Source organism: Mauremys reevesii, linkage group 12, assembly GCF_016161935.1.
Source record: "Mauremys reevesii isolate NIE-2019 linkage group 12, ASM1616193v1, whole genome shotgun sequence".
In the NCBI taxonomy this organism is placed as follows: Eukaryota; Metazoa; Chordata; order Testudines; family Geoemydidae; genus Mauremys; species Mauremys reevesii.
The window spans coordinates 29,883,747-29,954,516 of NC_052634.1; the positions used below are offsets into that span (position 1 = coordinate 29,883,747).

The window sequence follows — 70,770 nt, forward strand, 5'->3', positions numbered from 1 at the left end:
CCTAAGAAATTTGTTGGTCTCTAAGGTGCCACACGTACTCCTGTTCTTTTTGAGGATACAGACTAACACGGCTGCTCCTCTGAAACCTAAGAGATGAGAAGCCATGTTCTTGTTCAATGTGCATTGAAGCTGAAAAGGGAGATGTTTCCTCTTTGATTCCTAAGCCCCCAACTCTAATCCACTAAACACCCCTTTCCTCCCACAGCCAGGACTAAAACCCAGGAGTCATAACTAGTGGTCCCCCTTAACCTTCTCTCTGTGAGGCGGAAGAAGAAGCTCTGAGACCCCTGGGCTGTCCCCTTGCCACCCTGCCTGGGCTGCACTTGAAACCCAATGGGGTTTCCTTGGGCAGTTCTGAATCTTGCTCCCAGGAAGGGTGTAATTTTAGGAGCAGGTTCCAAATAGCGCAATTAACCAGACAGAAGGGGCAGCAGGTATCGGTGTAGGAGCCATTGAAATCATCACAGCAAAGTAGTTCAGGGAAACTGTTATTAATGACGTGTGAGTGAAAGGTGAGAATCTGATGGTGTCAGTGTCACACTAGAGGGCGCTGAGATGGTTTTAAATTTGTCATCCAAACCCAGCCACCACCTAGCACATGTTTTAACCTCTTCTTCTCTTACCGTTGCTCCTTATCAGGGAAGGGGAGAGAGCAAACGAGCAATAGAAACACAGACCTAGTGACCGAAGCAAACATTTCTTTGCTCCTTGCTTGGCTCTGTCAGTTATTCGGGTACAAACTCACCCCCCACCCACTGTCTGAGCTGGGCTCAGTGGGCAGGAAGAGCTCAGCTGTCAGTGGGACTTGGGGAGCTCGGGACATTACTGGGAGCTGCTTGAACGTTTAGGTGAAAACCACCTAAACACGGACACAAGGTCTAGGCTGCAGTAACTCATCTTGCATCTGCGGCTGTTGAAGCTACAAGGCAGAGGACTAAGTACAACATTTAAACTGATGTTTGACCTCAGAGAATAAAACAAATGTGTCTGTGAAAAGAGGGGAGTCGAGTTCAATCCCTTGTCACCATCAATGTGCAAACCAGGAACCTGTTGCTTTGCATTCCTGATGTGTCGCCCTCATGTGGCTATTCTCAGAGACTTTAAGGTCAGAAGGGACCATTATGATCATCTAGTCTGACCTCCTGCACAACACAGGCCACAGAATCTCACCCACCCACTCCTGTAACAACCCCCTAACCTATGTCTGAGTAACCTATTCTCTTTCAGTCCCTTTAATTAAAAAAATGTGTTTTTTTCATAGAAACTATATTTTCCTTGTAGCGACACAGGGGCAGATTAATCTACAAAGGGAAGGTGATTCCAAGGCAGTTCTGGAGGAGAAGGGAACGTTTTCAGTATCACTAAATTATTTTGTTGTGCCTCACAGAGAGAGAAAGAGAGAGAGAAAATAAACCTATTAATTTGAGCTACCGATACAGTTCACAGCATGAAATACACAATTTTGTGTTTGATGAGTTGTGTTCATTTACATAATATGAAAAATATGTATGAGGCAATGCATGAAAACCTCACTGCATTGAACAACCCACTTGATCTAGTCAATGTACTACAGAACATTTAAAGAAGTTAAGAAAGATGTGCTTATAAATTAATGTGTTGTGCCATTTACACATGCGCAAGACACAGAAGAAACTGAATTATTTGAGCTACTAAAATTTCCACTTTCTTACAGCATTTTAGTTCTCAAGGTTGTTTTAATTTGCTTATTTTTTTTGGAACTAGAAATGGGGAAAGAGTACACTGAAGTCAGTGGAATTACCGCAGTGAGGGATTAGTCTCATTATTTGTCACTAACAAAACCTTTGTTAACAGAGAGTTAACTTTGACTGTGACTATCTCTTACCTTCCAGAACATCAAGTTCAGTAAAACTCAAACTCTGGAAAAACAGGGAATACAGAGTGAGGGTACATGCCCAGATGACCTTAACTCTGCCCTCTAGAAGAGAATCCCTGATAGCATATGAGAACAAGGAAAGGTTTGGGGACAAATTACAGCTACTTCCCAAGAGTTTGTTTCTTCTGTAATTAATTGATCCTGGCCCCATCCATTGATCCTGGCCTGGTGTCTGACTGTGGAATTTACTGTTTTTATCCCAGCATATTTGTAAAGCAATGTCTTCTTTAAAAGCTCCTTTATTTTAGGTTATACAAACAGGTCACTTCCCAGCTATTTCAAGGAGATGGAATTTTCCCAACCCACAGGGAACTGAAACTAACATGCTCAAGATCACACATTCCTTAGGAGAAAACGAAGGGAGAAAAAACAAACAAAACCCACCAAACCGTTGCTGTTTCTACCCAAATGATGAATGAGACCAGAAAGTGAGACTGTGCAATTAACTGTCTGGTACTACACTGACTCTGCAGTTACTTGGATGCAGACACACCCAGCTCTACGGTTGGGAAACGTACAGAGACTCTGCTCCTGCTCATGAACTAGCAGCACATGACCTCTGAACAGCTGCCATTTGAATGTATCTGAAAGTCACAAGGAACAACGATCTGTGTTAAAGGAAGGCTGCCATTTATTAGAGCCCCAGTTGATGCCGTGTGCACAAACAGAGGATTGAATGGGTAACAGGGAGTTTGGTAAATCTTGGTTATTTTATTTTTGTAACAGGCTCCTGTCCACCCCCAGTAGAGCTTTCAGTCCCAATGGCAACTTACTTACCAAATGTAATACAGACTAGTCCATGCCTCCCAAGTGGATGTGGTTCTTGTTTTTCTGCACATTGTAGCCCATGGAGGCCAAGGACCTGCAAATGTGTCTTCATGTTCCTTTGTTTAATTGATGAAAACATAAACTAGACACTTAGAGGATTGGAACTGATTTCAGCTGGGGGACATGTTTGCTAGGTTTTTATGCATTTGCACAGGAAAACATTGAGTGTGTCCATTCATTTCAGGCATCCCTCTTCAGTGGAGCTCCTGAACATAATAGAAACAGATATGCAATTTTTTTGTTGAAGGAACACGCTTGAAAGGGGGCATTTGGAGTTGAACCAAGAACCACTTGATTTGCAGTCAAACACTCTACCATTGAGCTATACCCCCTCCCCAGCAATTGCATAGGCAAGTTAGTGATCTTAATGATTTTGAAGGACGGGCTCTGCCTCAGAGAGCTCCTTTTCTATTCCCAGACCACAGGGGTTTTTAAAATGGGGTTTGATTAAACTTTATATACACATGTAGACACCACAGCTTGCACACCCACCAGCATAGCTTCCCCCCACTGACATAGCTACGACCTCTCGGGGAGATGAATTAACTGCACAGACAGGACAGCTCTCTCCCCTCCGCTTAGAGCAGATTCATTATTTATGAATAGGTGGGAAATAACCTCCTGAATGGACAGGAACCAATGTATCAAATATTGCTGTGTCTGCATTCAATATGGGTAACTGGTCATATTGGGCTGGATTAGTAGGAGCGTTGCCAGCAGATCAAGGGAAGTGATTATTCTCCTCTATTCAGCACTGGTGAGGCCACATCTGGAGCATTACGTCAAGTTTTCGCTTGCTCTCTGCATCCTCCCCTGCCCTGCCCACCTCTCAAACCTCTCTGCCCCTCCCCGGAGACCCACCCTGTCCACCTCTTTCTGTGCTCATCTGTTGTTATTCCATGAAACATCAAGGATGGAATAAAAAGCTGAGTTTACTCCAAGGTGAGGAAAGAAAGGAGCCACCAATCCCCTGGCAAAGCTCAGTGCCCCAGAGAAAACCTGCCCTCTGCTATCGCAATCACTGATGTGCTGGGGATATGATGGGAAAGGGACTGTCTGAATGATCAAGGCAGGAAATGGACAACAATCTACAGCAATTTCATTAACCACAAACACACTCTCCTCATGCTCCAGCCAGAAGGGAAAGGAGAAGGAATTATTGCTGTTCAGCCATAGACACACTTACACAATGGCACAGCAGTGTGTGTCTAGTGGAAGCTGGTCTGAGGACACAACTGGAATTGATCACTCAGTGAGAACAGAACTAGAGTGCAGTGAAAATCACATCTCTAGCAAGTAGTTGTGACTGAGTGGTTAAGGCGATGCACTAGAAATCCCTTGGGGTCTTCCTGCGCAGGTTCAAATCCTGCCAGCTATGTAGGAAGTTGTGGTTCTTTAGTTTCAATGGAGCTGCGTCTTGTCTCACTCTTAAGCTACGTCTACATGAAAGAGTAATGTGGCTTCAGTTAAAGTGTTTTAATTGAACAGCTGTTGCATGTCTGCCCTATGCCCCTGTGTCACCAGAGCACATCCATGCTAACATCTCTTGGATTGCCACAGAGAGCAGTGCACTGTGGGTAGCTATCCCACTGTGCAACTGGCTGCAGGGTGCTTTGGGAAGGGTTTCAAATGCCTCACGGGCTGGTACAGCACCACAGGATGCAGGTTTCTATCCCATTGGTCCATGGGCATCCTACTAGATTGCCAGCTGCTTTCCAACTGCAATGTGCGTGGTGGGGTAGAGAGCGTGTGTGGTGGGGGGGGAGACAGTGTGTGCGTTGCGGAAGAGTGAGTGTGTCACACACTGTCTCTAAGTTCAGACAGCTGCTGGAAGCGACCAGTCCTGAGACAGGGGACAGCCCCAACATCAGCCCCCTTCTCTCACTGGCTCAGCACAGCACAGCACTCTCTGTCACACACGCACACACTGCTGCCTGCTCAGCTCTGTGTCAGGGGTGCTGGAACAGCAGGTTTAGAGGGCCATGGTCCCACCACTCTCTACTGGCTGTTAGGAAAAATGATGGAGGGGGGGAAGGGTGCAGTCTTGGGGAAGAGGCGTTCTGTGGGTGTGGCCTCGGGGGGAGAGGTGGTGTGAGTGGGGGTCCTTAGGGAAGGGGTGTCATGGGGATGCCACAGTTCGGACAACGGTGCCCCCCCCCCAGTCTAAGGAAACTCCTGCCACCCCTGCTCTGTGTTGGCAGAGCAGGACAGAGCAGCATCCACGGCAGTGATTTGCTCCCTGGGGCTCCGGCAGGGGGGCTTGGGAGTTGATTTAAAGGTCCCGGGGCTCCGGCCGCTGCAGGGAGTCCTGGGCCCTTTAAATCACCAGCCTGGGGAAGCCGGGCCAGGCTGGCACAGCGTACCAGCTCTTGCCGGTACCCCATACCGGAACATACCGGCTTACTTTCACCTCCGGAAGGTCCTCACGTGGATCAATAACTGGTTAAAAGACAAGAAACAAAGGGTAGGAATAAATGGTCAGTTTTCAGGATGGAAACAGGTAACTAGTGGTGTCTGTACTGGGACCAGGACTAGTCAACATATTCATAAATGATCTGCTAAACAGTGAGCTGACAAAATTTGCAGATGATCCAAAACTACCGACTTGCTTCCTAGAACGAACGCTCCTTGAGTGGGGTGATCCACAGGGAGTAGCTCAAACCCCCAAAGTGCCTGGCCAGGGGCAGGACATTAGCCCAGCAAGGGAGGGGTGTGGCAGTGACATCACAAAGGCCTTTTGCAGGACCTCAGACTATTGGTCAAAGGTGGTGGGGAGGTGGTGACCTCACAGAGAGATGCTGACATCAGCCAGGCAGGAGAGGGGTGAGGGGCCAGGGAAACCTCAGAGACCCCTGTGGCTTTGCTTCAGCAAGTCTCCTTCTCCAGGTCTCTCTTTGAAGACTAAGAGAGTATTCGGGTTCATGTACGTGAGCACCAGGAGGAACCTCTTTTGAGTTTTCTCCTTCCCTTTTAGTGATTTTACTAGAAAACAGACGTCCCTGTTCAGAAGGTAAGAGCCTCCTCGAGGGAAGGGGTGTCATGGGAGTGTCACATTGAGATGCCGGTGCCCCCCCCCCCCATGTAAGGAAGTTCCCACCACCCTGCTCTGTGTTCGCAGGGCGGGAGAGAGCAGCATCCACGGCAGTGATTTGCTCCTGGCTGCCGGAGCAGAGCAGCAGGCTCAGCTGTCAGAACTTCCCAGAGCGATGAAAGGGGAGGGGCCCATGGCTCTGTAGCAGGAATGCAGGGCAGGCGAGTTCACGGCGGGCATTGTGGGATACTGGCAGAGGCCAGTTATGGTGATATAATGAACAACAGCATTTACTCTGTTACTTTAATTTTGCTACAAAAAGCTCTAGACCTCTCATTGAGGTGGTTTTATTTTGTCACCAAAACAGGGCAATTTTGTCGCCAGATGTGGCATTGCAGTGTGTACACCAGCCACAAGCTACTGACCAAGGGAGCATTGTGTGTTTTTCACACACCTGAGCAATATAATGATGCTGAAATAACTTTGTAGTGCAGACCTGGCCAAAGATTCACACACACACAACTTGCAAGGAAAATGTCACCTGCTCCTCTGCTTTGCAGAATCCAAAGACAAGCAAAGCTTGTCAGGCCCTGGTAGCAATGGCAGGGAGTCAGGTGTGGGCAGACACTGTGTTTTTGGCACCCACAGGCACCATGGCTTAGCTGGCTAAAGCATCTGTTTCGTAAACAGGAGATCCTGGGTTCAACTCCCAGTGGTGCCTTGTTGACTGGTTTTTGGGGCATCTGCTATTGGCTACTGTCAGAAGACAAGACTCAGAGCTAGATGGGCCTTTGGTCTAGCCCAGTGTGGTTTTTCTTATGGTTTAAATAACACTCACAGACACTGATAACAGAGTTACTGAATGTTTGGGAGTTAGGAGCAGGTAGGTCAGTGGTCCAGTCCCCACACAGATGACCCCTGTCTCCCTCTAGGACAGGGGCAGGTCTGAGTTCTCACCCAAATACTCATTGTGGCTGCCAGAATCTGTGAACAGCTTGTTTAGTTTATGCCAAAGGTTGAGTCCTGCTTTGTGCACCGTGTGTGAGAATGAAAATCCTAAACTGCCCTTTGAAAGAACGAATGCAGCAGGACGTGTTATTGTCCCTGCCCCAAAGCAGACAGACCAATGGAGAAATGCCGTCAAGTCCAAGGTAATACTCCACTGCCATTTTACCTTTTTTGCTTGCTAAACTCCTTCTTATCTGCCCGGCCCAGGCTGTCCTCTGCCTCACCTGCTGCTCCCGGCCTGCTCTAGAGTCAAACGCGCAGGGCCCCCAGAGGAACAGAGGCTGGGACAGGGCAGCAGCCTGGGCTGGGCTGGAAAGATGCTGGGAGTTCTCGTTCCCTGAGAACTGGCCTGGCTCCCTTCTCAACAGCGAACAAATCAATCAATTCCACGTCCCCTCCCCAGAAAAACCAGCCTGGAGCCAAGGGCAGCAGGGGACGATTCCCTGCAGTTCCCACCGAGGCAGGAGAGAACCCAGGGTGTTTCTAGCAGAGCTTATGGAACTGATGTGGGGAAACCAGCCTTTAATAACAGGCAGTTCCAGTTTAAGCTCAGTGTTTTTAACAATTTCTACAACATTAAATAACCCTTCAATCCTAGTGTCACCATCCATAAAACTTCTTCAGCCTTATAGGTTCCCAAGTGCACAACTAAATATCTCTTCAAATCCAAGGGAGTGGAGATCAGTCAGTGTTCAGAGTCATCCCACATAGAAGAACCATGTTGTGGTACATACTGGCCCCATCATGTGGCCATGGCCTTTCCCTCCTCTCTGTTAAAAGTTTTGGTATTTTGCACAGAAATTTTCTTCCCTCAGGAGAGACCTGGGAACCAGAGCTGCCAGCCAGACAAACACCATTAAGAAGAGGCATAATCTGTCAAAAAATGATCTCCCTCCTTCAGTTCAGTGACACCCTGAAATGTTACTTATCCTGGCAGAGCCGGAGGATTGAAAGCAGCTACATCAAACCCCTGTGTAGCTAACAGGAATGAACACAAACACTCCCTTGTATCTGAAGTGATGTTTAGTTTTACCCTTTGTTAACTACAAGACTAAAGGGAAAGGCAGTGGTGGTGCCAGATATTAAGAGTGAAACACAAAACAATCATCATAGTTATGCCCATAGTGACTGCAAAATCTTTCTATATTCTTCTTATTATCATCAGTGTATTATTTTCTCTGCTGTCTAGACATTGACTGGACCTTGACCAAGAAATTTGGATCTTGATAAAATAATCGACTATCCCTGGTTAAGGCAATGGACTTGATACCCACTCAGGTGTCTCCACGCAGGTTCAAGCACTAACAACAGTGGCTGCCTTTAGACATAGCTTTTAATCAGGGCAATACATTGATACCAATTCCTGTTAAATAATTTCTCAGCCAGAGTCCGTCACCCACATTCCTTAAGGCACTGGGCCACCATGTGGACGTTTCATTTCCCGCCTCAATTTCACACAGAGACACAATTTCCTTTGCACAGATCCGTGAACAGCAAAACCTTCCTGTGTCTCTGGTCTGAGCCAGGGCATTCGATTCCAGTGAACCCTTCTCTCCTGCAATGGCAATGGTCAGAGAGAGGGGACATGGTCACCTGCATCCCTGCCAGGGAGATATTGGCTCGGCTCTTTCTTTCTGCTGCTGTTGTTAGTCCATGAAACATCAGGGATGGAATGCAAGGCTGAGTTCATGCACCACCCCCCTGAAACATTTCAGTGCCCCAGAGAAATCCTGCCCCCGGCTATTGCCATGATATGGTGGAGATTTGAATAGGAAAGGGACTGTCTGAATTGTCAGTGTGGGGAATGAACAACAATCTATAGCAATGTCATTAACCACAAACACACTCTCATCATGCTCAAGCTGGAAGGGAAATGGGCAGGAACTCTTGCTGTTCAGCCATGGACACACTTACACTAATGCTCAGCCATGAGTGTGCTGGAGGAGCTGGTCTGAGGAATTTGAAGAGACAATTCTGTGAGAACAGAAACATTGTGTAGTGAAACAGCTATACATCAAGTAGTTGTGGCTGAGTAGTTAAGGCAATGGGCTAGCAATCTTCCTCATGCAGGTTTGAATCCTGCCAACTATGGAAGCATTAGTGTGTTGTCTTAGTGCCTGAGCATCCATGGAGCCAGATCTGGTCTCACTCTAAAGCTGTCTACACTTAAAGTACTGCTGTAGCACTGTGGCATAGACAGTTGCTACAGTGAGGGGAGGGGTTTTCCATCCATGTAACAGCTGCACTGGCAGAACAATTTTTCCTTTCATTTAGCACTATCTAACCACGGCTTAGGTCAGCTTAATTATACTGGTTCTGGGGTTTTTCACACCCTAAAAATGTACTTGTTAGAGGGTTTATCCCGTCACCCTCCCATTCCGTGGTCCTTCTCGCATGACCAGAGAGCAGCAATGCACGAAGCTCAAAGGTGCAAACAATTCAATGTTTATTGGGGTAAACTTCCAGCAAGCAATGATTCCAGTTTCCTTCCTCGGTGTCCCCCTTCCCAGCTCTGACACCACAGAGGCTTGTTTGTGTCCCTGTTCCCCTTCCCTGTTCCTATTCCCCGCCCCCATTCCCATCCCCATTCCCCCCTTACTTCCTGATGACTGCAGACTATATAGTAAAACTTGAGTTCTGCTTAGCTATGCCTTAACCAAGCATTTTACTGAAATTTAACTAACCAATCCTAACACATTGTAACATGATTATCTAACCAATTATACCCCACCACCTTAATTGGTTTACACCCAACAAATTAATTATACAGCAGACAGAAACAATCACAGCGCCAGACAGAGATTATACAGACAAGCAATAGGAAAGTGGGGACTACAGTGGTAGAACAACAAAGAAATGAAGATGTCACACCCCAGCTGTTGGTAAGTGAGTTGTTCCCAGAGAGGATGCTATCAACAGGGGCGGCTCTAGGAATCCGGCTGCCCCAAGCACGGTGGCACGCCGCAGGGGGCGCGCTGCCGGTCGCCAGTCCCGCGGCTCCGGGGGACCTCTTGCAGACGTGCCTGCGGAGGGTCCGCTGGTCCCGCGGCTCTGGTGGAGCTTCCGCAGGCATGACTGCGGAAGGTCCACCGGAGCCGCCTGCTGCCCTGCCGGCAAAATGCCGCCCCAAGCGCGCGCTTGGCGTGCTGGGGTCTGGAGCCGGCCCTGGCTATCAAGGTAGAGGTTGTGGGTGCTTGTTGCTTATCTGTCTGGCCCCCAGGGCAGGATTTTGAGGTTCACCATTACTTTCTCAGAATGCCAGCACCCATCTTTTGTTCACTTAAAACGTGAGCAGGGAGATTCCAACACCATAGAACTCATGGAGCTCCAGGAAACGGGTAACTTTAGATCTGGGTGAGTGTGTCTAAAATTCAGCTGTGCTGTAGAAGGTCTCTAGGAGTTGAAAGAGATGTGCCATCTTGACCTCCCTAAAGAGTTTATCAACTATTAATGAAAGCTAGGGTTGATAAGTCATATTCTTTGTAGTATCAGGATGGTGGACTGGTCTAAAGTGCTAGTTATAAGACTCATTTTTTTTCCAGTCCCTTGGGTGTTCTGGTCTCTGCATAGATATGTGGTTTCAAATCCCACTCCTGACATTACCATTTAATTCTGTCTGGAGAAAATGGCCTCACTTCAATCTTCTTTGGAACAATAGAACCCCATTTGCTTAGCTTTTCTATTCCAGTAGTTGTGAGAGAAGCTCCAAACCGGGGGGAAACAGGGCCTGTTCTCTCGACTGATCACTTTTTGTCTTTCTTCATTCCAAGCCATTTTCTCAGATACATCCATATTTCCCGCACTTTTATGAAACTTTAGGGTTATCATTTCATTGCCACACAACTGTACTTATGAAGTAAAGTGAAACACAACATTTTTTGGATATTCTTTGCACCGCCTTGTGTTGCGTTGGTTTGAGCTGAGCTCTTTTGCAGTGTGTCATTTTGCCCCATGGGGCAGTTCATTTGCATGGTGCTGAACTGTCGGGCTTTGCACTCCTACATATTGTCACTTTGTGCTGTGGAATGTCAGTTCACACTGAATTGTTAGATGTTACATTGGGGTGTTTCCACTTTTGTTGTTGTTTATATTACATTGCGATGGCATCGAATTACAGAGCTGTACGGCTGCAAGGGCCCTGGAGAGGTCATGAAATCCAGCCCTCTCTGCTGAGGCAGGGCCTAGCAGAGACGATGTGTCAGGGCCATGTGGGGTCAAGTGCCCACAGCAGCCGGCCCAGGCAGGGAGCAGAAGGAGGGAACCAGAGCCAGAGCAGGTTGTCTATGGGACCAAGTATATGGAGAGTATCCTTGACAGAGGTTTGTTCAACCTGTTCTTAAAAACCTCCGAGGACAGAGACACCACAGACACCCTTGGGAGCCTATTCCAGAGCTTAACTACACTCAGAGTTAGAAAGCTGTTCCCAACATCTAACGTGAATCTCCCTGGCTGTAGATTAAGCCCATTACTTCTTGTCCTACTGTCAGTGGACATGGAGAACAATTGATCATTGTCCTATTTATAAAGACCAAACTTTTCTCTTTGCAGACATCCGTTAAATGGTTATTATCCCCTCTTCTTGCCTGGGGAAGAATGGAACAGGAGAAAATCCTCTCTTAACAGAGGATGCAAATGTCAGTTTGGTCTCTCTTTATGTTTTACTGAAGCTCAGAGAGAGGAAGAAACATGACCTGCCGAAGAGCATGGAGAGTTTGTTTCATTTTGGTCTGTGACTATTAGCAGAAGAGTGACACCTAAGGGCTGTCGCTACCACCCACCATGGGGCTTGAGTTTATGATGGTGGGATTAAGAGCATCATGCTCTACCAACTGAGCTAGCTAGATTTAAAGTCAGTCAACCGCCCAATCGCAGTGTAGGAGGAGCCTGAGGGTGTTTATTTGTGAGCTGAGGTTCACTGTCTGACATTTGCCTTCTTTCCTGGATTGTTATATCTCCAGCGAGCAAACCGGAGCTGTCACAAGGCTGGTTAGATGCTGCTTTCTAGCCCAGAGAGCTGGGGTTGATTTAGCATGCTGTCGCCATCAGCTGGTCAGAGTAACCAGGGTGGGAGGGTGGAATTTAGGAATCTCCCACCAAGGGGAGGTGCTGTTGGACTCATCTAGTGGGGGAGAGTCTGAGTCTGAGTTCCCCACACGCCACACACACGTTTTCACAGGGAATCAGGTCCCCTGGGGAAAAACTCAAAAGAAGCCCAGGCCCAGGAGTGTCAGAGAACGGAATCACTGTTTGCCTTAAGAGGTGGGTGAGGGAAACCTGCAGGTCCTTAGATCCCTCCAGCGCCTGATAGAACCATTTGTGGGGAAGGGCTGGGGAATCTGAGGAAGACAAGGAAAGGGAAAAAGGGCTTGCAGCTGTTGTGCAATCCCCATGCTCTCAGGAGAAGGGTCTGGGGGGCTCAGCACTCAGAATTCACAAGATGGCAAAGCTCAGAGCCCTGTTACATGGAGTCAGAATGTGATCAGCTCACACCCAGGGGAGCAACACCCCTCCCTCGGTCTCTATGCCAGAGCTCCTATCAGCTCAGTGTGCTTCCCGCGAGAGTCGGCTGCTGAGAGGGTTGTGATGGGGTAAATGAAGGCAGAGGAGGATTGTTCCTCATGGAGGCTTTTTGTGTGGCTCTGTGATCCTGCTGGAGGAAGCATCATTTGAGTTTGTTTCAGTGACTTGGGTTGGGCTCAGGTTGTGACCCTGAGCACAGGGTTTCCTGCATTCTGCTCCTAGCCCCTCAGGGAGTGGACAATGGAGCAGTTTCAGAAAGTGGATAGAAAGTAGCCTAAGAAAGTGTAGCATAAGTGAGAAGAAAACCATTGCCATCACCTCCCTGGTGGTCTAGTGGTTAGGATTTAGCACTTTCACTGCCACAGCCTCGGTTCAATTCCCAGTCAGGGAAAAGTGACTTTAAACCAAAAAAGCTTCAGTTATTCTTCCTGTGCAATGTAAAGAAATCCATGTTACTTTCCTGGTTCCCCATCTTCCCAGTGTCTCCATTGCAGGACCGGCACCAGAGCAGCAAGCCGGTGCCTGGGGTGGCAAATGGAAAGGGGAGGCACAAAGGCAGGTCTGGCCCTCTTGGAGGGAAGGACTTGCTGCTGAATTGCCCCCAAAAGCGGTAGTGGTAGAGCTGCTGCTGAAGTGCCGCAAATTGTGGCTTTTTTATTTTATTTTATTTTTTTTTCACTTGGGGTGGCAAAAACGCTGGATCTGGCCCTGCTCCATGGAAGACAATTTGTTAAATCCCAGATGAGTGCAGTTCTATCAGTTCTCAGCCTGAGTCCTTAGGTCTTAATCCTGAGGCTATTGTCCCACCATGGGGCCATTTCCCGCCTCTCTTTCCTAGGGAAGCACAATTTTCTTTGCACAGACACAGGAACAGCAAGATCTTTCTCTGTCCCTTGTGCAAAGCAGGGGGCCAAATTCCATGGAAACAATGGACAAGCAGGGGGCCCTGGGCACATCCAGCCCTGGCCGTGAGATGTTCCCTCCCCTCTTTCTTTATGCCCCTGTTGTTATTTCATGGATTGTCTGGGATGGGGGAAAAGCTGAGTTCACTCCAGGTGGAGGGGAAAAAGGACCCTCAAAGTCTCAGGACCCAACCCCTGCTACCAGGATCACCGAGGTGCTGGGAATCTGCATGGGAAAGGGACTGTGTGAATTGTCAAGGTGGGGAATTAACAATCTTCAACAAGATCCACCTCATTAATCACTGACACAGGCTAATCCTGCTGCAGATAGAAGGGAAACTGGGAGTGATTCTTTGCTGTGCAACCATGGAAACAGTGACCCAATTGCACCGCAGTGCATGTGCTGGGGAAAGCTGGACTTCACAGGCAGGTGGAAATAGTGGATCCCAGAAATACCTGGAGTCCCCCACACCATTTCTGCCACCAGGGTGAGATGTTGAGCTACTCACAGCGCCCCCCACCATCACCTAGCAGATCCTAGAAACACCTGGAGCTTCCCACAGCACTTCAGCCACCAGAGTCAGGTGTTGAGCGTCTCACAGCGCCCCTCCCCTCCCATTACATTCCAGGAGGGGGTGGCAGCACCCCGCACCCAATGCAGGGGAGAGGGCTGAGTGCATCTCTGCATCCTGAGTCCAGGGCACCCACTCTCTCTGCCCCACAGAGAGAGTATCTGGCCCTGCTGAAAAGTGACCCTAAGAACCAGCAGGCTCCAGGACCGCAGGTTTGGCCCTCAGAGCAGGGAATGTGTCCCCCATGCTGCTGTTAGGCCACTGCATGCTCTGAAAATAGGACAGCTCTGAGTGAAAGTTGCAGTCCACCTTGGGATATAGCTCTGTGGTAGAGCGTGTGCTTTGTATGTATGAGGCCTGGGGTTCAATCCCCAGCATCTCCAGGTTCTTCTTTTCACCCTGCTGCTTTGCTCCTGCCCAGCTGCGATGTGGCCCAGCAGTCTCCCTGCAGGAGTTTTAATCCTGCTGAGGGAGGGGCAAGTGCCAATTGAATGCAAGGTCTGGAGGGGTTTCTGCTCCTAAGTCATCTTGGTACATTTAAGATTCCCACCCGCTGTGCTGCTTGGGACAAGGGTAGATGAGAAGGGCGAATCCTCCAGCACTGGAGGGAAAGGTCCCATCTGCACAGACTGAGAGGCAAGGAAACAGAGGGGCAGTCAGTGCTCAGAGAGGAGAGAGGTCAGTGATTTACACCCACCAGGGGACACTGTCTTTTTGAGTATCACAGGGGTAGCTGTGTTAGTCTGGATCTGTAAAAAGCGACAGAGTCCTGTGGCACCTTATACACTAACAGACGTACAGGAGCATAAGCTTTCGTGGGTGAATCCCCACTTCGTCAGATGAATGGAGTGGGAATTCTGTGCCTGGCTAGCCAACTACAAAAGCAATTTCTCCTCCCTTGGTGTTTGCACCTCAGCTGCTAGAAGAGGGCCTCATCCTCCCTGATTGAACTAACCGCCTTATCTCTAGACTGATTCTTACCTGCATATTTATACCTGCCCCTGGAAATTTCCATGACATTCATCTGACAAAGTGGGGATTCACCCAAGAAAGCTTATGCTCCAATATGTCTGTTACTCTGTAAGGTGCCACAGGACTCTTTGTCTTTTTGAGGCGAGTGCAGCTGGCTTGGGATGGTGCTGATGATGGATAGAAAAAAGGCTGGAGTCAATGACTGATGAGACCACAGAAGGAAGGGAATGGCAGCCCCACAGAAGGTCCTGGGTGCTCAGATGCCCCAGTTATTGCACCCTGGCCTGTCACACAGAGAGAAAAGACACCGAGGGACCCAGCCCCCCTACAGTGATCCCATGGACAAGAACCTGGCTGGGAGTTGGGTGAAGGTTCCCTCTGGGCCAAGGGAGCTGAAATCCCTCAGTGTCCTGGAATTTAAGCAATGGAAGCTTCAAACCCTGCACGGGTGTGGGCTGAGGTGCGTTAGCAGAAGGTTGGGCTGGACACGGGAGGCAGGTTTGTATAATTTTTGGTCGTTCCCAGACTGGGACTAAGTCCTGCCCCACCCCACAGCTGTGTAAGGCTCTGGGGAGTTTGGGTGTGGGAGGAGAGGATTGGGCTCTAGGAGAGTTTGGGTGCAGGGTCTGATCTCAGTCAGGGATTGTGCTGCAGCAGGGTGTGTGGGGCAGGGTCTTGGAGAGTTTGGGTGCAGGTGTGGGGTCTGGGTTGGGGGTGCAGGAGAGGGTGAGGGTGCAACCTTTACCTCGGGCATCTCCCGAAAGCAACCCGCACCCCTTCTGGCAGCAGCCCCTGCCGGGAGGGCAGGGGCATCTCTGAGCATGGCTGCCGCAGACTCCACCCCTGAAGCTCCCATTGCCACAGTTCTCAGAGTTGGCTCTCGGGCGGGGCAGCACGTGGAGACCCCACCCCCCACCCCAGGGGCCGCAGGGACGTGCCAGCCGCTTCCGGGAGTGGCGTGCCACATGGAGCGAGGGTGGGCAGGAAACCGCCTTAGCCCGCTGGTGCTGGTGGTGGCAGGGGTCCTCCGGCTCTTTTAACTTGACCGGGGCAGCAGGCAGGACCAGGGGGGACACTCCCAAGGGCCTAACGTTGCTTTGCACAACAATAAATCTTGGAACAGGACAGAAATGAAATGGCGGCAGAACCTAAGGAATTAAAAGCCTCCGGATTCTTGTGTGCACTGACTCCGACGGAAACTGTAATTTGACTCGCTTTGTGTCTGTGGCCGGTAAAATATCAAGCCAAAATCATTGCAGTGATTGGGACCGTGGGTTTGAGGAGGCTTTGGTCTTATTAAAATGTAACTAGCATGTTACACTTGTGTTTTTAAAGGTGGCTTCCCCAAGCAATCCCAAGTTGTTCTTCCCACAGCTGGCTGATGGGGGGCAGCAGGGGATCTCCCCAATCTGGGGGAATCTCTCTGGGCCCCACTGTTAGTTCTCCATCCTTTCTCCTCCTAATCACAGACACCCCTCCCCTCCCCATTATCAGTGTTTTGGAGCGACCCCTCCCCTCCCTTGATGGGATACAGACTCTCTGTGACAGAGACTGACTGGGGCTCCTCTCTGCACAGCCCCAGTGGGGAAAGAAAGAGAAGGGGTGGGGCAGGGTGGGGAGGCGGGGGGAGAAGATGGGCAGGAGTCAAATGGGACTAAACCAGAATCGAGGAGATTTTCTTCCTGTTAAAATGTCCGGGAGTCTCATCACTGAAAAGCTGCATCTTGAGTTAGGTTTGATGCATCAGCCTTTCAATTACCAGGCAAAGGTGTGAACCCCAGAGACTGATAACTGCCTGCTTCCCAGCTTGCTCTAAAAAGCACCTGCAGTGGTGCAATTGGTTGGTATAAAGGGGGCTACTGCTGGGGTTATGAGTTCAAGCCTTGTCTGAAGCACTGGTGTACATTATCCATGTAATTTCCCCAGCTTGCTTTGCCCAATGCATAGGGAAAGGAGGTTGAGTTTTAACATGTGGCAGTGGGTGTACAACTTGGAAACATCCCCCCTGTGCTGCCATTAGCCAGTACATTATTCACTGGCAGGGATAATTGATTTATTTGCTCCTGTGAAAGCCGCCAGGACAGGTCTGTGGGCAGCAGATCTCCTTGCTTTTTCCAGCACACCCCTGGCTCCTTCCCTGCCCCAGTCACTGCTGTAGGAGGATCCTATATGTACTGAGCCTAACATTTCACTGGGCCTTCTTAGCACAGTTGGCAGCATGTCAGTCTCATAATTTGAAAGTCTCAAAGCTCAAGCCTCAGAGAAAGAAATGGTTCTGTTTCCTGCTTTGTATTTTCTAAAGGAATTCAGAGAAAAGAAAGTAGAGGAAAGTGGTTTTTAGACACCCTCCCACCCATCTAACACACAGAGGCTTTTCCAAGGCATTAACTTTTCCTTCTCTGTGCAGTTTGTATTCTCCATAGAGCAAAATAAACCAAAAACATGCAAGTCTAAGCCTAATACAGTACAAAACTCAATACAGATCAAATCTCACCCTCAGAGATCTTCCAATAAGCTTCTTTTGCAGACTAGACTTATTTCTTGTGTAAGCAGAGTCAGGATGAGATCTACCCTGACATCTGGTGGTACATTATGAGGAGTGGGCAAAGGAATTTTAGGAATGTGCATTTGCATTGGTAAACCCACTCCACTTAGCATAACACACAGCAGCATGGGATGGTTATTTTCACACTGTGGCATCCCCAATTTCTTTGTTATTGGGGCAGGAAGGAAAAAAGTGCTGTTACCTTAATTATGTGAATGAGGAACTATGAGACTGCTTTATGACAGAAATGACTCAACCTACATTAAATAGTACTTGCTAGACAAGGGACATGGGTTCCAAAACCCAGTGAAGGGAGAGAGGCTGGGAACTGGTGTGTGTTCCTGATGATATGGGCCCTTTTGAGGGCCTGGAACACCAATTGCACATTCTCCTCTCTCCACTGTTAAAGAGCAGAGCTAATTTTGAATCCTTTAGGAGTCCATTTGGAGGCTGCTGATCTGAATTCACGTTGGGCCAAGGTGGCACTGGTGCTTCTACTACAAGTTGAAACCACTAAGAGCTGAAATCACTAAAAGAGCTAAGCTTACTGAGCTGAGATCATTGAGTGGGGGAGCCTGAAGATCGATCGCTAAGCAGCTGGCAGAGCGGAGCAGTCTGCAGCACGTTGCCGCAGCCTGTGGAACAGTAAGCAGTGTGGCGCAGTTCGCGGGGACGGCTGATGCGGTTCACGGGTTGGCTGGAGGAGCGGCACAGCTGGTGGAGTGGAGCCAGTCGTGGTGAAGGCTGCAGCAGAACTCCACGGAAAAGCGGGGCAGTCGGCCCTGGCCCATGTAAGGTGTCCCTTAACACCCTGTGTGTGCCCCCACCATTTCCACCCAGGCTGGGGGGGTAAAACTCTGCAGATAAACTTTTGAACTCTGGGGTGGCACTGACCAGAGACAGAGACTCTTGGGTTGTTGGACTTTGGGGTGATTGGACTTAAGACTCTAAGGGGGAAAGGACAGTGCCAAATGTGCTTGGAGGTGGGTTTTTTTGCTTAGGGTTTGTGTATAGTCCTGGTTGTGGTGTCTCTCCAACGTGATGCCGCATTGTTTCCCTCCTTTATTAAAAGGATTTTGCTACACTCGGACTCTGTGCTTGCGAGTGGGGAAGTATTGCCTCCTAGAGGCGCCCGGGGGGGGTGGTAGGTAATTGTCCCAGGTCACTCGGTGGGGGCTTGAGCCAGTTTTGCATTGTGTTATTGAAACGGAACCCCTGGATACTGAACCCGGCCCTTGTTGCTGCCAGCTCAGAGGGGCAGAAGGGTTACACTTGTCTGGGCCCAACCTTTTCACCTGGTATAGCCCTTGTTCCAGCTCAGGTGGTAGCTAGGGGATGTCTCATGACTGCAGCCACCTTTGTTCTGTTCCACCCCTTATACAGCTTTGGTACAAGGCAGGAATCTTTTGTCTCTCTCCTGGGGAAAAGCCCCAGGTTTAAGATGGATTCCTGTACCAGGTAACATGGTCACATGTCCTGTGAGACCCCCAAGCCTTCATTCTTCCTGGCCTGACTCACAGATGGTGCAGGACAGAGCCATCTCCAGTCAATTGTCCTGGTTAATGGGAGCCATCAAGAGTCCAAACCACTATTAATGGCCCACACTTTGCATCATTACAACAGGACCACAGAGTTATAGTTCATATTTCTAGTTTCAGATACAAGAATGATCGAGTCATACAAATAGGATGAACACACACAGTAGATTATAAGCTTTGTAATGATACTGCACAAGAGACCTTTTGCATGAAGCATGTTCCAGTTACATCATATTCACACTCATTAGCATATATTCATAAAATCCTATGGAGTGCAACGTCACAGCAGGGAAAGGGTTTTACTGCACTTGGGAGCAGTTGAGTTTCATGTTCAGGCTGTGGTATGAGTTCCTCCAGGTTTCTCATAAGCACACAGGGACCTTAGCGGGTACTCTCGATACAGGAATGGCCCAGACATGATAAAGTGATGTAGTTTGCATTTTCCTTTTTTATTTTTGTATTTCCAATGGCATTTCTGTTTGTGATTTTGTTTTGCTTTGTATAACTGTGTTTTCTCCTGGATTTGTTATTTAACTAAAAAAAGAATAAGGCCTCAGGGCACCGGATGGAGGAGCAGGCTAGGGCTAGGACTGCTAAGAGAGCACGAGTAGCAGGTTTTCTGTATTGTTTCCTGCTCTCATTTTCTTGATTAGTTTCTCTTCTGCATGGAATTTGCTTCTTTGAAACATGAGCCTGACTAGCTCAGTTGGTAGAGCATCAGACTTTTAATCTGAGGGTCCAGGGTTCAAGTCCCTGGTCAGGTGAAAAGTAACCTCTCCTGTTGGATATTCCCCCAGAACTGATGAAGGCATCTCTCCAGGATGTTATTTGAATCACTTTTTCCCCCCAGGAATTCACCTTTCACTAGGAAGGGCCATGTACTGCCTGGGACTGAAGGGGAAACTTCCTCACATGCCCACTGGCCTTTCACAGTCTGGATTAAGAAAGGCCTCTGGGAGCTGCAGCAAACTGCTGCATGACAACTTGGTGAGCAAATGCAGGGCTGCCCGCACAGGGTCATACACACCAGAGCTCAGCAGAGGTCTGGGGTTCCTATTGGTCCCATGGTGTAAGGGCAGCACTCGGGACTTTGAATCCTGCAATCTGAGCTGAAGTCTCGGTGGGATCTGAGGACAATTCCTGTGCCACAAACCCTGCTGGGTCTTCCAAGGCTCTATCTTGCTCTCTCCAATGCCATGAATTCCTGTCTTTCACCCGCTAGCTGTTGTGACTTGAGCACAAGAGGGGATGTTTGATCCAGAAGCCTGGCCATGCCTGGAGTCCTGTAGGTAGGGATGCAAGCTCCATTTCCTGTGAGTCCTGAATCTGGGCTGCAGCCTGGCCTAGCAGGCAGCCCTGTTGGTTCACCTACTGGCCCAAAGTCACTTGGGCAGTGTTGTCTTTCCCCAGGGATGCTGAAGGGCCTAAGGGAGGGAGGCTCAATACTCCCCCCCATCAGTCAGGAAGGAAGAGGAGGGCTGCAAGAGTGGGCAGGTTGATGGCTGGGCCTTCTAGCATTCGGTTGGGGACGAGGTGGGGAACGCGAACTGGGAGAAATGGTTGCTGGCCTGTGAGGAGTGGCTCAGCAGGTGGCGTAAGTGGACCTTGTCATTACCTACAAGGTTGTCATGCTCAAGACCCATCTGTGGGGAATTTCCTCAGCCATGTATTTCCCCCTGCTCCACGAGTGCTGCTGAGACCGAACACGATGGCCTTCCACTTCTTGTGGGGCCATAGGACGTCCCTACCTAGTCAGGAGAAGTGTGGCTTTTTTGCCGTGTTAGAAGGGGGGTTGGGCCTGGTGGGCTTTGAAGCCTTGTACGGTTCTACTGTTTTGTTTTTCAATTTTCAGTGGTGGCTCAGCTGGAGAGCAGGTCAAAGCCCAAAGCCCTGCCCCCGCCCCCCTCGCTCCACCCTTCCCCCAAAGCCCTGCCCCCCCGCTGTGCCCTTCCCCAAAGCCCTGCCCCTGCCAAACCCCTTTCCCCAAAGCCCTGCCACTGCCCCCTTCCCTGAGGTCCTGCCCCGCCCCGCCCCAAAGCCCTGCTCCTGCCCCTCACTCTGCCCTTTCCCCAAAGACCTGCTCCCACCCCCGAGGTCCTGCCCTCACGCTGCCCCAAACCCCGAGGTCCCCCTCACATCGCCTGTTCCCCTAATCCCCGCCCCTTTCCCTGAAGTCCTGCCCGCCCCGTCCCTTCCTCCAAGGCACCACCCTCGCATTGCCCCTTTTCCCAGCACCCCACCCTCACTCTGCCCCTTCCCGACTCCCCACTCCCACATTGCCCCCCCAATACACCCCTCCCCTGCACCCTTTCCCCAAGGACCCACCCCCACATGGCCCCTTCCCCCGAGTTCCCGCCCTTGAGCTTCCCTTTCTCCTCGAGACCCCGCCCCTGCACCGCCCCTTCCCACTGGTACCGCATGCCCGCACCACCCCTTCCCCCTGGGACCCCGCCCCTGCACCGCCCCTTCCCCCCTGGGACCCCGCCCCTTCCCCCTGGGACCCTGCGCCTGCACCGCCCATTCACCTGGGACCCTGCCCTCACATTCCCACTAGACCCCACCCTGCAGCACCTGTTCCTCTAATCCCTGCCCCTGCATTGCCCCTTCCCCCGAGACCCCACCCTCATGCTTCCGCGTTGCCCCGAGACCCAGCCCACACAGCGCCTCTTCCCCCAAGTCCCCAGTGCCACACTGCCCATTTCCCCCAGAGTCCCCGCCCCACACTGCCCCTATGACCCCACCCTCACATTGTCCTGAGACCCCGCCCTCCCACTGCTCCTTCTCCTGAGACCCCGCCCCTGCACCACCCACTAACAGGCCAGACCCCGACGGGGGAGGGGGAGAAACATGCTGTGCTCTGCCACAGACTTCCCGAGTGTCCTTGGGCACATCACTCAGCCTCTCTTCTCCCGTCCAGGAAATGGGGCTGGTGGCGCTTCCCGCCTCGCACGAGCTGGGAAGAGAACTACCCTGTGAATTAGGAAGATGCTCCCAGTCCCCCTGCTCCCACCTCTAGACCCACCTCTGCTCCCAGAGCCAGGAATAGAATCCAGAGGTCCTAGCACCCAGCCCCCTCCCTGTTCTGACCACTGACCCCCACTCCCCTTTTAGGCTCACTGCCATTTCTATCCACCCACCCCACCTGTCCATCCCTTTGCTGCAGGTTTCTGGGGTGTCACCCCTGCTCTGCACTCCCCCAGTGCAGCCACAGGCCTTTTTTCCCCCAACCACACATCCTCTCCCCCTCATGCTGGATCATCTGCTTGGCCCCCTGCCCCCTCTCGGGGTGCGCTGTGCGGCGTGGCTGGGGATTGTGCAATGGCCCAGCACAAGGCAACGCAGAACGTAAACCACAGGCCCTGCCCCACCCCACCGGAGCTGCCCTCCAGGTGCATTTGAGCCCAGCACCTTGCATCTGTGCTCTCCTGCCCCACGAGGGGTGAGCTGCAGTCCCCACCATGCTCTGCAGCAGAGAGAAGAGTCAAGCCAACCAGCCCATTTAGGATGGGGGAATCAACACCCTTTTTTCTGCACAGCCACTGACCATCAGCGGGATTCCTCCTCCCTCCTGTGCCTCAGTGCAACTAAATCTCCGCACCTAGACAGCTGGTCCATCCGCTGCACCCCAGTCCCCCATACCTAAGCCTCCCTGCCAAAGCCCTGCACCTGGCTCCATAGAATTAAGTCTCACATCTCGCTGGGAACTCAACTTCTTGTGCCCAGAGAGTCTCGGCCCCCCTCAGTAGCTGACCTGAGTCTGAGAAACACAGTGTCTGTCTTCTCTAAAGAAGTACTTGGAGAGCATTTTCTAGTGTGACCACGTGGCCTAATGGATAAGGTGTCTGACTTTAAATCAGGCAGTTGAGAGTTCAAGTCCCTTTGTGCTTGTGCAGTTTTACCTTTGGCTGAACGTCCTGCTCCCTTCAGGGCTGGAACCTCTTTTTGGTCACTTAGGCCAATGCTCTGGCTTCAGCTAGAGCCCCGGGAAGGAGTTGGGGGTGGGTGTCACAAAGGCTGGGGCATGAGCCCCAGGTGCTTCCAGTCTCGCCTTTGCCCTTCCTGACTTGCCAAAGAAACTGGGCGGCTGCCCAGGCTAGCGTGTGGAGCAGTTTCCCTCTTCCAAGTGTGCGCCTGTCCCTGTGCTGGAGGGTACTTGCTACATAGCACCTTGGGAGCCTGGGTGTTTCTCTGCTTCTCGCCAGCTGGGGAAAAGCCTCTCGAGGTAAAATCTCCTGCCCCACTGCCAAAGTGAGCACCTGGAGTGGGAACAGTAAGAGGCCCCACCGGGGGGGCTGGCCCTGCTTTCCTACCATCGTCTGATGTTGGCCACAGAGCATCAGCAGCCGCCCCGCCTGCTGGTCTGTGGGTGGCCTTCAGTGGGTGTTTGGCATGGCAGGAGCAGGCTGGCTGGGGGTCTTTGTCGCTGTCTGCTGGCCACGCATAGGCATGGTCGTCCCTCCTCTGAACAGCCAGAGTGAGTCTGTGCTTAGAAAGCAGAGACACAGGAGACTGGAGACAAGAGGGTGAGAAAGATTGAGAAAGGGCCTATGCAGACAGCCCACACCACAGGGACGCTGCCTGGTTAAGGGATGTGGAGGCACCAAATTGCCCCAAATTTCCCGGTGCCCTGCGCAGCTGCGTACTGCTCCAGCGGGGAACCCGATCCCCCGGCTGGCTGAGCCGGCCAGGAAAGCTGCCCCTGCCCCTGCTCCACCTCTTCCCCACAGCCCCCACCCCTGGTCTGCCCCCACCCCCCTCTTCCCACCCCTGCTCCACCCCATCCCCCCCCACTCCGCCCCTTCCCCTGAGCTACACCCCGGTGGACGGCAGGAGGGATCAGGCGCACCCGGCACTCACTGGGCGGTGGGAAGTGGAACGACCTGGCCCCAGCCTGCTCTGCTCCACTAGCTCCCAGCCGCGCCACTGGTGAGTGCTGGGGGGGGCGTTTCCCCCCCAACTTCCAAGGCTGGGAGCAGAGTGCAGCAGGCTGGGGCCGGATCACTCCACTTCCCGATGCCCCGTGAGTGTGGGGTCGGGCCTGCCCTGCAATTACCGGGCAGCGGGAAGTGGAGTGACCTGGCCCCAGCCTGCTCCACTCTGCCAGCTCGGGCTGGGGGACGGGGGTGCCGTGTAGGGCACCAAAATGTCTAGGACAACCCTGAATAGATCATTTTCCCACAGGGACCGATGGCTGTTAGACTAGAGATATTCAGGCTGCCTGTACAGGCCTAGACTTTAAGAACTCAGGTGTATTTTTATCACTTAGCTAGTGACAGGGCTATAAAAGAAAGACCCAAAATCCCAGTCTGCCTGCGTCTGGGCCTTCTCTCCCTCGGAGAGTCTGAGCCTTGTTTGTAGGCGAAGGCCTTTGGCTAAGCAGCAGGGGCAGCCATAAGCTGGGAAGCGAACGGTCCCATCCTCACCTCCCAAACCCGTCACACTGAACTAAGGTGGGGTTGGGCTGTTAGGAAGATGATCCTGTCCCGATAGTGCCCATCACCACCAGATAACGAAACAGATCTTAAGGGAGCATCCGGTCTGGCAAGAAATCCCTTCTCAATGGTTGTGGTTGTGAAACCCTCATTTCTGTAGGGTTTAGCTTTCTGGCCCCCACTTTTCTATTGTCAATCTGTCTGGTTCGCTAATTGTTTCTGTCTGCTGCAGAATTAATTTTGCTGGGTGTAAGTTAATTAGGGGAGTGGGATGTAATTGGTTAGAGAATTCTGTTACAATAGGTTAGAATTGGTTAGTTACAATGACTGGTTAAGGTCTAGCTGAGAATATTACTGTATAAACAGGGGTCAGACAGGAAGTGGAAGAGGAAATTGGAATCATGCTAACGGGGGGATGGGAATAGGGAACAGGGACACAGACAAGGCTTTGCAGTGTCAGAGCTGGGAAGGGGGATGTGGGGTAAACACTCTGCAGTGTCAGAGCTCATAGACTCATCGACTTTAAGGTCAGAAGGGACCATTGTGATCGTCTAGTCTGACCTCCTGCACAACGCAGGCCACAGACTCTCACCCACCCACTCCTGTAACAAACCCCTGGCCTATGTCTGAGCTAGCGAAGTCCTCAACTCGTTGTTTAAAGACTTTAAGGTCAAAGAATCCTCCAGCAAGTGACCCGTGCCCCATGCTGCAGAGGAAGGTGAAACCCCCCAAGGGTCTCTGCCAACCTGCCCTGGAGGAAAATTCCTTCCCGACCCCAAATATGGCGATCAGCTAAACCCTGAGCATGTGGGCAGGACTCAGCAGCCAGACACCCAGGAAAGAATTGTCTGTAGGGATGTGGGGTAAATGCTCTGTGGTGTCAGAGCTGGGAAAGGGGACACTGGGGAACAGACTGTGTCGGTCTATAGAGATAAGCCCGACTGGTGTGAAGGGCTTCGTAATCTGCCTGCTTGGAAACTTGTAAACATCCCTTTGTCTGCGCTTCCGACTTCTGGTCTTTTGCTGCTTGCTGCCTGCGTGACAAGAGCCAGGGAAGTGGGCAGGGGAAGGGAAAGCCCTGTAACAATGGCTCCTTGCTCCTCTCACTCCAGGCTCAGGGGTCAAGGATGGGCAGGACTCCAGGCTCTGCTTGAGGGATCATGGCACAGGGGCTGGTGGGGGAGAAAGGATGGTAGATTCTCATCTGCGCTCTGGAGAGGAGGTAATAAATGAAGGGGGCATTTTTGACTCCTCCCCTCCTCAGTGTCCCCAGGGCTGGAAGTCTACATTACGCAGGGGAAAATGAGGGGGTGATGCCACTTGGTTACTGAAAACCAGTGCTCCAAGTAAGGTTTGAACTCACAACCTCAGCATAGCTCCTCTCAGCACTGCCCTATAAGTACTGTGCACTAACCAATTGCGCCACTAGGTTGATACAGGCAAGGGGTGACGCCAAAACATTCTCAGTGGGGCTGAGAGCAGGTAGCGACAAGTGTACTCGGTGGGGTGGATTCTTCTCAAGGGTTCCAGGCACCATTTGACCCTTTTGTTCTTCCCTGTGTAATAACAGAGCTGATTAAGACTCAATGGAGAGTCTTGCTGCAGACCAACAGATGTGAAGTCACTGATAACCAGCTCTAAGCATTAGTCCTGCTTTGGGACAGTGTCTCTCCTGCAAGGAACTGCCCAGTCTGCGCTAGCAGTGAGGCTCCCTCACTAACAGCTGAAATCAGGGAGAGCTGTGTGAAGTGCAGGGCCCCAAGGGTGCCGGAACAGGGGGGAACAACACCCCAGGACTTTAAAAAATGGGAGGGCTCTGCCTTGCCACTTTGTAATGACCGTAAGGGCGAGTGAGGGTGGGGAGGGGACGGAGAGCAGTGAGCGGGAGGAAGGATCTTGGGGTATGAGGCAGTGTAGGAGCGGGGCCTTGGGGAGGGGGTGGTGCAGGGGCGTGGCCTCAAGTGGAAGGGGTGGGGCTACTGCTTGGGCTCTGGTGGCCGCCACTTTTAGGCAGGGACACCCGGGGGGGGCAAGTGGGGCAAAAAACCCTCCATACCAGTCCAGTTCCTTGCGGTTGCTTGTCTATCCACTGCATGCATGTGCTATACCGTACCCTGAGCTGATTCCGGGCTTTTGTGCTCAATACAGCCTTGCCCCTCCATGTCTCTGTGGCGCAATGGGTCAGCGCGTTCGGCTGTTAACCGAAAGGATGGTGGTTTGAGCCCACCCAGGGACGATGCTAAGCCTGTGCTGCTTCCTTGCTTCCCCGAGGCCTGTGGGGGAGCCTCAAAGGTCCCATTTTGCTGCCTCTTGGCCTCAGTGCTTTCAGCTGGTGGTCCAAAGAGCGGGCTGGATGCCATTCAGAAACCCATCTGCCAGCAGCCGTGCCGGAGGCTCAGGCTTAATCCTCAAGGCCGAGCACAAAAACTTTCAGCCGGGAACATTTTGCTCCCTTCCCGCCTCTGCCCAAGCGGCAAGGGAGAAGCGGAGGAGACAGGCCGGCTCAAAGACACCTCCCTCCCACTTCCCTGTACGCTGTGCAAAGCTCTTGGCCTGCCTCATGTCTCGTCAGGAAAGCACGGCCATGCGGCCCAAGCCTGAGTCACGTCCGCAGCCTGGCCCGCCCCGCCCCGGCTGATGGCGCGCAGAGCCACGCGAGTCAATGGCAGGTCGAGTCGGGAGCCTCGGCTCTTTCCCCTGACAGTCACACACACAGCGCTGCCTAGCGCCCCCAGAGCCTCCCTCGTGTTCTCCCGCAGCAGCCGCCTGCCGGGGTGGTGGGAAAAGGGGACCAGGAAGCACTGCAGCCTCATTCCGGGACAGGACGCCCTGGCCACGCCCAGGCCTGCCTCTTGCCTTCAGCCCAGGCAGCCAGAGGTGCCGGGGAGCTCCCTGGCGGCCGCCGCTTCGCCTCAGCCACCTCTTGCCTCATGGCCTAGGCTCTTGGTGCTCTGCTGGTCACCGGCTCGCTTGAAGGCCCAGAGGGAAAAGAAACAAGCGCATGCATAGCAGAGGATGGTTTCGATCCATCGACCTCTGGGTTATGGGCCCAGCACGCTCCCGCTGCGCCACTCTGCTGCTTCTTCACACTCTCCCCCTGCCACCTAGCCGTCACTATCCGGATTAGTGCCTTACACGCTCTCGCGCTGGCAGGCAGATGCGCAGGCTGCTAGGCAGCTGCCCTGGTCACAGGATTTTACAGCTAGCTTCTACAGGGTAAAAAGGATCTATTTGGGGTTTGGACCCCATTGGGAGCTGGGTAGCTGAGTGCCGGAGACGGGAGCACTTCTTAAACTGTTTTCAGTTAAGCTTTCAAGCTTGTGAGGGACGAGGTTCAGCCTTGGATCCGTGTCTGCAGCAGGCAAGCACCTCTGGCTCAATCGCCCCCCGCCGTATTAGCAGAGTAAAACGCGGAGCGAACGCACACGCCTTGCAAAGGAACAGGAGCCGGGATCTCGAACAAAAGTCAACATTTTATTAAGATGTCGTTCAAAGAAAAAAAGTGTACGGTACAGAGTTTCGGCGTAGAAGTTTCTGGTGCTCAGGGAACAACGTACAGCTTACCCAAGGGGTGCGAAGTTCAGTTTAAGATCGGGTGGCGTAAGGAATACATAATCTGCAATAGCCCTGACGGGGGGTAAAAGGTTAACGTACAGACACTGAGTTAGGAGGGTATGTTGTCCATATGAGGGCTACGTTCGGGTGTGGAGTATAACGAGCGGATACGACGATGAGGATGGATTGACCCGCGTTTGGTGAGTTTTAACGTTCGGTGTTTTGGAATCTTTGCCACAATCTAGTTGAAGCAGGGTCAGTAATGAAGTCTCCCCTGCCATCTGTTGGTGATCTGTCGTCAAGGCCTTTTGGGGCTGATGTCATTTGCATGGTTACACCCACCCCGGATTGCATGATGGGAGTGCTTGTCCAAACGGTCATTTCAGCTGCTGCGGGATCCCCAGTCTCTTTGTTATTGGGGCAGGAGTAATCCAGTGTATTTTCCCTGTTGATTTTGGATCAAGGACAGAATAACTGTACCTGGCATTTGAGGCCTGAGAGCGTCACCCTCACCTGAAAAGTACTCACCATTAAGGGGTATGGGTTCCTAAGGGCAGCACGTGGTAGGAGGTAGAAATGGATGTTTGTTGGTCTCTTGCAGGTGCTGCTGATGTCCTTTCTGCTGTCCCTGGTGTGGAAAGACAGAGGTGGTTTTGAATCTCTTAAAATTGTTGTTAGTGCTGCAGTTGCTCGCCCTAAGCTTATGCCGTTAGATCTCTTTCACGGTGTATTTTGGTCCTGAGTGGTAAAAGGTGTGTTGTTAGGGAGTGAGGTAGCAAAGGTTAGTTGCAGAGGTGCTGTGTGTGCCACAGAAGTCGTGTGCCCCCCCTGCTCTGGTCCAGGAGTCCAGTATTTGCATAAACCCACCCACTGACCTGTGACTACCAATCTCGCTCTGCTAACTCTTCCATAAAAACTTTTCTGCCAGGTTCTCATTCAGCACTATATTCCTATCAACTTCATTTTTAAGTACCATCAGAGTCCACCTGCTTCAGTAAACTAAAATTTTTACCTATCTGTCAAAGATTTTAGGTGTATGCTATAACTCGCTATTTGTAATGGGATAATAATTAATTCTATTTTTAAACTCAAGAGAGAAGAAAACCATTAAATGTGCATTTAGAGAGTTCAAAAGAATCCCATGGTGCTAAACACAAATATTTATTTTCAATCTCTCTTAAATTGCTATTCTTTGGAACCCATGTTCCTTGTCTAACGATTTTTATGTAGGTTCGGGTGAGTCCGGAAATCATGAACTGCTAAGTACCGTTCTGGTGTCCTTGATTCATATATCCAGGATTACTACACTTTATTTTTTTCTGCCCTAATAAGCAAGTGTTTGGGGATCCCACAGCAGCCAAAATCACCATTTGGACAAGCACCCCCATCATGCAATGCAGAGTGGGTGTGACCATGCACATCAGCAACCAAAGGCCTTTACAACACATCACCAACAGATGGCAGGATAGAGTTCATTCTGTCTCTGCTTACATCCTCCCCACAGCCAAGAATTGGTGGTCTTGATAAATCACACTCCCTATTATACCAGCTCATTGGTATTGAATGCTGAAGTTATGGCTAGCAAAAGTAGCCACCCATCTCTGCCCTGTAGCATCCAGCTTATCCCTTGTTAACACATAAGTCAGTGGATTGTTCTCTGTACATACCTGAAACTGAGCACCAGTCAAGTAGTCTCAAAATTTCTCAATGATGGCCCATTTCAAGGCCAAGAACTGCAGCTGGTGGATGGGATAGTGAATTTCCCTATCAGACAGTCCTCAGCTGGCAAAGACCACAGATTTACATTTACCTTCCACTTCCCGGTAGGAGAGTGCTCCCAGACCCTCCAAACTGGCATCAGCATGCAGGATACTGTTTGTTTGGTCAGCAAGGACTAGGACTGGCACATGAATCAGGCAAATAATGATTTCCCGTAAAGCCCTGTCACATGTGTCATCCCGCCATGTCCCCAATAGAGAGGAGAGGAGCCCCTGTCCCAGGCCAGCGGTACTAGATCTGTGGGAGCAGATATCCATGATCCAGCCCAGATGAGCAAGAACTGCTGGGGAGAGACGTTTTTTTCTCAGTCCAAGCCCACCAGAGTTGATATTGCAGTGGCGGAGAGATATTTCTCACCTGGTATTTAGATGCTTTGATGAGAGGAAGCAGGAGGAAGATTTTTCTTCTCCTTGCATTTCAAACTCTCCATCCCCCCACCACTTTGTGCTCTAGTCTGATCTCTGTTTAATGTCTCCAGGGCTGTTTTTAGCCATAGGCAGCCGCCTAGGGCACCACTAGGTCTGGGGGCACTGCTCTGATGGGAGCTTGGACAGATGGGAAGCGGTGAAGCATGTAAGAGCAGGTTGTTGGGTCCTAGAGAGAGCTGAATGCAGCACAGTCTGAGAGAGGGGATTGGCTGCTGGGGTCTCTGGGAAGGGGAGGGGGTTGGGGTTGGGGAAGGAGCTCACCTGTGGGTACGTCTACACTACGGGACTATTCCGAATTTGCATAAACCGGTTTTGTAAAACAGATTGTATAAAATCCAGTGCGCGCAGCCACACTAAACACATTAAATCGGTGGTGTGTGTCCACGGTCCGAGGCTAGCATCGACTTCTGGAGCGTTGCACTGTGGGTAGCTATTCCGTAGCTATCCCATAGTTCCTGCAGCCTCCCCCGCCCCTTGGAATTTCCGGGTTGAGATCCCAGTGCCTGATGGGGCAAAAATCATTGTCGCGGGTGGTTCTGGGTAAATGTTGTCAGTCACTCCTTCCTCTGGGAAAGCAACGGCAGACAAGCATTTCGCGGCTTTTTTCCCTGGATTGCCCTGGCAGATGCCATAGCATGGCAATCATGGAGCCTGTTTTGCCTTTTGTGACTGTCACCATATGTGTACTAGATGCCGCTGACAGAGGCGATTCAGCAGCGCTACACAGCAGCATGCTTTTGCTTTTGCATGACAGCAGAGATGGTTATCAGCCATAGTGCACCATCTATCAATCCATAAATTGGTAAAAAGATGATCATGGTTACCACTCCTTTTGCACTGCTCCATCTGTTGCTGTTATAAGTGCCCCTGGCTACTCTTTGCCAGGGGTGCAAAAGCCAAAATTGGGAATGACTCCCTGAGTCAATTTTTCCTTTTTAGTATCTAAAAATAGAATCAGTCCTGTCTAGAATTTGGACAAGTGTACTAGAGAACTACTGTATCATAGAACCAGAGAGCACAGCTGCTCTGTGTCAGATCCAGCAGAAATTATGAGCTGTATGCTATTCACAGGGGGTGCTCCTGCAACAACCCCACCTGTTCATTCCATTCTTCCCCCAGCCTTCCTGGGCTACTGTAGCATTGTCCCCCCACTTGTGTGATGAAGTAATAAAGAATGCAGGAATAAGACACACTGACTTGTTAGTGAGAAATGAGTGGGAGGCAGTCTCCAGCTGCTATGATAGTCCAGACAGGACAGTAAGGAGTGTGGAGGAGAGGAGACCAGCATCCCTCTGCTAGTCCAGGGGCAATTGAATCTCTTCTTTACACATGAAGATAAATGTTGCTATGATGATGATGGTTATCAGCCATACTGCACCATCTGCCAGGAAAAATTAGGGCCAGGTGCTCTTGATTGATCTAACTGATGCTAATCAGCATGGCTATCAGTCCTTTTGCACTGTCCCATGTGCCAATAGGCTGATGATGAGAACGGGTACCAGTCATATTGCACCATCAACCACCCATGGTGGGGGAGCAAAGAAGTTGGTGTTGAGTGCTGCAGCATCGCATCTATCTGCAGCATTCAGTAAAGATAGGGTGACATGTTAAAGAGTCAAGAGAGGATTTTTTTCCCTTTCACTTCTGGGGGTGGGTGGGGGGGGTGCGTAAATTGCCGAGCTATGCCCTGACCCACCGCGGACACTGTGTTTGACCCTAGAAGCATTTGGAGCTCAGCCAAGAATGCAAATGCTTTTCAGAGACTGCAGGAACTGTGGGATAGCTTGAGTCCTCCAGTCCATGAGCGTCCATTTGATTCTTGGGCTTTCCGTTACGCTTGTCACGCAGCAGTGCGCTGAGCCCCTGCTATGGCGTCTGTCTGGAGATTTTTTTAAAATGATTTTGAATTTCGTCTTCTGTAACGGAGCACTGATAGAACAGATTTGCCTGCCCTTACAGCGATCACATCCGCATGGTCCATGCGGGAGCTCTTTCTTTATTTTGATTTTTTAACTGCATCGCCACACGTGCTGATCGGAGCTCCACGCTGGGCAAACAGGAAATATTCAAAAGTTCGCGGGGCTTTTCCTGTCTACCTGACCACTGCATCCGAGTTCAGATTGCTGTCCAGAGCGGTCAGTGGTGCACTGTGGGATACCGTCCGGAGGCCAATACCGTCGATCTGCGGCCACACTAACCCTAATCCGATATGGTAATACCGATATTAGCGCTACTCCTCTCGTTAGGGAGGAGTACAGAAACCGGTTTAAAGAGCCCTTTATACTGATATAAAGGGCCTCTCAGTGTGGACGGGTGTGGCGTTAAATCGGTTTTATTCTCCTAAAACCGGTTTAAACGCCTAGTGTAGACCAGGCCTGTGAGTGTTAATCTTTTGCCCCACCCCACCCCTGCTGAGGTGAGGTGAGGCAGGCTCTGCGGCTCTGGAACCAGTATCCTTTGTTGTCCCCCATAATATCCATTCTTCTCCCGCCCCTGCCCCATGGAGCACCCCCTCCTTTCTCCCTCCTCCCCAGGAGCATCCAGCTCTCTCTCCCCTCCCTCCCCTCCGTCAGGGCTGGGTTGGGTGAGGTGCTGGGGGGTAGGTGGGGGGAGGAGGCTGCCTACCTGCTGAGGAATGAAAGTGAAAGTAATTCACTTCCTGGGCAGTGAGCCAGGATTGGAATTTCACAGGGGGCTGGGCTGGGATTAGCCAGATGTGTGAAAAATCAGGATGGGGGTTGGGGTAGGGTGAGCAGATATCCCTATTTTATAGGGCTAGTCCCAATTTTGGGGTCTTTTTCTTATATAGGATCCTTTTACCTCCCCCATCCCCACCCCCTGTCCTGATTTTTCACACTTGCTGTCTGGTCACTCTAGGTGGGGGTAATTGGTGCCTATCTAAGACAAAGCCCCAAATATCGGGACTGGCCCTTTAAAATCAGGACATCTGGATCTGGTCACCCTAGCTGGGGAGCGCGTCTCTCCCCTGGGCTGGCAGTGATCCATCTCATCCGGCGGGAGCTGCACAGGGCAGGATGATCTGCTGTGGCTCCATGGGTGCCCCGTCCCTGAGATCAGATGCTGTGCTAACTTCACCATGGTCCATAAGGCTGGTGGTCGTGCCCATTGGCGTGTGATTGGACCTGAGGGTTTGCTGCTGCTGTTGCCACTCTGCACCCAAAGAGGTGGATTTTGGGGTCTACTACTGCAGCTGTTGGACCAGCAGGCTGGGGGTGAGCCAAGCATGAAAGCAGTACTGTGTTGCCATTTAGATTGTCATTTAACAACTTTGTTTGCCAAAAATTCTCGCTAACAATCCTGAATCCAATTTCAATATTTTTTTTTTTAAAAAAATCAATATCTTAGCCAAAAACAGAAAATTAAGTTGTTGACAATTATTAGTGACAGGTTTGGTTTGAGGCAGGGAGTGGGCCAGTTTTCATCAGAGAAACAAAAAATGTCGACTGACTTTCCCATAGCCTGTTACTCCTGATAAGAGTCCTCCAACAACTGTAATATGCTCATCTCCTTACTAGTGTATAAAGCAGGGGTTGGCAACCTACGGCACATGTGCCAAAGGTGGCAGGTGAGCTGATTTTTGATGGTACGCAGCGGCAGGCTGAGCGGCTCAGCCCATCACTGCTCTGGGGTTCCAGCTGCTGCCCTATTGGCAGCTGGGATACCGGCCGCCGGCCCCACTCAGCACCTGCTGCTGGCCTGGGGACCCCCCAAGGAACCCCAGGCTGGCAGCGGGCTGAGCAGGCCGGCTGAACCACTCAACCTGCTGTCAGCCTGGGGTTCCATTCATTCAGCCGGCAGCGGGCTGAGTGGGCTGGTGGCGGGCTGAGCAGGGCCGGTGGAGGGTTGCGTGGCATTTTGTCTGGTGAAAAAAAAATTCCCTGGAATCTTTCCCCCCCACACACACACACATTTACATTAATTCTTATGGGAAACTTGGGTTCACTTAACATTGTTTCGCTTAAAGTCACATTTTTCAGGAACATAACTACAACGTTAAGTGAGGAGTTCCTGTATCAGCAAAAAGAATAAGGAGTCCTTGTGTCACCTTAGAGACTAACATTTGGGGTGCCGGCAGCACTCAGCCTACTGCTACTCCGGGGTTCCGGCTGCCAGCCCCTTGCCAGTCAGGAGCCCAGCCACCGGCCCCTGTCTGCCTCCTGCCAGCCTGGGTGAGCAGAATCTTTGTTTCAATACCTCTTCATATAAATTTCCAATAACATTTTGACAAATTAAAAAAATTATATTATTTGCATCATTCTGTCAAATCAGAATTTTTTCTATAGTGCTACTTCTTTAGTGCTAGTGCATGAGCATTACAGTGTGCTTCATTAAGTTAAACTGGTTTAATAACGTGAATGTGGCAAGTTTTCCAATACTGTATGCTTATATTTGTGTTGCTAAGAACAGATCAGGCACAGGGGCACCAGTTTAATAATCTCACCTAGGGCACCATAAATCCTAAGGACGGCCCTGCATGCCTCAAGTCTCTTTTTCCTGGCCTTGTTCCAGAGCCCTCACAGCCCAATTCTCTGCCCTAACGTTGAGCCCTCTACTGCACCCTGAACCGCTCAGTCCAACCCCACCCCAAAGCCTGCACCCCCTAGCCAGTGCTCTCATCCCCCTGCACTCCAACTCTCTGTCCCATGTAGCCTGATTTAGGGTGTACTAATAATATTAATTTGGAAAATATGATGAAAATTTAATTTATTAGCTTACATTTTATTTAATTTAATTGAGTTATAAAGTTACAGTTGCATTACTGCTATTCAAAAGATACATATGGCATTATATGCAACAAAGGTTTGGTTAATATACTCACACCCTTTCTTGATAACCTGGTGGTAAGAGACACAGGCCCAGCCTTGCAGTTCAGGTTTCTCAATTCTTGAGTGAAAGATGCAGTGCTTAGAAAAAGCTAATGTTACTTTGGGTTTACTTGAATAAGTTAAACTTAAAATCAAAACCTAATAAACAAAGAATAAAAACTTAGGGAAACCGAGCTTAGCCGAGTTACTTTGAAACTTAAAGTTTAAGAACAAGTACAGCCTACTGATAGTAGATAGAGAATGGAGGAAGTAAGTCAGAATGATAGAGCGACGTGCTCTAGTGAGGTGGGTTACCTCTTTTATAGGGCACAAGCGCCGGAAATCCTTCCTCCTATGCCCAAATTTCATTCCTTACCCACAAAACGTTAGGGTACGCTTACTTCATAGGCTAGTATGTTTGTGCGTGTTGATGACGTGTACATATGCACATAAGTTCCCTTGTGGTGTACCTGTTAAATCTGTGGGTACAACACTGAAAAACCCCTTATGCCATTCTCCATTGTCGATTGGTCTAGGTAAAGGCCTTAGACAGGTGTGGGTACTTCTCTCTTTAAGTAACAAGATAAAGGTCAATTTTCCTTTCTGAGTAAAAGGTCACACTATAGAGATGCTCACTTTGCCTTAGCTTAACATACAGGATATGGCCTGTAGGTCCTCGTAAGTCATGTGCTCCAGCCCCCTAATCATTTTTATTGCCCGCCACTGGACTCTCTCCAGGTTCTCCACTTCCCTTCTCATGTGGGTCCCAACCCCAAAAGTACTCACATTTCACCCCAATGGCCCCCAAATGCCGGCTTTTAATATGTAAATAGGGTGCTGCCATGGTCAAGTCACTCCTGAGTTCTCCAGTGGAGCCTGCTGGCGGACAACAAGGTGAAAATTAGCCAGGACGTCGCTCAGTCAATTCCCTCTGCTCCCAGCAGGTGGTATCGGAAAGCTCCAAGATGGCTCACTTCCCTTTCTCTCATCAGCTTCAGGCCCCAGGGTTACAAATGCACAAACCAGTTGGGATTCTCCCCTGGGCTCAGGGGGTGGGACTGCTCTGAGGGGATGGACTTGCACACTTGGGATATTAGTGCAAAGATACAATTTCAATTTCTCTTAGAGAAATTTGAGGGCAATTTATATTTGGTAAAAATCTTATTTAGTGAAAGGAAAGCTGCAGTGACAGCCTGGTTACTGGGGTGCAAAACACTTTCCTCCTGGGAGAAACAAGAAGTTAGAATTAGAAATTTACATCGTTTGTTCCAATGTTGGCACAGGTTTAATTTTGCTTCTGTGTAGGCTTGTTTCAGGCTGTGACTGTTTTGGTTTATTGGGTTGTTTTGTTTTTTTAAGTTGGACTGGAGCTTTTAATTGACATTTGCTGGATTCGAATGGCTGACCTACAACACCAGTTTTGACATAGTTCTGCATATTTTATACAGATTTGGCCAGTATTCAAGGATCCAAATCCTTTATAGAAGGTTTTAGTGGTCAGGCTTATTTATTTTATGTTATTTTATCATCCTGCTGTAGCACACCTTTTGGATAAAATGTTGAAATTATTAATTTATGGTATTTGTTAATTTTTATTTTTGAAAACAAAGTTTTTCTTAGTGTTTGGGTTTTAAATTAAGCATTATTTTTGGTTTCAATTTTTTATTTTGGCTTTGGTTATTGATGGGATCTTTAAGAACTTTGGATTTAATACTAAAATTTGGACAGATTTAGATTATTTAAAGTAAACCCTGTTTACTATTTTATTTTAATAAAGGTTGTATTGCTCTAAACCCTGGCCAGGGGGAGAGGAGATGAGCCTGGCCTTTAACTGAGAAGGAGCAGAGGCATGGGAGGCATGGCCCCCGTGAAGGGTGGGGCCAGATGATGGGGAGCACAGCCCCCCCGATTTTTTTTGTCTAGCCCACCTCAGTCACCCACCAAACGAGAAGAGTCTGATGCCACCTGCTGGTCACTGGGTGTCACTTCTGCTCCATGGGAAACATGCTCTGTGTGTTATCTTGACTGGTCCGTGGGTGTCACTGCTCCTAGAAGGCAGCTACACGCTGTGCATTACGCCACCTGGCCACTGGGTGTCACTGCTGCTCCAAGGAAAACACCTTCTGTGCGTTACCCTGATTGGCCACTGGGTGTCGCTGTTGCGCCAAGGGAGACATAAGAACGGCCAGACTGGGTCAGATGCAAAGTCCATCTAGCCCAGTATCCTCCTGTCTTCTGCCAGCGGCCAGTGCCAGGTGCCCCAGAGGGAATGAACAGAGCAGGGAATCATCCAGTGATCCATCCCCTGCCGCCCATTCCCAGCTTCTGGCAAACAGAGGCTACAGGCACCATCCCTGCCCACCCTGGCTAATAGCCCTTGATGGACCCATCCTCTGTTCATTTATCTAGTTCTTTTTTTTAACCCTGTTATAGTCTTGGCCTTCACAACATCCTCTGGCAAGGAGTTCCACAGGTTAACTATGCAACTGCCCTGAGTCCCCCCCCCCCTGGGTTGTATATGGAAAAGAGGATGAGGATGAGGAGAGCCATGATGTGTCTGTCACTGGCTGGTGCCTCAGTTTCCTCTAGGCAGCAGTGCTGCAGGCTCCTTTGGTCAGTGCCCATGCAGCTGTGTCGGGGGAAGGGGGAGTAGAGGCTCATGCTCCCCAGCCCCACGCCCCTCCCCCAGCAGCTGGGGAATCCAGGCCAAATGTAACCCTGGTAGCTGGGCCGGGATTAGCCTGGGACGGAGTAGGGCTGGGGAGGAATTGCAGGGGAGACAGATGCACCCGCTGTGAGGGGAGATCCTCCCATTCTCTGCCAACCCCCTCACTCCTTGCAGCACGGCGCACCTAGCATTTCTTACTCTGTCGTGGGGGTGTCTGCTGCCTGCTTCTCCCTTAGCATCATCTCTCCCCCGGGGCACTGGTGTTGCCCGTCCAGCGCCCTGGTGTGCCCCATTGCGCTGCCCTGCAATTGGGGGGCAGCTGGTGGATGGAATATGGGGGTGGGCAAGGCTGGGGACCAGGACTCCTGGGTTCTCCCCCCAACTCTGGGAGGGGAGGAGGTTTAGTGGGTAGAGTGAGGGAGGGGCAGGGCTGGGATCCAGGGCTCCTGCTTTTTCTGGTTTTCTCCACCTCCTGCAGCTGCCTCAGTCCTTTCAGTGCATTTCCTGTTCCAAATTCATTTGCTGACTTGTGCAACCCACCCCAGAGGTGGCTGCATCTCAGTGTTGGGTGAGGCATCCTTGGCTGCCTCACCTCCTAACCGCGTCTCTCTCTCCCTGCAGGTGACCCTGCAGCACTCGGCAAACATCCGCAAGATCGTGGGGGGCGCTTTGAGCATTGGGCAGGCAGGGGCCAGGATCCCAGCCCCCCCGCCCCGAGAATGGGACCCAGCCCCCCCTACTTTTTACAGGGATTAAAGAGGGGCAAAGGGGGACAAATCAGAGGAGGGGGGTGGCCAGGGTCTGAGCAGGGGGTGGAAATTGACTGGTCGGGGGGTCAAGCAGCTGGAGGCAGAGTTAGGAGAGGGGCTGAAGTGCAAAGTCAGGGAGGGGGGAAGGAGCCGGAGTTCAGCCCAGGGGGAGGCGCTGCCAGAGGGTTAAACCCCGGCACAGGCAGGGGCAGAGGGGTAACAGTTACCCCGGGGGGGGCTGAGACTCCAGTGTTTGCAAAAACAGGGTGGGGGGAGCAGAGGGGCTTTTCTATTTCCCCTCCCACAGGCAGCACCTCTCAGCATGGGCTTCCCAGGGCTGGGCTCTTAAAGGCACAGGCATCCCACTGCCTAGACACTGCAGCTCCTCTCTGATGTGACCTACTGAGGTGCTGCAGTAGGAGACTCAGTTCAGTGAAACCGGGCATTGCCCATACGCCCCCCAGCCAGGGGGTTGTGCACCCCCTTCCCCGAATTTCCCCAACACCCCCCCACCAGTGGTCAGGTAGTTACATGCAGCGCTGCCAATGTTGTCATTGGTTGCAAATCTAAATGGAAATTGCAACGTTAACAAACACTTTAAAAGCAGCTCCAACGTATGACAAATACTTGTACCTGAGAAAGTAAAATAGGTTTGAAAAGTCTGGACAAAGCCGGGTTTCCTCACCCAGCTGTTGTGTTTGCTGACAATGTCGGTGCCTTGGCTTCGGCAATGTTGGCCAACCTCAGAATTTCAAATGACGATTTGGAAGCAAGGTGTGAATGACTCTCCCCTGACAGCTAGTGATGAGCCAGGGTTGGGGGAGGCTTTGGGACCAGACTGTATTTACATGAACTCACCTACTCTGCTGAGGTGTCCAGCAGACAGAACTGGGCCGCCTCTGCTCTAGGTGCCCAGAGGAGGAGGGAAGGTGTGTGGGGCTCCAGCCTGGGAATCTTCCTCCCTCCTGCCAAGCCCTGACTATCAATCCCGGCCCTGGCCCTTCTTTCTTCAAGCACCATGTGGGCCCCAGGGAAAGTGTGGCAGGAAGCACCAGGGCCAAACTTGTGGGCATCAGGTGAAGCAGCGAGAATCCCAACCACCAGGGTAGCAAGTTCTGGAGCCCCAACCCATTGTGGCCATCCCAGCCAGAGACATGGCTCTAGGAGGGGTGAGTCACCCAGCAGGAGGGGAAAGACTGGCTCTTGCACAACTGGAGACAGGGAAGTTGAGCACTGTGAGCTCCAGGGCTTTACCACAAGCTAGCACAAGGTCCCACTGAGATTTGATCTCAGATTGCAGGATTCAGAGTCCTGAGTGCTGCCCCTTACACCATGGGACCAGCTCATGCTGCCTTCTCTGCACATCGGTGACCCTCATGGGGCTGGCTTGTGTAAGGGGGCTCTTGGCCCTTTACTAAAACTTAGTGTGTGTGTGTGGGGGGGGGTTGGTTGGCTAGTTCCCAGCACCAATAGAAGGGGGAAGGGCCAATGGGAAATCAGGACCCTGAGACTGACAGTCCCCAGGGGCAATGGGGAGAGGCCAAAGCTCCAAGTTAGCCGCACTGACAGGCCAGGCAGTGTAATGAGGGAGTCACCAGGCCAGGGGGTCCCATCCTCCCTGGGAGCTGGAACTGCCTGGGCCAGAGTGGGGCAGAGCTAAGGAGAGAGCAGGAGCCCGAGAAGAGCCGGGGAGCAGAGCTGGGCAGGTGTAGTGCCAGAAACTGCTCCCTGTAGGACTTTGCTACCTGTAGCAGTTACTGAGACCTGAGGTTGTTCTTATTTGCTGACTTGTCCTAATTGGCTAAAACTTGACAGTGGTTTCTCTAGCAAAGGCCAGTCCCTGGCCCCTTGGTCCAGACATCCTCATTCACACCAGGCTTCAAGTTGAGAATCATTTCCCCTTCCTGCTCTGTGGGAGGGGAGACTTTTAAATGCGCTCTCTGTGCGACTGCACATGGCTAAGCAAAGGGAACAAACCCCCAATCCCCCTGTGCTTTGGGAGCCAGGTTTGCGGTGGGAATTCTGTAGTTCAGATGACGTCATGCCTGGGCATTGTGATTCTTTACCAGTTTCTCTGGCATTGGCTGACACCTGACCAGAGGACCAATAGGGGGACAAGATACTTTCAAATCTTGGTGGAGGGAAGTCTTTGTTTTGTGCTCTTTGTTGTTGCTGTTGTTTGCTCTTGGGACTACGAGGGACCAGACGTACATCCAGGCTTTCCAAATCTTTCTGAATCAGGCTTTCATGTTTCAAAATTGTAAGTAATAGCCAGGCAAGGTGGATTAGTCTTATGTTTGTTTTCTCAGCTTGTGAATGTTTCTTTTGCTGGAAGGATTTTTACCTCTGTTTGCTGTAACTTTGAATCTAAGGCTGTGGGGGGTGGGGGTCCCTCTGGTCTCTATGAATCTGAGTACCCTGTAAAGTATTTTCCATCCTGATTTTACAGAGATAATTTTTACCTTTTCTTTCTTTAATTAAAAGCTTTCTTTTTAAGAACCTGATTGATTTTTCCTTGTTTTAAGACCCAAGGGGATTGGGTCTGAACTCACCAAGGATTGGTGGGGGGAAAAGGAGTGGGGATGGTTAATTTCTCCTTGTTTTAAGATCCAAGGAGTTTGGATCTGTGTTCCCCAGGGAAGGTTTTGGGGAAACAGAAAGTGTGCCAGACACTGATCTCTGGCTGGTGGCAGTGTTACCAGATCTCAGCTAGGAATTAAGTTTAGACGGGTCCATGCAGGTCCCCACATCTGTACCCTGAAGTTCAGAGTGGGGGAGGAAACCTTTACACCCATACTCTCTGTTATCCTGCTGAGGAGCTCAAAATCAGGTATTTGCTCAGATGAAGGTGCTGCTGCCCTCCCAGAGGGCAAGCCAACCCTGCACAAAGAGGGATGAAAGGGCCTGCCAAAGCCCAGGATTGAACCAGGGACCTTCAGATCTTCAGTCTAATGCTCGCCCAACTGAGCTACTTTGGCAGCTGCATAGTAGCATTTTGGCCTGTTGCTTCTCTGTCCAGGAGGTTTTTGCAGCAGTTGCACACAAAAAGGACGTCATTGTGAGCGGTCCACTGCTGCCTCAGGCCGGGACAGGAGGCCCTCACCACTCGCAGGCTGGCCTCTTGCCTTCAGCCCAGCTGACGGAGCGCAGAGCCACGTGAGTCAATGGCAGGTCGAGTCGGGGCCGCGTAACCTGCCCTCTCGGTGCTCTGGGGCTAGGGTGGCTGGGGCCATGCCGCCCACTCTGGGGCTGGGAGGGAGGCTGGGGGCACCATGGGGCTGGGGCACTAGCCTGGGGCGGGAGCTGGCCCCTGCGGTGGGGGTGTAGGGGCTCTGGACTCCAGTGGCGTTTGCGGAAGGGGCCAGCACCCTGAAAAAGATTCTTCGTGCTTCTTATAAGCATAACAATGGGACCCCCTGCAACCAGGGCCGCCCAGAGGATTCCGGGGGCCCGGGGTCTTCGGGCTGAAGTGCAGCCTGGTCTTCGGGGCACTTCGGCGGCGGGTCCCGGAACGGAAGGGCCCCCCGCCGCCGAAGACCGGGCTGCACTTCGGCAGCGGGTCCCGCTTCCCCCCCGCCCCGCCCCCAACCTCTTACCCCCGGCTCCCTCCTCACCCGGAGCCTCAGCGCCTCGCCAGAACAGCCTCAGCGTGTGGCCGGCGGGGCCTGAGCTCTGTCCCGCTCAGAGCCGCGTGGGGAGGGGGCGGGGCTGGGAGCTCCAAGCCGAGCGGAGGGAGCCGCGCTCAGCCCAGGGCTCCCAGCCCCGCCCCTGACGACGTGGCTCGGGGCGGGGCGGCTCAGGGGCCCCGGCGGAGACTCGGCGTTTGATGCGCTGAGGCTCCAGGAGAGGGGCGGAGGCGGGAGCCTCAGCTGTTCTCTTGGGGGCCCCTGCGGAGCCCGGGGCAAATTGCCCCCTTTGCCCCCCCCCTTGGCGGCCCTGCCTGCAACAGGGATCTGAGGCCTCCCCCAGGACCGGATGCTGCAAGTGCTGCCCCGTGGGGCTCTAGAGAGGGGCAGGGATGTGCCAGGTGGCACCGCTGACAGGTGCTTACATTGCTCTTGACCTTGATGATGGGCTGCAGGCTCCGTGCCGGGGTGCGATGGTGCTTGGCCAGGCTGCGGATGTGACTCAGGCTTGGGCAGCCTGGCCGCACTTCCCTGACGAGACACGAGGCAGGCCAAGAGCTCTGCGCAGCCAACAGGGAAGCGGGAGGGAGGCGTCTTCGAGCCGGCGTGTCTCGTCCGCTTCTCCCTTGCCGTTTGGGTGGAGGCAGGAAGGGAGCAAAACATGCCTGGCTGAAGGTTTTGCGCTCAGCTACTCCTGTACTGTGTATTTGACAGAAACTCTGATCTTATTTTCATCAAAGAAGACAGGAGATGTTTGAACACTAAGGTCTGGTCTACACTACGAGTTTATTTTGAATTTAGCAGCATTAAACTGAGTTAACACTGCAGCCATCCACACAACGAAGCCCTTTATTTCGATATAAAGGGCTCTTAATATCGATATCTGTACTCCTCCCCGATGAGGGGAGTAGCGCTCAAATCACTATGGCCATTTCGGATTAGGGTTAGTGTGGCTGGTATTTGATGGTATTGGCCTCCGGGAGCTATCCCACAACTCTAGGGCATAACTGAAGTGTTCTAGAAATCAGGTTCCAGCTTTGTCGGGCCCCCTCCTTTTCTGAGCTGGGCTGCAGCCCCTGACGCACCCGCCGTGGAGAGCGGGCCCAGCAGAGGCCCCTGCGGGGACCGGGCAGCACTTCGGCGAGGGCCCAGGGGGGGCTGGCGGCCGGGCTCTCAGCGCCAAAGAGCCCGGGCTGGCCAGGGGAGTGCGCCGGGCCGGGCAGGCAGGGGGAGGGGCCCAACTGGAGGGCTGGAGCCGCGGGAGCATGTGTGCGAGCAGAGCATCGTGGGAGAGGCAGCGGGCTGCCAAGCAGGGCCTGAGTTTGGCACCTGCGACTTGGCGTGGAGAAGAGTGGGGCCCCGGGGCCACTTGGGGGCAGCTCGGACAGTGGGGGCTGGTGTGGGTGGGGCCGGCGGGCATGGGCGTGGCGTCCCCCACCCTGGGTTGAGAGTGTGGGGCGAGCGAGGGCGGGTGACGGCTGGGCAGTAGGAGCTTATACTTACCTGACAGGGGAAATCCATGATCACCAAGGTGGTTTTCCCAGGGTGAGGCCCATCCATTGCTCTGTGGGTGAGTTGACCTCTGTGATTTCCCCAAATGTGGGAAACTCAACTGCAGAATTTGTGGTAGTGGGGGACTGCGTTCGTGCTTTCCCCTGGTACTCAGGGAAGGAAAGAAAAACCGCTGAGGGTTTGGCTTTTAAAGTGCTTTACTGTTCTTTCTTTCTCATTGCCAAAGCTTTCTTTTTCTTTTGGGCTGTGGTTATTTGACACCCCCCCTTCCTTTCTTTTTAGGACTGCTCTCTTCTGTAGGTTGCTCTAGCATACTTTATTCCAGGTGCTCTGTCTGGCCTCCAGGGGAGCTGCCTGACTCTTTTGCTCTTTTTTTGCCTGCTTGTAGCCCTTGCTGCATTTGCTCTTCCCACTGGCAGTTGGTCCAACACAGGAAAACAATTAGTTTTTTTTTTTGTTGGGGGTGATTGTTTTTTGTTTTTATTTTTTGAGCCCTGTTCCAGTCTTGGCCTTCACAACATTCTCTGGCAAAGAGTTCCACAGGTTGACTGTGGGTTGTGTGAAGAAATGCTTCCTTTTCTTTGTTTTAAACCTGCTGCCTGTTAATTTCATTTGGTGACCCCTAGCTCTTGTGTTATGAGAAGGAAGAACCAACACGTCCTTCTTTACTTTCTCCGCACCAGTCATGATTTTATAGACCTCCATTGTATCCCCCTTTTGTCGTCTCTTTTCCCAGCTGAAAAGTCCCAATCTCATGGCTCTCTTCTTCTACAGAAGCTGTTCCATAGCCCCTCATCATTCTTGTTGCCCTTTTTTCTGAATCTTTCCATTTCCAATATATCTTTTTATTTTTCAGCTAGGGCAACAAAGAACCTCACCTTTATCAACTCACAAAATGCTCCCAAGAAATCATAACAATATTTTCTCATCAAGAAACCAAAACTCTGGACATTTCAATGACTTGGGGGGAAAATAAATAAATCCACTTTTAGGAAGTATTACCACAGTAAAACTCTTTCTGCTTTTCTAACCAGAACATTCTCCCCAAAAGGAGGTGCACCAGGCCTGGAGACAATGTAATACCAGGTTGTTGCATGGAGTGGACAGAGTAAGCTCCTAGTCCAGCCCTCTGTTTCAAAAATGAATTTAATATACAATCCTCAAATAAAGGACCTATCAGATATTAAACTGATAAGACCAGCTACTATGCTTGATCTTAGCTCACAGAGAGCCAAGAACCAATGCCAAGACTGTGTGACACACGTGCACCTCTGCCCCCACCGCTTTCAACCTCACCGTGACGAGCTCCCAGCCACGCCACAAACACCCTAAGGAGGTAACTCTAAGTGAGGCTCACTTCCCCGAAATGACTCCAGTGGAAGAATTCAAAGCAAGACCCCTTAACACACAATTCTGTTCAAAGACGTTTCCCTTTACACTCCTAATGTGCACAAACCCACCCACTGAGCTGTGACTAGCAATCTCTCACTGTGAACTCATACAGCAAACCAGGGCAAAGCAAGCCTATGCTGCGTTAGCGGGCTAAAACCCGGAGCAAACGCACACGCCTTGCAAAGGAGCAGGAGCCGGGATCTCGACCAACACACTCCATTGAGATTCTATCTGCCAGCCCCCGGCACTGGACCTGCTGCTTGGTCTCCCTCTGCTGCAAAGTAGCTCCCCTCAGACCCTCGGGTTCGCTGAGCTGCAGCTCACCTGATCCGGGGGAACAGCTTGAAACAGCGCTGGCTGCCTGTGCACTCACCCGCCCTCACTTGGCAGGTAAGAAAAGGCATCAAGTGGCCAGAGTGGATGACAACAGCTGACCTTCTGCAATGACAAGAAACTGAGGTGAGCCAAGGCAGGGGAGGTCGTTCTTGTATTGGCCCAGGTTCTGGTGGGGAGAGAGAGAAGCAAAATGCAGCTTCTCTGTTTTTCCAGCAGTAGTTGGGCCACAAGACAAGCTAGTCCCTTGTCTCTTGGCTGGCCTGGATTCCTGGGACTGGCCCCGGCTAGGACTCTCGGGCATCACTGAAGTGTTCTTGAAATCAGGTTCCAGCTTTGTCCGGCCCCCTCCTTTTCTGAGCTGGGCTGCAGCCCCTGATGCAGCCACCCACCTGCCTGCCACGGAGAGCGGGCCCAGCAGAGGCCCTGGCTCCAGTCCTCTGCTCTACTAGCTGACCTATTGGAGGGCTGCCACCACTTCAAAAGAAGATTGAAAGGTGACTTCATTGAAGTGTTGAAGTGCCTTAATGGAGAGAAAAGATTGGGTATTAAAGGGATCTTTAATCGAGCAGAGAAAGGCCTAACAAGACCCAATGGCTGGAAGGTGAAAAGAGACAAATTCATATTACAAATAAGACACAAATATTCAACAGTCAGGATGATTCACCACAGGAAAAAGCTACCAAGGAAAGTGGTGGATTCACCATCTCCTGATGTCATTTAATGAAGACTAGATGCCTTTCTGGAATGTGTTTACCCCAAAAGTAGCTCTTGTGTCATACAGGAGGCCTGTGATATGCAGGGGGTCAGATTAGATGCTCTAATGGTCTCTTCTGGCCATAAAGTCGACTAATTTCTGAAAAAATGAGTGCAGCATTGGGAGCAGCATCTGATGTTTTCCCATCCACTGAGCTGCTGGATGAGGCAGGACTGGAGAGAAGGGTCCCATCAGCACAGAGGGAGGGACAAGGACATGGAGGGGCAGTCAGTGCTGAGAGAGGTCAGTGATTTACACAAGACAGGGGACACTGGTTCTCGGAGGGGACAGGAGGTGAGGGCAGCTTGTTTACAATGATGCTGATGCTGAATAGAAGAAAAGGCTGAAGTCAACGAAACATGAGAGCATAGAAGGAGAAGGGCAGCTCCACAGAGGGCCCTGGTGCTCATACACCCCAGTTCATAAGTACACAACATAAGAATGGCCACACTGGGTCAGATCAACGGTCCATCTAGCCTAGTAGCCTGTCTTCTTACAGTGGCCGATCCTAGGTGCCCCAGGGTTCCACAGGTTGACTGTGTGTTATGTGAAGAAATATTTCCTTTTGTTTGGTTTAAACCTGCTGCCTCTTCATTTCATCCCTAGTCCTTGTGTCTAGAGGAGTAAATAACACTTCCTAATTTACTTTCTCCAACCCAATCATTGCTTTATAGACCTCTATCATCTCTTTTCCAAGCTGAAAAGTCTCGGTCTTATTAATCACTCGTCATATGAAAGCTGCTCCATACCCCTAATCATTTTTGTTGCCCTTTTCTGAACCTTTTCCAATTACAATACATCTTTTATCAGGGGGGGTGACCACATCTGCACACAGTAGTCAAGATGTGGGTGTGCCATGGATTCCTATAGAGGCGCCCTGGCTTGTCCTAGATAGAGAGACTAGACAAACAGGGACCCAGCCCCCCTACAGTGATCCCATGGACAAGAACCTGGTTGTTAGTGGGGTGAAGGTTTCTTCTGGCCAAAGGGGAGCTGAAATCCCTCAGGGTCCTGGAATTTAAGCAATGAAAGCTTCAAACCCTTTATAGCCATGAATTGAGGTGCATCAGCAGACGGTTGGGCTGTAGCAGGAGTCGGCAACCTATGGCACACGTGCCAAAGATGGCCCCACACTTAACCTGCCCCTAGGAGAGGGGAACTGAAGCTCAACTTCAATCATAGAAAACTCTTCCCTAAGAAGGAAGGGGGCGGCTTGTTTTAAAGACAAGGTTTGTGGGTTTTGCCCACTACATACAGAGGGGCTGGATAGTGCTGAGTCCAGACAAGACTCTGGTAGGATAAGGAAGAAATTCAGGCTGCCAGTGAGCTGAAGGAGGGAGATGATATTCTGACAGTGATGGACACCTCATCTTAAAGGCCTTTGTCTGCCTCCTTTCTAGTGACTGTTTGGCACAGGAATGCAGCCCCCACTCCTGGGTGTCTCCTGTGGAAATAATGTTTCTGTGCAAAACACAGAAGCTTTTAACAGAAAGGAGGGAAAGGAAATGGCCATGCAGTAGGACAGGAATGTAAGGAATGAAACAGCAGATACTTCTCCCAGCTGCATTGACTTTGAACCTTGTTGTTTGCCGTGTTGTTATATCCCTGTTGTTCCCTGGACATGAGAGGTGGGGCAGGGAGGTGGGGGCTCACATATCATCTTTCAAAGGACCAAGGAAGGGAGTGTTATTTACTCCTTCTCATTACACAAGAACTAGGAGGAGTCACCAAATGAAATGAATAGGCTACAGGTTTGAAACAAAGTATTTCTTCACACAACGCACAGTTAACCTGGGGAACTCTTTAGCAGAAGATGTTGTGAAAGCCAAAACTAGAACAGAGTTCAAAAAAGAACTAGAGAAGTGCACAGAGGATAGGTTCATCGATGGCTATTAGCCAGGATGGGCAGGGATGGTGTCCCCAGCCATTGTTTTCCAGAAGCTGGGAATGAGCAACAGGAGAACCACAGAGCAATGACAAAGCCAGGCTGTCATGGGCCAGCAGCTAGGGGGATGCACTAAAAATCCAGTGGAGTCATCCCCCTCCTCTCCACCCCCAAGCAGCTTTGAATCTTGATGACTCTGATGCTGAAATTCCACTGCCTCAGCATCCTCAACCCCCACTGGAGGCCAGTGTAGAGTCTTTAGATCCCTGTTCATATTTCATACTCCAGCTGATGCACCATTCCTGCCCAGCAACTCACGGTCTGACCCAGGAGAACCAGCTGGTGGGCTGCACCCACAGGCAGACAACTCATACCGCTCCCCTCAGAGCAGCAGCCGCAGCAGTTGTCAGCTAATCCCCACCTAAGGCTTTGGGGAAGGAGATGGGGATCACGTGTTATTTCTTTCGTACATTGAGTCTCACTGTGTTTGAACATATTTCTCTCTAACTCTGATATAAATTTAGAGCCCCTCCCCCCCATTTCGGCTTTGTAAGAGCCTCATTTCTGTACATAAAACATAAGAACAACCATACTGAGTCAGACCAATGGTCCATCCTGCCAAGTGTCCTATCTCCCAAGAGTGGTCAAAGCCAGATGCTTTAGAGGGAATTAACAGAACACATAATCATGAAGTGATCCATCCCGTTGCCCATTCCTAGTGTCTTTACAGATATGACCACAAAGAGACACTTGCAGCTACTTAGAATCATAGAAGATTAGGGTTGAAAGAAACCTCAGGAGGTATCTAGTCCAACCCCCTACTCAAAGCAGGACCAATAAGGATGGAGATTCCACCACCTACCTAGGGAACCCATTCCAGTACTTCACCACCCTCCTAGTGAAAAAGTTTTTCCTAATATCCAGCCTAGACCTTCCCCACTACAACTTGAGACCATTGCTCCTTGTTCTGTCATCTGCCACCATCTAGATCCATCCTCTTTGGAACCCCCTTCAGGTAATTGAAGGCTGTCATCAAATCCACCCCTCACTCTTCTCTTCTGCAGACTAAATAACTCCAGTTCCCTCACTCTCTCTTCATAAATCATATGCCTAGGTCTCCTAATAATTTTTGTTGCCCCCCGTTGAACACTCTCCAATTTGTCCACATCCTTTCTGTAGCGGGGGGATGGGGGGGGGGAACTGGATGCAGTACTCCAGATGCGGCCACATCAGTGCCAAATAGAAGGGAATAATCACTTCCTTCAATCTGCTAGCAACATTCCCACTAATGCTGCCCAATATGCTGTTAACCTTCCTGGCAACAAGGGCACATTATTGACTCATATCCAGCTTCTTGTCCACTGTAATCCCCAGCTCCTTTTCTGCAGAACTGCCACTTAGCCAGTCTGTCCCCAGCCTGTAGCGGTGCATGGGACTCTTCCATCCTAGAGTGTAGGAATCTGCACTTGTCCTTGTTGAACCTCATCAGATTTCTTTTGGCCCAATTCTCCAATGTGTCTAGGTCACTCTGGACCCAAACCCAACCCTCCAGCGCTTGGATTCTTTATGTGCTTTCACAGAGCGAAGAGCACATGTTCCATGATTTCATACAGCAGAGTTTTATTCTATAGGGAGCTTTCCCTGTGTGGATCAACATAGACGCACATTGTGACTCTTCTCAGGGTGCTGAGGGCCGTGAATCTCCTGGTGGCCACCTGCCACAAGGAAGAGGGACTTTTGCATTTGGCAGCTGGATGTTAATGACCAAACTCACCAGCCTGTCAGGCAGTCAAGCACCCTCCTCTGAGCTACAGCAACCTTGACAATTGACAATAAAGGGACCTTAACCCCTGAGTTCCTTCAATGTGTCCCCCTCTGGGATCCAGCTCCAAGCATCAGATACTCAGGGTATGTCTATACTATCTGCCGAATTGGCGGGCAGCGATCGATCCAGCGAGGGGATCGATCTATCGGGTCTAGTGTAGATGCAATAAATCGATCCTCGAGTACTCTTCTGTCGACCACTGTACTCCAGCTCAGCGAGAGGCGCAGGCAGAGTCTACTGGGGAGCTGCAGCAGTCGACTAACCGTGATGAAGACACCATGGTAAGCCGACTTAAGTACATTGACTTCAGCTACGATATTCATGTCGCTGAAGTTGCATAACTTAGACTGATTCCCTCCCCTAGAGTAGACCAGGTCTCAGAAAAATCCCAGATCCTCTCTGCCCGAAGCAATGGTACATCCCAGGTTACCAGTTTTACTGTAGCCCACTGCTACTGGATCACACACAGCACTTAAGCACAATTATTGAACAAAGGGAAATTTCTTTAAAAAGAGACAGAGATTTAAACAAATGTGAATGATGGAAACCAACTGTTACCAACAAAACAAAATCACAAAATGCAACCTACACTTTTTAATAGTTACCTTTCCTACCTAACTAGATTGAAGTCTGAGGTGACAGTCTATTGCAGTGACTGCTAGTCCCTAGGAGCCAGTGCCCTGCCTTTCTTGAAGCACCATTGGTCATTAGTGATCTCCTTGGTGAATGGAACCAGAGTGTTTCTCTCCACCCTGTTATAAAATGAATCAGTCTTTTGTGTATATTCACAGAAAGGACCATTTCCTCATTGTCATATTGTCGTTTACACTTCCACAGGGTTTTGATGTCTATAATTTGTCTTTGATAGTTTTCCATTGGCTTTTCTGGGCTGGTGCAAAGGTTGACAATGCAGCAACACACCACATAACTGGCTAGCAAGGGACGGGTGACAATTCCCTCCCACTTGAATAGGCCATTCCCAACAAGACCTTTGATTGGGGTGACTCACTTTCATGACAATACCATATGGGCATAATTTTCCATATACTTACATGACTCCTTCAATAGGACTCATACACACCTCTTGCAGTGATCAGGAGTAACAATAATTTACAAGCTTTCAGTAGAGATCTCACTGCTATGCTTCCTGGATAAATATCATAAAAATTAGTGCATTAGGTGTGATGAGTTTGTCAGGTCTGAGGCAGGAGTTTCTTGTGAATTACTTTGACCTCTCTGCCAATTGGCACCAAAGAGCATTTATCACACATGCACTGAGTTATACAGTCACACTCTGATAGAACAGAAAGGACAACACAAAAAATAGAGAAAGGAACAATCAGATACTAAAATGACAATGGTTGGAACTCAACATTTCTCTCAGTCTTTGGACTGATGGGTACTAAGAGCTTTTCCCTCAGCTGAACCAGGTGATCGGACAGCTGGCTCAGCCCTCCATACTAGCAGCTTTCTCACATATAGGGAGATGGGTCAAAATTGGAATTGATGTCATGACTCGCTTCCCAGAGGGGATCAATCTGTCTAAGGCTGTGTCTACCCTTCAAACACTGGAAATATTCTTCTGACAACCTAACACTGTCTACACTGGGGCTTAGGTCACATTAACTACTTCTCTCAGTGGAGTGGATCTTTCACACCCCTGAGAGATGTGGCCATGTCAACATAGCTTTTCAGTGTAGACCAGCCTCTGGATGGCTTTTAGATATGAAAGGCAGTGGACTTCAGCCTTTTCCTTGGTATTGATGGTTGACAACTGCAGCTTTCCTACCTGCTGGACACATCCTATGACAGATGTCAGGCCTTTCTTTTGCAAATTAGAGAAGTGGGGAAGTCAGTGACGCTTACAGTGTAAGTGGGTAAAAACTTATACAACTTGTCTCCTTGAGTAGTTTTCCTTTTAATAGAAATTGACTTAGAAGCTAAGCAAAATAAGTTCTATTTGAAATACAAAAAAATAAAATCTATACAGACCCAATATTCTCTTATACACTCTTTCTAACACCTATTCTCCCACCTCAACCTTTGGAGTGAGGTTTTCTACCAGAACTCCTTACACTACAGGGGGTAAATTAAATCAAATTAACTTTTGAAGATTAACCATCATTTCCTGAACTAAAAAAAGAAAAAAAAAACAAGACAATTTTCAGTTTTCCAAAATTATTCAGATTATCAAACAATTAGTCTCTTACTCTTTAACCAATAACATCACCTATGATTTCATTTTCACTAGTAACACTAATATATTCAAAGATCACAAATTCTGGTCACATATGTTAGTTTTCTTTTAATCCCCATTGCCAACAACTGAACCTTGGCTCAAGTTGTAGTTTGTCCCAACACTTCTGTGAGTTCATATATCTCTGGTTCCTCTGCCATGCGTGTTGGTGGAAGGGGTCTCCTATGTGGGAATGTTAGCATCATGAGGAAAAATACCTCTCTTTTCACACTTTAAATTTTTCAATGTAGTAGGAAGTATGGGAGAAGTGATACAAATGCAGAAAACACAAGAGAAAACTGTCTGGTCTACACTAAAGACATTTATTGGTATAATTATTGCTCAGGGGTGTGAAAAATCGACACAGCTGAGCAACGTAGTTACACATCTCTAATCCCCTGCGTAGACAGCGCTACATCAGCAGGAGGCCTTCACCTGCCAACATAGCCATTTGAGACAATATTGATTTAAACAATTGAACTACACTGTGCTCATATACACTTCCTTCAGTTAGTCGGGGGTCTGCTGCTGTTCACCATTTCCAAGTGGAGATTTTAAATCACTGATGTGTCTTTGTTAGCATGGCCAGTAAATTGGAGAGTTCTCTTCTATTGACAGAACTGAACTTGAACTTTCTCCATATCATCATGGAAGGATGGGGAAAAAGCAAAGCTGAAGTGAGAAATGATGACTTTAGCAAATGGTCATTTGTCTTAAACTCTCCAATAAATCTGAGCTGAACTAATATCTAATTGTGTGACCACACAGCCATCAAGAAAGATAGAAACCCAGATCACAGAGAGATAAAATACATGACAATGAACGTGTAAACTGAAATTCCAGAGCAGATTACATCTAATTATTTAGAATCAGGACAAGAGATTCTCCCATCACATTCTCCTCTGAACCATTCAAACATATTTCAGTGAGTAACTGTCTCAATAGTCAGTTATGTTATTTACAACATGTTTAGTATCCTAGCATTGCCATAATGGGGGAAAAAACAGCCACCTTGCCAGAATTGGCTTTACCAATAGATGGAACCTGGGATTTAAACTCAAATGATCACACTGCGATTAGGATCCATTTGAATTCCCCTTCCTGGTCTTTGATACTTTTCTCACCAGTCATAGCAACTCTGGCATAGGATTAAATAAGTCAAAGCATCATCTCCAAGCACAGACAACTGAGAACTCTTCATCACATGACACTTTGAGAAGTGGAGGGGTAGAATGTGATGACGATAAACTTTGCCTGGCTCAGACAAAAGGTAACAGTTCTGCCATGATGGGGAAGGAGGGAATCTCTGAGTCACCCCATCTCCTTCCAAGTATCAGAGGAGTAGCTCTGTTAGGGTACATCTATACTTACCAGCCGGGTCGACGGGTAGCGTTCGACTTCTTGGAGTTCGAACTATCGCGTCTAATCTAGATGCGATAGTTCGAACTCCGAACGCGCTCCCGTCGACTCCGGAACTCCACCACCGCGGAGTCGATGGGGGAGCCGCGGACTTTGATCCCGCGGCGTCTGGACAGGTAAGAAGTCCCCCCCCCCCCCAAGTGTAGAGCGGGCCTTAGTCTGGATCTGCAAAATGTGACAAAGAGTCCTGTGGCACCTTGTAGACTAACAGACATATGGGTGCATGAGCTTTCGTGGGTGAATCCCCACATCGTCAGATGCATGTAGCGGAAATTACCAGAGGCGGGTGTAAATATGCAGGCAAGAATCAGTCTAGAGCTAACAAGGTTAGTTAAATCAGGGAGGATGGGCCCCTCTTCTAGCAGCTGAGGTGTGAACACCAAGGGAGGAGAAACTGGTTCTGTAGTTGGCTAGCCAGGGACAGTCTTTGTTTAGTCCTGAGCTGATGGTGTCAAATTTGCAGATGAACTGAAGCTCAGCAGTTTCTCTTTGAAGTCTGGCCCTGAAGTATTTTTGCTGCAGGATGGCACTTTTAAATCTGCTATTGTGTGTCCAGGGAGGTTGAAGTGTTCTCCTACAGGTTTTTGTATATTGCTTATGCTCCAGTACGTATTTTAGTCTATAAGGTGCCACAGGACTCTGTCGCTTTTTACATCTCCTTCCAGTATCACCGAGGCTGAAATGACAATTTTTTCCTGCCCCTGCTCTTCATTTAAATGTAATATGAAAAGTTCCCATGATAACTGCTCTTCAGCACAACATGAGAACAACTGGCAATGATACAATCTGTAACACTGGTGACTCTAACAATAACTTTGCAATAGGAGGAATGGTATAAATGTGACGCTCCCTGGTTTCCGATAGAAAGGGCACACTAGAATTACTTATGGGAGAATGGAGTTGATAGAAAGGATAAATGAGTCCACCTCAAAGAGGTCAAACTGCAAAATGCAAAAATAGGCCACTCACTCATCTGGACAAGCTGAGGGATATCGGTGCTTCAAACAGCTTTTAAAAGTGGGAATCAGGAAAGTATTAAAGTATCGATAGCCCTAGAGGGTTTTATGGTGTTGATCCCCCTTGCAGATTCTCTGATGGCTCACATGGTCTCAGTGGCAAGACAAGGTTTTCCCACACTCACTGCTTCCATTGGGTTGCATACCTGTGTGGATTCTGAGATGGGTAAGAAGGTGTGAGCTGTGATTGAAGGTTTTCCCACACTCACTGCATTTATAAGGTCTCTCACCGGTGTGGATTTTGTGATGTTTAGAAAGGCCTGAGCTGCTAGAGAAGCTTTTCCCACACTCATGACATTCATAGGGCCTCTTCCCTGTGTGGATTATCTGATGTTTAGAAAGGTCTGAGCTGGTAATAAAGCTTTTCCCACACTCATGACATTCATAGGGCCTCTCCCCTGTGTGGATTCTCTGATGAACAGAAAAGGCTGAGCTGCAAGTGAAGGTTTTTCCACACTCACTGCAATAAAAGGGCCTCTCCCCTGTGTGGATTCTCTGATGTTTAGAAAGTCCTGAACTGCTAATGAAGCTTTTCCCACACTCACGGCATTCATAGGGCCTCTCCCCTGTGTGGATTCTCTGATGTTGAGAAAGGACTGATCTGTAAGTGAAGGTTTTCCCACACTCACTGCAATCAAAGAGCCTCTCCCCTGTGTGGATTCTCTGATGAACAGAAATGGCTGAGCTGCAAGTGAAGGTTTTCCCACACTCACTGCAATCAAAGAGCCTCTCCCCTGTGTGGATTCTCTGATGTTTAGAAAGGCCTGAACTCCGACTGAAGGTTTTCCCACACTCACGGCATTCATAGGGCCTCTCCCCTGTGTGGATTCTCTGATGTTGAGAAAGGGCTGAGCTCCTAGTGAAGCTTTTCCCACACTCATGGCATTCATAGGGCCTCTCCCCTGTGTGGATTCTCTGATGAATAGAAAGGGCTGAGCTGAAAGTGAAGGTTTTTCCACACTCACTGCAATAAAAGGGCCTCTCCCCTGTGTGGATTCTCTGATGTTTAGAAAGGCCTGAGCTGCTATTGAAGCTTTTCCCACACTCACGGCATTCATAGGGCCTCTCCCCTGTGTGGATTCTCTGATGTTGAGAAAGGGCTGAGCTGCTAGAGAAGCTTTTCCCACACTCATGACATTCATAGGGCCTCTTCCCTGTGTGGATTCTCTGATGTTTAGAAAGGTCTGAGCTGGTAATAAAGCTTTTCCCACACTCACTGCAATCAAAGGGCCTCTCCCCTGTGTGGATTCTCTGATGAACAGAAAAGGATGAGCTGCAAGGGAAGGTTTTTCCACACTCACTGCAATAAAAGGGCCTCCCTGTGTGGATTCTCCGATGTTGAGAAAGGGCTGATCTGTAATTGAAGGTTTTCCCACACTCACAGCATTCATAGGGCCTCTCCTGTGTGGATTCTCTGATTTTGATAAAGGGATGATCTGTAAGTGAAGGTTTTCCCACACTCACTGCATTCATAGGGCCTCTCCCCTGTGTGGATTCTCTGATGAACAGAAAGGGCTGAGCTGCAAGTGAAGGTTTTTCCACACTCAGTGCATGTATTTTTCCTCTTTCCCATGAGGACTTCCTGCTGTGTTGTGGTTTCCTTGACGCTTTTCTGAGTTCCCGACAGGAAATAAATTTACCCATTTTCTCCTCTGGCTGGTTTCCTTGCTCTCTTTCTGGTCTGTGCTGAATCTCACAGGATTTTCCCTGCTCATGACTCCAGGACACATTCCTTTCGATCTTTGCGATAATTCTCTGTGTTTAGCCACTTTCTCAACATTTTCCTGCTGAGAATTCTCCTCTTCTCACATACCATTGCGTCACCTGCTGTGATAGAGACAGAAACCTCAAACAGTGATGGAAAGGGGAAGGCCAAACCAAAACAAGTGCTGGAGAGACGTCAAATAAAAATCAGGAACTGAACTCCCCCAAACTCTTCCCTAAACAGGAGAGAGGAGGGGATCAATTTGGCCCTCACATCCCATCCAAACTCACAGGGGAAAGGGAGGAAGCTACTGCCTGGTGTCTGCTAGTGTCTACAGGAAGCCATGAGCTATATTTACCCTGAGGATACGACCCCTGCTAGGGACAATAATGAACTGAGAAACCTTCCAAGGGCATTGTAGGGCATCCCAGATGTTTCCTTCAGGCACTTCCAGATTCTGAGTTGGTTTAATCTTTCCTCACCTGTGCAGGAAACTCTCAGGATCTCTCTTTCCTCTGAACCCTGGAGGTCTGGGACCCATGGCTCTTCCCCTTGTTCCAGCTGGGAGATTATATGAGGTTTGGAAACTGGAAACGCTGCTCAGATAAAAGAAAACAAAGGAGTTCAGCTGATTTCATATGACTGTGTCATAAAAAACACTATTAATTTAACTTCAGTGCTTACTGTGACCCAGTGTGCCTGGGGCAGTCCACACTGAAAATGCCAAGATCAGGGCAGGCTGAAAAAGGGAGAGCAGATGCTCCCAAAACTGGTGGTTAACATGGAAGTTAAATTCACCGATCAGTCACCAACTGTGCTTCTGATCCCCCACACTGGTTATCGAGAAACTGAAAAAAGACATCACACGGCCCCCTTTACTGCATTCCAGTTCTCTGACTCCCAATCAGCACCTAGGTCCGTACAGTGAGAAGTTATTTAAAAACTCTGATCACATAAACGAAGTGTTCTTCTGACCCCAGAGTCAGCCACATTACCAGGTCTGTATAGGTTTGGATCTTACCCAGAATACTATGATGCCAGCCAATCCTTAGCATCTAAACTAAAGGTTTATAAGCAAGAAAGCATCTCAACTAAAGGTTTATTATAAAAGAAGGAAAGAAAAAGGAAGTTGTTAAAATGGGAAAACAGTCAGATACATTCAGAAATCTATAGATCTGGTTCTTAGCAGTATTGGTGAGTTTCTGGCTTGAAAGGCTCTCTAGTAATGATTTTTTGCCCCAGATCCCTAAGTGGCCCCCTCAAGGATTGAACTCACAATACTGGGTTTAGCAGGTCAATGCTCAAACCACTGAGCTATCCCTCCCCCCACATCATTCAGTCCTTTGTTCCAAGGTTCAGTTTGTAGAGAAGTTGCTCCAGAGGTAGGAAGAGGGACTAAAGACAAAATGGAGATGATGCAGCTGCCCTTTATATTCCTTTTGCCAAGTGGCTTCTACTTCCTGTGTCCCAAACACAAGCTTCACAGCACATGGCATGGAAAAGCCTTGGAGGTCTCAGTACACAGGCATATCCCTGCATGTCTTGCTGACTCAAGAGGTGTCTCCCCTTGATCCTTTCAATGGGTTCATTGTACAGCTGATGACCCCGGATGGGCCATCAAACAGGCTGGGCAGCGCTGATGCCAATATGTCTGGGGGTGTCACTCAGAAACACTACACAAGTCTGGAATACAGATATACCCTACATATCTATAACTCACAATATAAAGATAGAAACAAGATTATCAAACTTGGAAAATCATAACATTTTCATTGATACCTTACATGGCATATCTAGCACGATTCATTGCAATTTCATCATATTGGTATTTATAATAAAATAATAATAATATAAAGCATCTCTCAATTCCATAGAGTGTCACTTAATAAACCAGTGAATTCCCAGGACCGGTTCCCCAGGTGTTTGAAGATGCCGAACACCTTGCTTATGAGGACTGAAATACCCACATATATGTTGGGAACACACAGACAGACACTGTGCAAGTCTGTGCCCCTATGTTCACTCTTCTAGAAAATTATGATCAATTTTGTTCATAGTATGTGTCAGGGCTGAATCTCCACTCTGTCACTCCGAGTGCAGAAAGTGGGGGCCCGCCAGGATTCTAAAAATTAATTTGTGCAACTCTAGGCTTGTATTAAACCCCCAAAGTTACAGCTTTTCTCTGACCTTGGCTTGGTAAATGTTGCCACCACCCAAATGCAAAAAAAACCCCCAAACCCTTGGACCCAGGAAGGAGCACTTGAGAATTCTTCCCTGTGGGGCACCCTCAAGCCCTTTCACCTCCCCTCCGGGAAAGAGCTGAGAAAGAAAACAAAGGATATTAGCTACCAGCTAATCAAACAACATGCACAAACCTCTCAGGACACCAAAAATCTAACCCTGTTCTTAAGAGAGAGAAATTTTATTAAAATTGAAAAGGAAAACAATAAATCTGGAACTTAGGCTTTTGCTAGATCTTAAAAGAAACAATTGTTGTAAGCACCCAAAATAGCTTTCCTGGGGGTTCAGCTTAAAGCTTAGAAGCAAACAAAAGCATCTGGGATAGCACAGAGGAGCTCCAAAAGCCAAAATAAAAAATATAAACCTGATTGTGTCTGTCTAAACATTCCCTGTCCAAATCATTTCTTCTAGGGATGGAAGATGAATTTTCAAACCTGCTTCAAGCCACACACAGCATCGCTACTCCGTGTCACCTTCTCCAGAGAACAACAGACAAAGGGAAAGTTACTGTCCCATTTTAAAAAGTTCTAGTCTTTCCATTGGCTCTTTTGGTCAGGTGCCCACTCCTTTTCTTTTACCTATGGCCTTGTTAACCCTTTACAGGTAAAGCAAGCAGAGAAGTCACACCAACAAGGATTTTACAGCAATCTGGCTGGCTGGGTGTTTATAAAAGGGAGATCCCTCCCCTCCCCCTTGATTTATTACTGTATGGCTTGTTCGGTACCATTTGAAAAGACAATCTACTGAAAATCCTCCTTAAAATGTGTAGCAACACTGTATGTAAAGTTATGAGATTTTACGGCATGATGTTACTGAAAAAGTTGCAACCCAAACCCTAAGTTCCTCAGAGACAGCAAGGCAAACAGCTGGTCAAATAGCCATTCTCCAGGAGAGGGAAGGTGTGAAGAAGACATTTACATTCCATCACAGGGACCACTTGAAACTCATATCTACGACAGCCTGTCACCATGACTCAGCTGAGAACTGGATTTGTTTCTAGTACAAAGGACTGAATTATAAAGAGAGGTGAGGAAAATGCATGAGACTCTCTCTCCCCCCCCCCCCCCTTTCCCTCTGCTCATGACAACTCCTGAAGAACTGAATGTGGGCAGCAGGGGCAGGTTAGAGGGATTCCCGGCTGAAAGGAAAACCAGCCTGTCTCAGCAGATGGTGAGAGAATCATTAGTTTTAAATCTGTTTTAGCTTGTTAAGTTAAACATTAGTTTGTGCTTTATCTTGCATTTCTTTTGTAAACAATTCTGACTTTTATGCCTCATTACCAGGGGCGGCTCTAGCCATTTCGCCGCCCCAAGCACGGTGGCACGCTGCGGGGGGCGCTCTGCCGGTCGCCTGTCCCACGGCTCTGGTGGACCTCCCGCAGACGTGCCTGCGGATGCTCCACCCCAGCCGCAGGACCAGTGGACCCTCCGCAGGCAGGTCTGCGGGAGGTCCACCGGAGCCGTCTGCTGCCCTCCCGGGACCAGCAGAGCGCCCCCCGCGGCATGCCACCCCAAGCACGTGTTTGGCGTGCTGGGATCTGGAGCCGCCCCTGCTCATTACTTGTAGTCACTGAAAATCTTTTTTTTTTTTCCCCCAGTAGTTAATCTTGGTTTATTGTTTTCTCTAACCAGTGTGGTTGGATTAAAGTGTGTTGGAAACTCCATTTGGAATAACAAGGCTGGTGCATGTCATTTTCCATTGATGAAATAACAGATTTCATATGAGCTCCCACTGTTCAGTAGTGTGCTGGACAGGACAAGATGCACATTTCTGGGAGATGTCTGGGAGCAGATAATTTTCTGGGGTTCCCCTGTATGGTATGTAATTCGGGAGTTGCTGACTAGCAGCACTCAAAACTGTGTAGCTGGGAGCGAGTTACATTCTGGAGACTGCGTGTTACCTGCCCAGGAGTGGCTGCTCTCACAGTAGAGCAGTGTAAAAGGCACCCCAGCCTGGGGAACTGAGGGGACACAGCTGTTCAACAGTCCAGATTGTACTGTGCTTAATGTCACAGACACTCAATTTCAAAGTCTCCTAAAACACATAGAAAGTAAGTCCATGTCCCAGAAATCGAAGTCTCCAGAGAGAGGGCAAGTCTCCCTGGCTCTGCTTCTTGCTGACAGACAGGTCCAGAGACAGAGAGAGAGTCCTGGGGAAGCTGGAAACATAAGCGTGGGGCTCAGTGGAGAAATGGGACAGGAAGGGCAGGGATATTACTGAATGCAGGATCTCAGCACTACTAGATGTCAGGATAACACATAGTGCAGCCCACTGGAAAACATAATCCCAAATATACATATAAAATGATGGGGTCTAAATTAGTTATTTCCATTGATTTATATAAGGGCAATAAGATATTCTCTGTATTATTGTCTATCCCTTTTTAAATAATTTCTAACATCCTGTTTGCTTTTTTGACTTCTGCTGCACACTGCTGGATGTCTTCAGAGAACTATCCACAATGACAAAAAGATCTTTTTCCTGACTCGTTGTAGCTAAATTTGCCCCCATCATATTGTATGTATAGTTGGGGTCGTTTTTCCAACGTGCATTACTTTACATTTATCCACATTAAATTTCATTTGCCATTTTGTTGCCCAATCGCTTAGTTTTGTGAGATCTTTTTGAAGTTCTTCACAGTCTGCTTTGGTCTTAATTATCTTGAGCAGTTTAGTAACATCTGCAAACTTGGCCAACCCACTGTTTACCCCTTTCTCCAGATCATTTATGAATAAGTTGAATAGGATTGGTCCTTGGACTGACCCTTGGGGAACACCACTAGTTACTCCTCTTCATTCTGAAAATTTACCATTTATTCCTACCCTTTGTTCCCTGTCTTTTAACTAGTTCTCAATCCATGAAAAGATCTTCCCTCTTATCCCATGATAACTTCATTTATGTAAGAGCCTTTGGTGAGAGATCTTGTCAAAGGCTTTCTGGAAATCTAAGTACACTATGTCCACTGGATCCCCCTTGTCCACATGTTTGTTGACACCTTCAAAGAACTCTAATAGACTAGAAAGACATGATTTCCCTTTACAGAAACTATGTTGACTTTTGCCCAACAATTTTTGTTCTTCTATGTGCCTGACAATTTTATTCTTTACTATTGTTTCAACTAATTTGCCTGGCACAGACATTAGACTTACCAGTCTGTAATTGCCAGGATTACCTCTAGAGCCCTTTTTAAATATTGGCGTTACATTAGCAATCTTCCAGTCATTGGGTACAGAAGCTGATTTAAAGGACAGGTTACAAACCATAGCTAATAGTTCCCCAATTTCACATTTGAGTTCCTTCAGAACTCTTGGGTAAATACCATCTGGTTCCGGTGACTTGTTACGTTAAATTTATCAATTAGTTCCAAAACCTCCTCTAGTGACACTTCAATCTGTGGCAATTTCTCAGATTTGTCACCCACAAAAGGTTTGGGAATCTCCCTAACATCCTCAGCCACGAAGACTGAAGCAAAGAATGCATTTAGTTTCTCCGCAATGACTTTATCGTCTTTAAGGGCTCCTTTTGTATCTCAATCGTCCAGGGGCCCCACTGGTTGTTTAGCAGCTTCCTGCTTTTGATGTACTTAGAAAACATTTTGTTATTACCTTCTGAGTTTTTGGCTAGCTGTTCCTCAAACTCCTTTTTGGCTTTTCTGTTACATTTTTACACTTAATTTGGCAGTACTTATGCTCCCTTCTATATACACCTCACTAGGATTTGACTTCCACTTTTTAAAAGATGCCTTTTTATCTCTCACTGCTTCTTTTACATGGTTAAACCAAGCCACAGTGGCTCTTTTTAGTTCTTTTGCTGTTTTTTTTTAATTTGAGGTATACATTTAAGTTGGGCCTCTAATATTGTGTCTTTGAAAAGTGTCCATGCAGCTTGCAGGGATTTCACTCTAGTCACTGTACCTTTTAATTTCTGTTTAACTAGCCCCTCATTTTTGTATAGTTCTCCTTTCTGAAATTAAATGCCACAGTGTTGAGCTGTTCTTCCCACCACATGAATGTTAAATTTTGTTATATTATGATCACTATTTCCAAGCGGTCCTGTTATAGTTACCTCTTGGACAAGATCCTGCTCTCCACTCAGGACTAAATGGAGAGTTGCTTCTCCCCTTGCAGGCTCTTGTACCAGCTGCTCTAAGAAACAGTCATTTAAAGTATCGAGAAATTTTGTCTCTGCATTTTGTCCTGAAGTGACGTACCCAGTCAATATGGGGATAATTGAAATCTCCCACTATTATGGAGTTCTTTATTTTGTTAGCCTCTCTAATCTCCCTTCGCATTTCATCCTCACTGTGATGGGCCTGGTGCCCCAGCGTCCCCTTGTGGCAGGGGCGGGCTGGGGGCCTAGCGCTGCACCACTCGCTTGTCCTTTGGTCTGCCCCTGGTAGCCGGCGTATTACGGCCTAGCGGCCGGAGTCCACAAGCACCCCCTGCGGGGCGGGGTAGCGCGGTCTAGCGGCCGGAGTCCATAAACACCCCCAGCGGGGTGGGGTAGCGCGGCCTAGCGGCCGGAGTCCACAAGCGCGCTCTTCGGGCGGGGTAGCGCGGCCTAGCGGCCGGAGTCCACAAGCGCCCTCCTCGGGGCGGGTTAGCGCAGCCTAGCGGCCGGAGTCCACAAGCGCCCTCTTCGGGGCGGGTTAGCGCGGCCTAGCGGCCGGAGTCCATACACGCCCCCTCGGGGCGGGGTAGCGCGGCCTAGCGGCCGGAGTCCATAAATACCCCCTATGGGGTGGGGTAGCGCGGCCTAGCGGCCGGAGTCCATAAACACCCCTTCGGGGTGGGGTAGCGCGGCCTAACGGCCGGAGTCCACAAGCGCCCCCTTCGGGGCGGGGTAGCGCGGCCTAGCGGCCGGAGTCCACACACGCCCCCTCGGGGCGGGGTAGCGCGGCCTAGCGGCCGGAGTCCATAAATACCCCCTATGGGGTGGGGTAGCGCGGCCTAGCGGCCGGAGTCCATAAACACCCCTTCGGGGTGGGGTAGCGCGAGGTGGGGTAGGGGGACTCGGGCCCTCCCTCTCCACCGAGCCCCGACCCAGGGCCCTGTTTGTGGCAAGTTCTCCCTGCCGCCCGCTCGGCGGGGATCCGTCCGCAACACGCCGAGCGGTACTGCAGCTTTAAGGCTGTCAGTCACTACAATGCCCCTGGGTCACTTCCTACCCTGTCTAGCCGGACGCTTGCGTTGTGGGAGCGGCTCCCCCGTAGGTCTGTCACTGCCGGCGTCCCTCCCCGGGGGCTCCGGGTCGGCCCCTGCTCGGCTGGCGCCCCGGTCTGAGCTCCTGGGCTCTCCCTCTGCAGGAGCTGACGGTCTGTGTCCTTCTCCCCCGGTGGCCAGCCCAGACTGAGCAGACCTGCAGGCTTTTGTACTGGTCTGCCAGTTGGAGCATGCCCAGCAGAACTTCCTGGGCGTGGCTTCCTCTGCTAGTAGAGAAGGGTTAACCCCTGCTGTACCAGTGCGGGGCTGTCCTGCCCCGTCACACACCCTCCCCCTTAAGACAGCCGTCGAGACCGGCTGACCCTGGACTCCCGCCTCCCCTTCCTCCTCCCCGATGCGGGAGAAGAAGTCCGCGTTCCCATGGGCCTTGCCCGGCCGATGTGACACGCGGAAGGCGTAGGGTTGGAGGGACAGGTACCACCGCATGATCCGGTTATTTGTCTCCTTCATATTATTGATCCATCGGAGGGGCGCGTGATCAGTCACTAAGAAAAAGGGGTTCCCCAATAGGTAGTACCGTAGTGCCTCAACCGCCCACTTTACTGCCAAGGCCTCGCGTTCTATGGTGGAGTACCGGGTTTCGCGGGGGAACAGCTTGCGGCTGAGGTACAAGACCGGGTGTTCTTCTTCCCCTACCTCCTGTGACAGTACGGCCCCCAGTCCCACCCCCGAGGCATCTGTCTGTAGGATAAAGGGTTTTGAAAAATCCGGTTGGACTAGTACCGGTTCCCGGGTTAATTGTTCCCTCAGGGCGCGAAAGGCCTTTTCGCAACCCTCCGTCCAACGTACTTTCTGGGGTTGTGAACTGCGTGTCAATTCCGTTAGTGGGGCCGCAAGTGTGGCGAAGTTAGGCACAAACCGCCGATAGTACCCGGCCAGCCCCAAGAACTGTCGGACTTGCCGCTTGGTTGTGGGCGTGGGGTACGTCCTCAATGCCTCCACCTTATCTACGAGGGGACGGATCCGACCCCGCCCAACCGTGTAGCCCAGGTAAGTCACCTCCTTCTGGCCCAGGTGACATTTCGCCGGGTTCGCGGTGAGGCCGGCTTCGCCTAATGCCTGTAGAACTTCAGTCAGGTGTTGTAGATGTTCCTCCCAAGTGCTACTGTAGACGACAATGTCATCGATGTACGCCGCGGCGTATTCGTTGTGGGCGTTCAGCACCTGGTTCATGAGTCGCTGGAAGGTTGCCGCGGCCCCGTGCAATCCGAACGGCATCATCGTAAACTGGTAGAGTCCGAACGGCGTTGGAAATGCAGTCTTTTCTCGTGAGGCCGGTGTCAACGGGATCTGCCAATATCCCTTCGTCAAGTCCAGGGTGGAGAGGAACTCGGCTTTTCCTAGCCGCTCTAGCAGCTCGTCCACCCGGGGCATGGGATAGGCATCAAACCGTGAAATTGCATTTACCTTGCGGAAGTCGATGCAAAACCTGACTGTTCCGTCTGGCTTGGGGACCAATACTATGGGACTCCGCCATTCACTCCGCGACTCCTCCACCACCCCTAAGGCTAGCATCAGCCCGAGCTCCTCCTTCACTGTCTCCCACATCTTCCTGGGGAGCGGGCGGTGTGTGTCCCGCACTTTATGTCCTGGAATGGTAGCGATGTGGTGGTTTGCTAACGTGGTTCGCCCGGGTCGCGTCGACAAAACCACGGGGAACGCCGCCACCAGTCGTTCTACCTGGTCCCGCTGGGTTGGGGTAAGCTCGTGGCCTATGTCCGCTGTCCCGGCTGCCTCGGGCTCTCCCACCAGCGGCCCCAATTCCGGTTCTGGTGGGTATGGGGCTATCAGCAGGCCCTCTCGGTCCCTCCAGGCCTTAAGGAGGTTCACATGGTAGACCTGGGTATCCCTCCTTCGTCCGGACAACCGCACCTCATAATCGACCGGCCCAATCCGCCTGACCACTTCGAAGGGGCCCTGCCACTTGGCTAGCAGCTTGGACTCCGAGGAAGGAAGTAGCAAGAGGACCCGATCCCCCGGCCCGAAAGTTCGCACCTTGGCCCCCTTGTTATACTGAGCCTCCTGAGTCTGCTGAGCTCTCACCAGATTTTCGCGGGCCAAGGCCCCTAGCTCCCGGAGACGTTCCCGCAGATGGAGGATATACTGCACCGATCCCCTAACACGGGTCTCCTGCTCTTCCCAGGTTTCCCTTAGGAGATCGAGGATACCCCTAGGCTTCCTCCCGTAGAGGAGTTCAAAAGGGGAGAACCCCGTAGACGCCTGGGGTACCTCTCGCACCGCGAAGAGGAGTGCGGGGAGTAGTTTATCCCAGTGTCGTGGGTCGTCCTCTACAAACTTTCTCAGCATGGCCTTCAAAGTGCCGTTGAACCGCTCGACCAAGCCATCCGTCTGGGGGTGGTAGACGGAGGTCTTTAGTGCCCGGATGTTCAGCAGCCTGCACAGCTCTGCCATCAACCTAGAGGTCACGTTCGTTCCTTGATCCGTTAATATCTCCCTCGGGATACCTACCCGAGCGAAGATTTGTAATAGTTCGTTAGCAATGACCGGTGCCGTGGTGGACCTCAATGGCACCGCTTCGGGATAGCGGGTGGCATAATCGACCACCACCATGATGTACTTATAACCTGTGCCGCTCTTTTCCAGGGGTCCCACAAGATCTAGGCCTATCCGGTCAAAAGGCGTCCCCACCACGGGCAAGGGTACGAGGGGGGCCCTTGGTACACCTTTTGGGCCGGCTCTCTGGCATTCTGGGCAGGAGGCGCAATAGTCTCGTACCTCTGCGTGGATGCCCGGCCAAAAGAACCTCTGAGCCACCCTTTGCAACGTCTTCTCCCTGCCTAGGTGTCCGGCCCACGGCACCGAATGTGCCAGACGGAGCAAGTCCCGCCGGAACCGCCGCGGGACTAATAGCTGGCGTAGTTCTTCTTTTGTCTGTGGTTCGGGTACTACCCGATAGAGTAAGTCCCGCTGGATCTCAAATCGGGGCCCTTGTGGCTGGCGGTGGGGCGGGTCGTCCTCCCCTGGTGGGCTAGTCGCCTGTTCCCAAGCCCGGCTGAGAGTGGCATCCCCTCGTTGCTCCTCGAGGAAGTCGGTGTCCACCTCTAGCCAGCCCGGGCCCTCAGTTGTCGGCGCTTCGGTAGGGACCTGGCTCCTTACCCCTCTCCCGGAGCTCCCCGAGGGTCCCTCTAGGGGGTCCTCTGCCGTTGGCTGGCCTAGAAATCCCGGTCGTCTAGCCCGTTTCCCCGTTCTCCTCCCTGGCGGCGTAGCCCCTTCCCTCAAGAGGCTTGTGAAGCCTGGCCAGTCACGCCCTAAAACCACAGGGTAAGCCAACTTAGGAGCCACCCCCACTAGACACCGTGCCCGGTGTTGGGCCGCCTCCAGCTGTACCCAGACAGTGGGGTAAGGCTTCACATCCCCATGGATGCACTGTAGCTGGATGGGGGCCCCGGCAGGGCCGGTGGGCTTGATCAGCCCCTCCCGAATAACCGTCTGGCTACACCCGGAGTCCACTAAGGCCCAGGCAGACGTCCCATCCACCTTCACCGGCAGAACAATTTTCCCCGGCTCCCAAGCCCGGGCCCGGTGACCCGCCGTCAACACCTGCCCATAATTGCAATCCATGTACGGGCACTCCCTCCTGAAGTGCCCTACCTGACCGCACTCGTAGCAGCGGTCCCGTCTCCCTTCTTCGGTAGGGTTGTGGCGGGAGCTGCAAGGCCTTGCGGGGGCCTCCTCCGAGCGTCGTGGGATATCGTCTCGGGGTGTCGCCCTAGGGCCCCGGGTTACTGGTACTTCGGGGGGCTGGGGAAGCCGCCGAGGGTCCCCCCCGTCCCCCTTACGTGGTCCCTGGGCCTGTCCTGGGTTCCGTCTACTGGGCTCTCCCCCCCTGGGGTTGGTCTTCACGTCCCCATCTGCCGCCTGGTAGTCCTCCATCAGGGAAATCGCGTCCGCGAGGGTCTTGGGGCGGTGTCGCTGCACCCATTCCTTCCCTCCCGGGGGCAGGGCTTGAAGGAACTGTTCTAAGGCTACCATCTCAGCCACTTGAGTGCCCGTCCGCCCTTCCGGCTCCAGCCACCTCCAACAGAGGTCCCGGATTCGCTGGGCCACGGCCCGCGGCCGGGCCCCGGGCGTGTATCGTTCCCGGCGGAGTCGCTGGCGGTAGGTCTCAGGGCTGACGCCAACTTCGTCTAAGATGGCAGCCTTAACCTTCGGGTAGTCCAGTGCATCTTGGGGGCCCAAGTTCCGGTACGCCGCTTGGGCTGGGCCCGTCAGGTAGGGTGCCAGTATCGTGGCCCAATGAGCGAGGGGCCACTGCATGGCGGTCGCGACCCTTTCAAAGGTCACGAGGAAGGCCTCGGGATCATCTCCCGGCCCCATCTTAGCTAGGCGCACGGGTAATCTCCCGAGATCCTCGCCGGGGTTGCCCCCGACGGTCCCTAGAGGCGTACCCGGTGTCGGGCTGATTAGCGCCGCCATCTGTTGAACCAACCGCTCCTGGTTCGCCTGTTGCTGGGCTGTCAGTTCCCGGATCAGCTGCTGCTGCTGCTCCTGTCGCTGGGCGGCTTGTGCCTGCTGCTGGGCCGCCAGCTGCTGGAGCAGCTGCGCTTGCTGCTGCTGCTGTTGCGCCATCTGCTGCTGCTGATTCTCCAGCAGCCACTGCAAAAGTTTCTCGGGGTCCATCTTGGGCCCTGCGGCCTTATCTCAGGCCTGTTCAGGTCCCTGGTCAGGTGCCAATTGTGATGGGCCTGGTGCCCCAGCGTCCCCTTGTGGCAGGGGCGGGCTGGGGGCCTAGCGCTGCACCACTCGCTTGTCCTTTGGTCTGCCCCTGGTAGCCGGCGTATTACGGCCTAGCGGCCGGAGTCCACAAGCACCCCCTGCGGGGCGGGGTAGCGCGGTCTAGCGGCCGGAGTCCATAAACACCCCCAGCGGGGTGGGGTAGCGCGGCCTAGCGGCCGGAGTCCACAAGCGCGCTCTTCGGGCGGGGTAGCGCGGCCTAGCGGCCGGAGTCCACAAGCGCCCTCCTCGGGGCGGGTTAGCGCAGCCTAGCGGCCGGAGTCCTGGCGCGCCTCTTCGGGCGGGTTAGCGCCTAGCGCCGAGTCCATACACGCCCCTGGGCGGGGTAGCGCTAGCGGCGGAGTCATAAATACCCCTGGGTGGGGGTAGCGCCTAGCGGCCGAGTTCATAAACACTTCCTTCGGGGTAGCGCGGCCTAGCGGCCGGAGTTCACGCCCCCTCGGGGCGCGCGGAGCGGCCTAGCGGCGAGTCCATAAATACCCCTCGGGGCGGGGTAGCGCGGCCTAGCGGCCGGAGTCCATAAACACCCCTTCGGGGTGGGGTAGCGCGAGGTGGGGTAGGGGGACTCGGGCCCTCCCTCTCCACCGAGCCCCGACCCAGGGCCCTGTTTGTGGCAAGTTCTCCCTGCCGCCCGCTCGGCGGGGATCCGTCCGCAACACGCCGAGCGGTACTGCAGCTTTAAGGCTGTCAGTCACTACAATGCCCCTGGGTCACTTCCTACCCTGTCTAGCCGGACGCTTGCGTTGTGGGAGCGGCTCCCCCGTAGGTCTGTCACTGCCGGCGTCCCTCCCCGGGGGCTCCGGGTCGGCCCCTGCTCGGCTGGCGCCCCGGTCTGAGCTCCTGGGCTCTCCCTCTGCAGGAGCTGACGGTCTGTGTCCTTCTCCCCCGGTGGCCAGCCCAGACTGAGCAGACCTGCAGGCTTTTGTACTGGTCTGCCAGTTGGAGCATGCCCAGCAGAACTTCCTGGGCGTGGCTTCCTCTGCTAGTAGAGAAGGGTTAACCCCTGCTGTACCAGTGCGGGGCTGTCCTGCCCCGTCACACTCACTATCACTGTCTTTGACAGGGGGTCGATAATAGATCCTTATTGTTATATTCTTATTAGAGCATGGAATTACTATCCATAGAAATTCTATGGAACATGTGGTTTCATTTAAGATTTTTACTTCATTTGAGTCTACATTTTCTTTACCATACAGTGCCACTCCCCTCCCCACCCCCCGAGTATGACCTGCTCTGACCTTCAGATGTATTTTGTACCCTGGAATGATTGTGTCCCATTGATTATCCTCACTCCACCAGGTTTCTGTGATGCCTATTATGTCAATATCCTCTTTTAACACGAGGCACTCTAATTCACCCATCTTATTATTTACGCTTCTAGCATTTGTGTACACGCACTTTAAAAACTTGTCACTGTTTATTTGTCTGCCCTTTTCTGATGTGTCAGATTCTTTTGTGTGTGAATGCTTCTCGGCTGATCTGGCCCCTACTTTATCCTCTTCCAGCCTCTCTTCCTGACTAAAACTAGAAAAATCTCTATCACTACACTCTCCTCTAAGAGAAGTCTCTGTCCGATCCATCTGCAGCCATTGGCTTTCCCCGCATCTCCTAGTTTAAAAACTGCTCTGCAACCTTTTTAATGTTAAGTGCCAGCAGTCTGGATCCACTTTGGTTTAGGTGGAGCCCATCCTTCCTGTATAGGCTCCCCCATCCCCAAAGTTTCCCCAGTTCCTAATAAATCTAAACCCCATCTCTCTACACCATCATCTCATCCACGCATTGAGACTCCGAAGCTCTGCCTGCCTACCTGGCCCTGCGCGTGGAACTGGGAGCATTTCTGAGAATGCCACCATAGAGGTCCTGGATTTCAGTCTCTTTCCTAGCAGATTAAATTTGGCCTCCAGGACGTCTCACCTACCCTTCCCTATGTCATTGGTATCTACATGTACCATGACCACTGGCTCCTCCCCAGCACTACACATAAATCTATCTAGATGCCTTGAGAAATCCGCAACCTACGCACCAGGCAGGCAAGTCACCATACGGTTCTCCCGGTCATCACAAACCCAGATATCCTTGTTTCTAATGATCGAATCTCCCATTACTAACAGCTGCGTTTTCTTAATGACAGGAGTTCCCTCCCCCGGTGAGGTAACCTCAGTGCAAGAGGTTACCCCAACACTATCTGGAAGGAGAGTCCCAACTATGAGAAGCTTTCCCTCTGCTCCCGTTGACTGCTCTCATTCCCTGGGCCTTTCATCCTCCTCAACAGTGCGGGGGCTGTCTGACCGGAGTTGGGACAATTCTACAATGTCCCGGAAAGCCTCATCAACGTACTTCTCTGCCTCCCTTAGCTCCTCCAGTTCCAACACCCTGGCCTCCAAAGCCTCCACACGGTCTCTGAGGGCCAGGAGCGCCTTGCACCAAATGCCCACATACATACATAACATAAGAACGGCCGTACCGGGTCAGATCCAAAGGTCCGTCTAGCCCAGTATCCTGTCTACCGACAGTGGCCAATGCCAGGTGCCCCAGAGGGAGTGAACCTAACAGGCAATGATCAAGTGATCTCTCTCCT

General features: G+C 50.8%; 7 non-coding genes across 7 annotated transcripts; 4 read left to right on the top strand and 3 right to left on the bottom strand.

Annotated features, from left to right (window-relative positions):
• Nucleotides 1-3,003: 3,003 nt before the first annotated feature.
• On the bottom strand, nt 3,004-3,075 carry TRNAC-GCA. The gene has a single exon. It is a non-coding gene; the product is annotated as a tRNA-Cys (tRNA).
• Nucleotides 3,076-6,421: 3,346 nt separating this feature from the next.
• TRNAT-CGU lies at nt 6,422-6,495 on the top strand. The gene has a single exon. It is a non-coding gene; the product is annotated as a tRNA-Thr (tRNA).
• Nucleotides 6,496-19,522: 13,027 nt separating this feature from the next.
• TRNAK-UUU lies at nt 19,523-19,595 on the top strand. Its single transcript has one exon. It is a non-coding gene; the product is annotated as a tRNA-Lys (tRNA).
• A 6,830-nt stretch (nt 19,596-26,425) lies between these two features.
• TRNAN-GUU lies at nt 26,426-26,499 on the top strand. The gene has a single exon. It is a non-coding gene; the product is annotated as a tRNA-Asn (tRNA).
• A 770-nt stretch (nt 26,500-27,269) lies between these two features.
• On the bottom strand, nt 27,270-27,341 carry TRNAM-CAU. Its single transcript has one exon. It is a non-coding gene; the product is annotated as a tRNA-Met (tRNA).
• Nucleotides 27,342-43,389: 16,048 nt separating this feature from the next.
• LOC120376264 lies at nt 43,390-43,552 on the top strand. Its single transcript, XR_005587165.1, has one exon. It is a non-coding gene; the product is annotated as a U1 spliceosomal RNA (small nuclear RNA).
• Nucleotides 43,553-44,455: 903 nt separating this feature from the next.
• LOC120376393 lies at nt 44,456-44,649 on the bottom strand. The gene has a single exon (XR_005587273.1). It is a non-coding gene; the product is annotated as a U2 spliceosomal RNA (small nuclear RNA).
• Nucleotides 44,650-70,770: the final 26,121 nt, after the last annotated feature.